This window comes from Camellia sinensis, chromosome 9 (assembly GCF_055761805.1).
Source record: "Camellia sinensis isolate YWXY chromosome 9, ASM5576180v1, whole genome shotgun sequence".
Classification (NCBI taxonomy): Eukaryota; Viridiplantae; Streptophyta; class Magnoliopsida; order Ericales; family Theaceae; genus Camellia; species Camellia sinensis.
In genome coordinates, this window is record NC_138969.1 from 166,196,387 (window position 1) to 166,268,475 (window position 72,089).

General features: G+C 36.5%; 1 protein-coding gene and 1 pseudogene across 2 annotated transcripts in view; both read right to left on the minus strand.

The window, feature by feature from the left end:
- Positions 1 to 22,050: 22,050 nt before the first annotated feature.
- LOC114259903 (G-type lectin S-receptor-like serine/threonine-protein kinase At1g61370) lies at positions 22,051 to 33,241 on the minus strand (annotated as a pseudogene).
- Positions 33,242 to 69,870: 36,629 nt separating this feature from the next.
- The window catches only part of LOC114268748 (G-type lectin S-receptor-like serine/threonine-protein kinase At1g61550), a 4,225-nt gene continuing 2,006 nt past the window's right edge, over positions 69,871 to 72,089 (minus strand). For both annotated transcript variants that reach the window (XM_028209959.2, XM_028209970.2), the window contains exons 4-7: positions 71,850 to 72,060; positions 71,488 to 71,725; positions 70,895 to 71,045; positions 69,871 to 70,789 (exon numbers count right to left, since the gene is read on the minus strand). In XM_028209959.2, coding sequence (XP_028065760.2) covers positions 70,487 to 70,789; positions 70,895 to 71,045; positions 71,488 to 71,725; positions 71,850 to 72,060 — 903 coding nt within the window. In that variant the 3' untranslated portion in view covers positions 69,871 to 70,486. The remainder of the gene's footprint in view (positions 70,790 to 70,894; positions 71,046 to 71,487; positions 71,726 to 71,849; positions 72,061 to 72,089) is intronic.

The following is a 72,089-nucleotide window of genomic DNA, read 5'->3' on the forward strand; positions in this document are numbered from 1 at the left end:
GGGATATCACGAGTTCGAGTCAAGCTCTCTAATTTCCCCAGCAGAGTCGCCAGAAACTGTAGACGCACCCGCGTGGGGCCTTCGCAACAGTTCGGACTCGATTTGTGTCACGGTTCCTAATCTTGAACCAAAGAGTCCAAATCCGGCAAATCGTTTTGAGAAACAGATTTTTTGAAAAGAAGTGCCAAACATGGACTGCTTTGCCAGATACAGAGTCGCCACCTAAATATTTTTTAATGGAGAAATTTAGGAAACCTTGACTCGGTGCCGAAGGCCACATGTCCGTCATCACCGGAGTTGTCTCGGCTCGGGAGCTTGGGTACGATCGGGGAAGGTCAGCTATGAGCACCCCCTTTCGCCCGGTCCGAAGACCGGCCTCTACTAACCATGATATCCGATTTTGAAAACGTTATGTGTTCTTATTCCATTTATTAGCCTAGAATTACTATGTTATGCGCGCAGCAAACAAGTATAGACTAGATTGCCTAATTTGGAAATAAGCATTGCATATCCGTTTGTTTTAGAAAACACTTTGGAATTTGCTACTCGCAAGTAGGCTAAAATACGGATTTCAACGAGTTTCTCCAACTCAAACAATCTAACCTTCACCCACAGGCATTCAAACAATTTATCACATAAGCATTTAGCCGCATGGCAAGCATACTGTCATGGCAACACTCACACGCATGCGGGATGCTAAAGCATAAATACTTACATCGTACTCCGTGCCAAAACAATAAACTAGTTAGCAAACATGCATGTCCTAGTTCATGTTAAAATGACTAATGCAACACAAGCAAAATGTCACTAGAGTAGGCTCGGCTAGTCTAAACATGGCATGTGAAATGCGATCGATTGATGCACGTATTCAATTTGGAATTGTGGTACAAATGCAGTTAGCATGATGTACCGAGCCTAATGCATGCAATACAAATGCATAAATGCACGCATGCATAGCATAAGGTATGCTAAATTAAACGTGCCCTAATACTAACCACCAAAGCAGGTAAATAAAAGGGAAGAAAGACGTGAGGTTGGAAGACATACGCACACTCACGCACACTTATTACAGATTTGCCCTCGCTCGGAGGGACCAAATAAATAATAGAAATTAATTAACTACGCAAGCTAATTAATATTACAAATTTCTTAATCAGCTAACAAACTAATTAAGCTAGGAAAACAGATAAACCGCCCTGGGGGAAGAGCTCGATGCAATGCATGCTCGGTCCTGCTCGGAAATGCACCGCCATGCATAGGCTGCCTCTGTTTTCCTTCTTTCACTCCTCAGGAGGTTGTCAAAACCTCAGGACTGCTTCCTTGGACATCGGGGAACACCACCGGCTGAATGGAATTGCCACCGGCAGTGGGATGTGGCCACCGGCCATTGGTGAAGCTATCGGCAGAGAAGGGATTGTCGGTCGGCACTAGAAATTGCCGGTCGGCAGAGTGTTCCTGCAGAATCTGCAATTGACAGCAACAGAGGGCAAGGCAAAGCATGGCAGCACAATTCAAGGCATATATGCACCAATCATGTCCCTTATCATGGTAATGACTCAAAAGGGCATGTGCCTCGATTCTCGGACCACCAATCACGCATTTCCATGCATGATGGCCCAAGGAGTCAAGTGTGCAACTTTCATGTCAAATGAAATGCAAACCAAACAAACAAACCAAGGCCCAATTCCTATCACCAAGTCAAGGAACAAGGCATGCATGCAAGATGCAATGCAACCTAGGCATGCAAGCTAAGGGTGCAACATGGCATGGCAAGACACTTATGCAAGCATACAAGCAAACATGAGGTAATGCAAATCAATGGAAAGGTGGACTTATACATAATTTAGGCAACTCTAAATAGGCCTAAAGCAATGGCCAAAGTGCCATAATAAGGGACCAAATACACATGCACACATACACATGATTAAAGACCAACGCTTAGGCACAAATTGGACAACTCTCAAACACATTTCAAAGAAAGTAATCATGGACATATAGCATGCAACATAAGCATTGAAAATCATGTTAAAACATGGAGCCAAATCAAGCAACAAATCAAGCCAAACATGCAATAAATGGCCTAAGTGCTTGAAGCAAGTCAAAGGGGCTTGAACCATGGCCATGCCAACCAAGCCTCACAAGGCAAAGGGGGCTTAAAATAAGTTCAAGGCAGACCTGGACCATGCAAAGGGGACCCCCTAGATGGCATCTAAGTGGCTCAAAATCAAAGGCATGTATAATCACCAAAACATGGAACATGTTACACAAACCTTCAAAGCATCAAAGAGGTAACTAAAGCAAGCATACAAGCATACTATAAGGTCTGAAATGACATGGTGGATGATTCCAAATCACCAAATCAATGCAAAAATGTCATGCTATACACTCATACACTTAAGGCCAACAAGCCGGAATGCAAAGGAGCTATACTAAGCATGCCAAATTCGACCCAAACAACCTAGGACAAACCTTAAACATGGCAAAATGAGCACAAAACCTTCACAAGGCTAAGCCTAAAACATGCTAGAACTAAGGCTAACAACCTAAGGCATATTAAGGCAATATCATGGCATTACATGGTAGGTATGCTAAGCATGCATTGTGTACCAAAACCAAGTAAAAACAGAGGCATATTACGACATAATAAGCACAAAAAACAACTAAGGCATGGTCAGCATGAAGCTTAGCTAGGTGCTCCCTCAGGAGGCCAAAAATGGTCCTTTTCAAGGACAACAAGGAGAGGGGGTGGCCCTCTCCTTTTGGAGACTTCAAGGCACCATCTCCACCACTGAAATCCCTCAAGATTTCAGTGGTGAAGAGGCCCAAACACCAAAGTCTCGAAACTTGCTCAAAATGGCTCAAAATGGGGCCTTTCAAGGCCTAAGAGGGGTCAAACACCCTCAAACCACAAAACACTCTTAATAAACAATCGAGAGGGCTAAAAAACAGAACTTTTTTGTATTATACACTAAGCACAAAAACAGTTCAAAGATAGGCAAAAACAAGATGCAAAAATGGGGAATAAAAGGGAAGTTTCTCACCCTTGTAGACCACCTTCACAAATGATGCTCCAATGGCCCTCCTTGGCTTGAATCCAACACCAAAACACCAAAATCAGCCCCTTAGAACCTCAAGAGCCAAAGGAAGGTGAAACACTAGGTGTTTGTGTACAATAGTATGAACTAAAACACCTAGAGCACAAAGAGAGAAAAAGAGAGATAGGAGATATGTATGAACCCTAACCCTAAAACCAGAGCTTCTCTCTGTCTTTTCTATCTCTAAAATGTCTCAAGTGTCTAACCCTAAAGCCAAGAGACAAGGCTCTCTCTTATAGAGCTTATTGTCTTGTAAAGCTTACAAGACAAGCTTCTAAAGAGAGAAATCCCTCCATACACGTGTATGGAGGGGAGCAAAAAGCAAGACAGCTGTCTTAAAATATCTGCGAAAGCAGATGCACAGTAGTCGGCCGGCCAAAAATGTCATTTTGACAAAATTTAGTGCCGGCCGGCAACAAACAGTGCCAACCGGCAACAAAAAGTGCCGATGGCAGCAAAAACCAGCCGGTGACCTCTAGCCACTGCCGGTGGTGTGTGGGGATGCCTCACAAAGCATTCCCTGCCCCTCCAAGGCAAAACACAAGTGTTTGGTGCAAAACCAGACACTAAACAGTCAAGTTCGGAGATCCTGAGGCAGGGCGCGTAGCCGAGACCTCCGGGAACTCCAAATGAACACAAACATGGATAATCACCAAGTGTTCAAACGGTGACGTCCAAGTCTTGAGGACGGTCAAAAATGGGGTGTCTACAGCTTGTCCCAATTCAGGCGACTCAGTCTATACTTGTTATGCTATGCGCATCACATAGTGCATCACATAGTAAATCTAGGCTAATAACCAGAATAAGAACGCATAATGTTTTCAAAACAAGATATCATGGTTAGTAGAGGCCGATCTTCGGATCAGGCGAGAGGGGGTGTTCATAGCTGACCTTTCCCAATCGTACCCAAGTTCCAGAGCCGAGGCAACTTTGGTGATGACAGACACGTGGCCTTAGGCAAACGAGTCAGGGTTTCCTAAATTTCCCCAAAATAAAATATTTAGGTGGCGACTCTGTATCTGGCAAAGCAGTCCATGTTTGGCACTTCTTTACAAAAATCTATTTTCCAAAACGATTAGCCGGATTTGGACTCTTTGGTTCAGATTAAGAACCTTGACAATTTGAGAGTCCGAACTGTAGTGAGCCTATAAATGAACAAAACGGGATTTCCCTCCCGGGACGTTCGGGGACGTCTACAGTATGTCTTCCAACTCCACGTCTTTCTCCCTTTTATTTAATCTCTTTTGATGGTTAGATTAGGGACATTTTCAATTAGCATACCTTATGCTTGTATGTTTGCATCCATTCATTTGTCTTGCATGCACCGAGGCTCGGCGCATCATTCAAACTGCATTATCAATTCAATACTTCTTTGAATACGTGTTTCAAAGCATGCTATCAAAGTGTTGCAAATATCATGATTAAGTAACGGAGCCTATTTTGTTACATCATTGCATGTATTGCATTAGTCATTTAACATAGTTAGGAATCATACATTTTTCTAACTTTGTTTTCTTCCTTGGCTCGGAGTACACGGTCAGTCTTATGCTTTAGCATACTTGCATGAGTGTGATTGCCATATTGCCATGTTTTGCATGTTTGCCATGAGGCTATGTGCTTAAATGCTAAATTGCATGAATGCCTGTGGATGAAGGCATGTTGTTTGAATTGGAACAATTCAACAAATGTGAGTTTTAAGCCCACTTTGTTGTAGCAAATCATACTTTAAGCCCACTATGTTTGGTGGCAAATCCGCATCTTTAAGCCCACTTGAGGGTGGCAAATTCAAACCATTTTCACAAACAAACATGAATTGAATTGTTCCAAGTCTTGCAAACTAGTCTATACTTGCTTGTGTATGTCACATAGTAATGTTAGCTAATAACCGGAACAAGAACGCATGAGGTTTATAAAATGACATATCATGATTAGTAGAGGCCAATCTTTAATCGGGCGAGCGGGGGTGCTCAATTCATGACCTTTCCCTCTCGTACCTAAGTTCCTGAGCTGAGGCAACTTTGGTGATGACGGACACGTGGCCTTTGGCACGAGTAAGGGTTTCCTAAATTTCTCCAAAAATAAAATATTTAGGTGGCAACTCTGTATCTGGCAAAGCAGTCCAATTTTGGCATTATTTGATTTAAAATTGATTTTCCAAAAAGATTTGCCAGATTGGACTCTTTGGTGATTATCAGTTTCACATTGCACTTGTGAGACTAGATTCAGAACCGCGGGAGTCCGAACTATGAGGCCTTATTTTCAAACCCTTTTCGAAAGGCGGGGGCGCGGAAAAAGACGAGTCCACACTGTGTCATCAACACAAAATTCCACTATCACGCAATTTCATTCGGTCATGATCATTATTATTTCCATGCAATTTATCATCCACACAAGGTAACAAAACGGGCACATAAACTAGTTAAAATGAGGATTGTTCATATCGTCCTGAAAGAAAACTCTTTTCCTCATTTATACATTTTCTCAAAATTTTACTTCAATTCATATCGTTTTCCAACAAAAGATTCATGTCATAAACTTCGGATAAAACCAATTTATTTTGTAATTATTTTCCCAAAAAAAACTTTAAAATCTCACCCCAAGGGTTTTAGTTGAAATAGAAATGCCATGAAAGTTTTCAAAAGCTGAGAATCACCTTCCAATTTATTTTCTCAACAAACAACCGGTGAATCCCAACCATCACCCAATTGCCTCCGTCAAACTTACAGTGACGTCAAAATGCGGCAACAATATTTCCACAACCACAACAAATAGAAATAAACACAGTGCAAAAAGACAATACAACATGCATGACCTTCCAAATTCCAAAAATTTCATACCAACACAAATACTAACCCAAAATGACCATCGATAAACGAAGGCTTACAAATGTTCCCAACCAATAAGCTAACACTTTACCCCGACTCACGGGCTTCAAGATTTTCACATCGGGAAGCGCACATCGATAACCACGCACACATAAGCAAGGCTCAAGCCCCCAAACACAACCCTTGGTACTACATTGCCTTATAGCCCAAACCGCACTAGATTTTCAATAATCCAACCTCACACTCCTAACCATTCTAAAGTGACTATTTGTCACCCACCTTGATACCGATCAACTTAACTATTCACCCAAGAACTATCGCCCCCAGCACTCAAACATCTACATTCCACTCCCGCTCCGTTTACCTAGAGACAGGTTTCCAAACACCGTTTCACATACTTTTAGAGTCTTCTCGGATTCCCCAAACAGACTACTCTACTATTGTTCCCATAGGAATTCTACTCACACGCCTAGGTGACAAACACGCTCTTATATTTCAACACAAGACCGAATAGGTCAATGGCGATCATACGATCCTGGTCACACAAGACAATTCTTACCAATGATACACTCGTTACCTAAGAACACAAACCATTTATCACTCTAGTAATATTTCAAGCATCTGCCCGTGAAATTCTTTTCCCTACTCAAAACTTTACCCAAAATCTAATAACATCACCAACTCATAACTGACCATGGCACAACACTGACTTTATTCACGGTCGATAGAACCAGAATGAACCCACAAATTAACAGCTCAAGACATGAAACTACACACACTAATGCCATCCTCATTATGCCGAGATACAAATCTCACACTCCCTTAGACATTCCCAGATCACTTCCCCAATCTTCACAAAACTCTAAGGTATCACACTTCCTTAGACTCAACACGTTCATAGCCTTATAATTTTGGCCTCATCACAATACTACGCTAGTCACAAAAGTTTCGCAGATTTCTCATTTTCCACAAACGATTTCCAAACTAATTAAGAATCAAAGGCCATCACATGACCATCGCAAAATTCAACATCTAATATACAACAACACTAGGATCATCAATCCCATTAACAACTTTTCATCACACATACACAAAAGAGAGTTCAAGACTCATTACATGCCCAACACATGAGGGTAAATAAACAACAACGCATATACATATATAACACACGACCACAGTGCTTTAGCATCCTACAGCACACCAATCAATAACAAAAGCTTCACAATCTATAACATTGGTCTCTAAAACAAAAGTCCCTCTCAAGGGTGATACTACCGCGCTAGTTGAAAAGTCAACCCTCATGAAGATCTCAAAGCCTAGCCTCTTCGGGTCTGGTACCGATATCGTCCCCGACTGGCCTAATGGGATAGAGTTCGACTAGATTCTGAAACACCCAAAGAATTTACATGCGAAGGACAAAAACGTCTAACACGGTCGTGCTGACCACAATTAAAACAACCAACAGTCTCCCAACTCTGAACCTGATTTGGAGCCCGAACCTCACTGGATCCCCCAACGAATGAGCTCGAAACCCCCGATGAAGACAAGGACTGAGTCTAGGAGTGAGCATGCGCTCGCCTCCACCTCTTACTAAGCCTAGAGTGCTTATGAACCATAAGAGTTACTGAAGTGACCTCCTTCCTAACCCGACCAACATTGCTCACCATGGCCTCCACATGGGCCATTGCCTCAACTAGAGTAAAATAATTCTTCCACATAGATCTAACCACCTTCTCCCAGATATCATCACGTAACTACCTCTCAAACTCATAACAACGGTGCTCCTCTGTTGCCATCAACTCTGGAGCAAACCTCGACAAACTAGTGAACCTCATCTCAAACTGAGCCAAAGGAGTAGCACCCTGGCGTAGCTCAACAAACTGTTCCTTCAACCTTTCCCGAGCAGAATGAGGGAAATATTTGGCCAAAAAGGCCTCAATAAACGAAACCCACGTGGAGCCTACAATACCCTTCGTATACTTCCACCAATAATTCGCATCTTCCTTCAATTGGTAACTCACCAAAGAAATCCTCAACCCCTCGTCCTCGACTCTAAGCATATCAAGAGTCTTGGTAATCTGTTCCAACCAACTCTCAGCCCCCAGCAGTTTTGCCTCCCCCAAAAACTCCGGTGGATTGGAGCAAAGAAACTCCTTAGTAAGCTTAAGGGTACGCCCGTTGTCCCCCTCATTGTGAGCTAGAACATCTTGCGCCGCTCTCACAACCTCGCGTGCAACTTCCTCGCCGACAGCCGATGCTGTAATGACAGGTGCTAAAGGAACCTCCATGTCCCTACTGACACCCCTACTACTCATTCGTCCTCTATTCCCTCGTGCAGACATCCTATAAAACCCCAAAACAAAATCAACTCAGTGCACACCTCAACGGCCTCCCAGAGGCACTCACTCATCACCACTAAGCAACATGACACACTTAATCCCTAAAACATACAATTCCCAATGCATATAAACAATTCAAACATCTAAACACAAAATTGAAACAAGTCTACAAGGATAGCCACTTGTTCCGAAACTCTCAAAAAATTCCTATTAGAAATCACATTGATCAGGCGTGTGTCCAATAGGACCTCAAAGCAAGTTCACTGGCCACAAGTACTATCCAATAAACTTAATCCCATGCTCACATAAATGCAACATGTAAGTCCTAACATCTATGCTAACTATATGCAATGTCCTCACCAAGCCTAGCAAACCCTTTGTGGTAAAAACCATTTCCCACGAGCCCAAAGTATTCAAACCCGGCTCGCTCTTATACCAAGTTGTCACACCCCCACTTCTTTTATTATTTGGATTCCATTACCAAAACCATTGTTATAACTTCAATTTCAGAGATAGCATGCAGAAGCTCGTTACGTTTACAAGGAATACATAAATAATAATTCTCTCATTCGAACATAAGATGAATGCGACAGGAGTATGTTCAAATAAATTGCCAGAAGGCTTACATCTTAAAAGGGCAGTGAAAGGGCTTGACCCTTTTACATCAATGGCATTCCACCCACAAATATAAGGCCCTGTGGCCAACAGATAAGGAAGATCCATGCTTGAAACACTTCTCCATGTTAACCTGAAAAAGATTAGCAACGTGGGATGAACGTATAGTCAGTAAGGATCTCAACATGATCCTCAACAATAACAACCTATAGATAGCTATGATCATGAATGCTTAGTCTTATACTGTATAAATAATGTGATGGTTTATACAGAAATATACGCATATAAGTACTTTTTATCAAAATCATTCATTTCATTCCATAATGTAAGCAATTCATCCTTCTTTCTTCTTATTACCTTTTTACCAAGACTTATATGATAGCGACAAATTTTTAAAAGTAAGAATTTTACCAAAAATCTTTTAAGCTTTCTCACACCTTTTAGACTTGCACCTGATTTAACTTTTCAAAGACATGTTCACAATTATCCGTTATCTTTCACATTACTTACAATCCCAACACATTACTCACGTCCACTTCCCACAATATTCAAGCCAATGCAAGTATACCCTTAGTACAAAAAGAAACACACAAGCATCTAACAACTATCTACTTCTATAATTTAGGCAATTCGGCCTTTCAAAAACCACAACCATCATAACACATAACATACTCAAATATACCCAAGTAATAATAACAAATAAATTCTGCTCTACCTGCCTCAAGCATGGTAAGCCAATGATACATCTTTCCACAATGAAATGCCAATTTACCAGACACCGGCTAAAAGGGAATGGTACCTCTGCCAATTCTCCAAGCGCTAGCTAGAAGATAATGGTACCTCTCATTCTCAGCGTAGCCAATTCTCTAGCGCTAGCTAGAAGGTAATGGTACCTCTCATTCTCAGTGCATTACACATTTTCCAACCATCACATTATACAACATTCATAGACAACTTGAGTGTACTACAGACACATAACCATTTCAACATTCACAATGTCATCCTCTGCCGATGACCAAGGAAAAAACCTCTAAGCAATATGTATTAATGCATGAAATACAATCATCCGATTCTTATGAGGAATTAAATCCAACAACAACAATGATGTTCCAAGGTTTTCAACTTATACCAAGGTTCTTTCTTAATTGTAAAAGAGTCAATTTCCAAACTTAATTTCCAAAATTTCCAATTCACAAAACTCCAATTATACATATACATGCATCTAAAATAAATGGGACTCCTTTCCTCAACCCACGGACAACAAAGTCATAGCCCGCTCAATTTTCAACTCAACATGGGTATTACCCAAAATTCCTAATCTCGTCGTTAAATCCCATTTTTAACAATTAACAAATTATCAATATGTTATATTTAACTATAGTCAACCCAACACAAGGTAAATGTTAAAATCATATGACCCGATTCAATCACAAATAAATTAGCAAGTCATTAATCAAATTCTTTAATTCATAAAACGATTATCTCACCATTTCAACCATTTTCACCTATTAAGCAATACTACAAAACAATTAGGGCTTTACTTCTCTCTACCCATAACATGTTAAACCATTTCCCCCAAATTGACTCAAAAACAAGCTATTTCCCAAATCTCAACCTAACACATCAACACTTAGATCCCCCTTTATGATTTTCCAAAAAGATCCATAACAACATGGTTTTTACGCAATAGAATATACCACATGTCTATCTATAAAAGAGGTATTGAAAAAGATCAACGAAATCCCTACCTCAAGAGAAAAGAGGAGAAAAGCCCAAAAATCAACTCCGCTAGAATTCGATCTCCACTAGTCAAGACGAAGCCCTCGATATGCTCATCATTTTGATATAAGGGACTAGCACCAAAATCTCAATGGATTCTTGAGGTCAAAGTTTTGAGGGTTTGGGTAGAGAGAGACGAGAGAAAAATAGAGAAAGATTGTATAGAGAGAGAGAGAGAGAGAGAGACACTCAACAAATGAAATGAAAAGGGACAAAAGAGCAAAATATAGCTGAAAAACACAAAAAACAAGGCTGAGCACGCTCCTGGCCGCATGTGTGGCGCCCTCTCCCGCACGTGCGGAGCAGCCTCCTGGACGTGCGGCTATCACCCCCATACGTGCGGTCTCTCCCATACCTCTTCTTACACACCTGTATATAATGTAGTGTCATACACAGCCTCCCCCTGATTCCCGTGCATGCGGCCCTGGCCCTCCAACCAGGAAAAAAATTCGGCTTCACTCCAGACACTCCGGACTCGGCCTCACACCCTCCAGAACAAGTGAGAAACTCAAATTGAAACAAACAAGAACGAAGATTTTTAAAGAAAACTTTTCAAAAGTAACGAACTCAACTGTTGACTGGACCACACTTTGGAATTCGACATTTCAATGAAGGTAAATCCAACATAACCCAAGAAAATAAGGCAAAGTACGCACCAGTCGTCACACATTCTAGTGTGAATTATATAAAGGGTTAAGCATCAACCCTTATGTTGTGACAATATGGATTTTCTCATAATATTGAAATTACTAAGCGTAACACTTCAAACAATTTTTTTAGTGTACTTTTCCTAAACATAACACTCTAATCTAATACTCTAAAAAATATAAAACTCTAATGTAACACAATAAAAAACTGGGTGTCTCTATTTACACACCACATTTGGTCTCAAGGCATATCATTAATTGGTTATTTTTATTACAATAATGACCTTACCTAAAATGACCAAAATGATCACAACTGAATACACATCTTAGTTGAATGCACATCCAAACCATACCCTAGTCACCACTACTGCAAACGACACCATTTCATTGTCGCTGCCTCGTCGTCCCTCTCTAGGAGAATCCTCATCACCACAAACCCTCGTCGCTGTCAACCCTTCCTCAACCCCACCACCTCGTAGATTACGAGAGGACAAATTATGGCATAGGCGCACACGTCCAATCCCCCACCCTTACACACCTCGTAGCCGGATCAAACCCTGGCAGCACCCAGTATTATACCTCATCTTGGCCTCCTTTCTGCACTCCATTGCATACTTACAATGGTTCCTAAACAACCTTTGCAATTTAATGACAAACCGCAGAGCGTCCTTTGTCAAAATCCTCGCAAACTCTTCGATGTATTGTCCCCTTATGTCGACGCCTTCCACTACATAGTAGCCTGCTCCGACCATCTTCCTCGTCGCCGGTGAAGCATAACTGTTAATGCCAAGGCATATCACCTTCTTTCCCTAAGTTGTGATAATACAACTAGTAGTGTTTTCTATTTTTTGAATGGTTGGTTTGGTTTGTGTGAAAGGTTATGTAGTGTAGTGTTGTGATGTTGAGTATGGGATGGCAAAAAAAAATATATATATATATATATAGACAGGTAGGTTGTTTGAGGTGTGTACGAAGTTGTAGACACCCCATTTTTGATCGACCTTAAGACTCAGACATCATCGATTGAGCGCCCGGTGATAGTGCATGTTGTGCTCATTTCGAGTTTTCAGAGTTTTGGCTGAGAGCCTTGCCTCCGGGCCTCTGAACTCTTTGTGCTTTGGCTCGGTTTGTGGACCGAATCTTGTTTTCTCTTCCCAGAGGGAGAGAGAGGTCTTGTAGACCATCTCTTTGTGGTCGTAGACCACTTTTTGTGGTCGTAAACCACTTTTCCCATTTGGAGACTAGTTTTCGATTTTTGGAGCCTTTGGTCGCACGCCCTGTCTCGGGACAGCTTAATGTTCTCCATTTGGCGTGATTTTTGAACCATGTCTTGTTGCCTCTGCCTAGAGGAACACTGTGGTCCGGGAGACCACTTTTGTGGTTGTATACCACTTTTAATGCCCATAGACTAGTTTTCGAGGCTTTCAGCCGCGTGCTTTGCCTCCCGATCTCTCGTCTTACATCCGTTTTGGTTTGTTTTTGGTACAAATCTTGTTTTCCTTGTTTGGAAGGTGGTACAAGGGTGGGAGACCAGTTTTTTCCCTTGGAGACCACTTTTCCTCCTACCAGCCAGTTTTCTAGTCGGATAATTGGCTTTCTTGGTTTTTAGGCCACCTTTTCTAGTCGACCACCATACCACCACCTTGCTTTCAGTGTGTAGACTTCTCCCACTTATGGCCAACTAGTTTTTCTTCTGGGAGAACACTTAAAGTGGTCGGCCGACCACTTTAAGTAGCTGGCCGACCACTTGACCACTTCAAGTGGTCGGCTACTTTTTGTCACCTTTTTGGAGATATTTTCCTCCAGCTCAGCTGGAGGGCACTGAAGCCATCCTCCACACACGTGCATGAAGGGATGGCCTTGAACCTTAGCTTCCTTGAGAAGCTTTAACTTTTGTTCTCTATAAGAGGGAGGCTCCTCCTCCCTCCTCTAGGTTCAAGATTTTGGAGCTTGAATGATAGATATACACTTGTATCTATACTTCCTTCTTTGCTTCATTTTTGTGCCTTAAAATGTAGTTTTGTCTTACTTTAACACACAAACACACACTCAAACACCATCCTTTGGTTGCTGAGGTGCTTAGGAGCTGGTTTTGGTGTTCTTGGGTTGGTTTGAGCTTGAAAAACCTGCTGGAGTTGCAGCCTTGTAGAGGGTCATCAAGGGTGAGTTTCTAACCCTTAAATCTCCCATTTTTGCTTAAACTTTTAGCCTTATTTGCATGCTGATTTAAGCTTAACTCTTAACTGGAAAATGTTCTGTTTTTGCATGCTTAAAAAGTTTGTTTAGGGTCACTTTTTCGTTGGGGGTGATATACTCCCTCTTAGGCCTTGTTAGGCCTTTTTTTGAGCCATCCCTTTAGGCTTTTGTTGTGACCTTTGAATGACCTTTCTACCACAAAAATCCAGAGGATTTTCAGTGGTGGAAAGGTGGTTTTATGGTCCTAAATAGGAGAGGGTCATCCCCTTGTGTCTTGTTTACTTGCTTCATATGCCTTATGTTTGAGCATGTTTACTAAGCTTGTGTTAGCTTGTTCTTAGCATGTATTTGGGGTTATTTTAACATGCCTTAGATCTATTTTGGGTTGGTTTCGTTGGCTTTTGCATGCCTTATACACTTGTAGTGTAAATCACACAAGCTAGTCTTGTATGCTTCATAAAGTAGCATGTCTTTCTAACTTATGTTGAGTCCATTTCAACATGTTTTTGGTGATTTTTTTCCATGTCATACCTTTGTTAAGGTTTGGTTTGGTTGGCCATTGCATGCTCCATGCACTTGTAGTGCAATTCCTTGAGTTAGCCTAACATGCATCATGTTTTAACATGTCATTCTAACATGCTTTTGGCTTAACTTCAAGAAGCTTTTGTCCATGTTTTAACATGATTTAGCTCTGATTTGTGTTGTTTTGGTCATGCATGACATGCTTTGTATAGCTATAGTGCATTCTAGCTTGTTAGCTTTGTGTGTCAAGTCCACTAGCATGCTTTACTTGGCCTAATTGAATGATTTGGCATCATTTCATATGTGATTTCAATTCATGTTTCATGCTCATGCACTTGCATTTATCACTCATTCAATGTATTGGAGGGTTTGCCCCTTTATGCCTTAGCATGAACCATTGCGTATGCCTTCATACCTAAGCTTGCGAGCTGTCATTTCAATGTGTTTTTTGGGTTATTATGCCATGATATAACTCTAATTTTTATTGCTTAAGTCATTCCAAGCTTGGTCTTAGTAGGTGTAGTATAAACCACCTCATTTGCCTTGCATTCACCATGCCTTATGCCCTTCATGCTAGCTTATTTTGGCTTCCTTCCATGCATATTTTAGACTCATTTTAACATGTTCTAGGACTGTTTTGGGTTGCCTTGATCACATGCTTCATGTTTTGCATAGTTGTAGTACAAGTGCTCTTGCTAGCTTCAAGCTTCGGGCACCATAGCATGCTTCATTTGTGTTGTGTACATGATTTGGCATCATTTAACATGACATTTCAGAGCTTATCACATTGCCATGTTCCCACGTCATTCACTCTTTAAGTGTCTTTGAGTGTTGTGAATTGTTGCCTAGTTTATGGCTTAGCTTGTATGCTTGCATGCCTTGGTCTTTGAGCCCCTATCTCAGCATGTTTAGGTCTTTGTTTTGACCTACTTGAGCTCTGTCCATGATTGGTTCATTCATCCGTGCCATGTATTGCATGCCTCCTTTGTAGTCCTCTTTGTTAGCTTTCATGCTTAAGGACTATAGCATGCCTTGCTTGTATTATTTGAATGATTTGGCATCATTTCTTACTTAATTTCAGTGCACTTAGTATTGTTACACTTCCACTTTTGTCACTCTTTGAGCACTCTTGAGAGTTGTCCTCTTAGGCCTAGTTGATGGGCCATTGCATTGAGCATGCTTGTATGTATTTTTGGTGCCTTTGTTTCATCATTATGGCCACTGATTTGGGCATGATTGAGGTCTACCCCCCTTCTGGTTTAAGTCCATTTAGCATGTTTGTTTACATGTTGTTCGCATGCTTATTGTTCATTGCATTAAGTATGCCATCTTACATTGCATTGTGCATGCCATGTGGTTATTTGCAGTATGCCAAGTTGTTTCTTTGCATTGAGTATGCATGTTCCTAACATTGCTAAGTTGCCCTTGTAGCATTGCATTGTGCATGCATGCATTAGCATTGTTCACATGTCATTAGCTTTGTTAAGTTGATCATGTCACATTGCATTAAGTATGCCATGTTGTTGTTTGCGCTGTGTATGCCATGTCATGTTGTTGCATTGTTGTTTGGATTAGGTGTTAGTCCAAACATGAGAAACGAGGGACGTTTCATACTTGAAGTGATGAAACGTGCCTCATTTCTCGGCCGCCGATGCTCTTGATTAAACATGATAGAGTTCTAGGCATTTATGGGTTTATTTGTGCATTCATTTTACATTGAATTGTGCAACTTCGCTTCTTGGCCAACATGCATTGAAATGCGCGATTGGTGGCCCGAGGGTCGAGAACCGCACTCCCTTGAGCTCATGAAATGATAGGGAGGGTGGTTGTGCATACATACCTTGCAAATACATTAACATGCCCTTTCTTGCTCTCTGTTGCAGCAAACTGGAGAAATGCAGCAACAACTAGTCGGCCAGCCAGAAAAACTAGCTGGCCGACCACTTTTTCTGGTTTTCAGCACAAAAAGTGGTCGGCCAGTGGCTGGAGAGAGCAACAACTGGTCAGCCACCCTCCCACAGGTTCCCAAGGTGGAGTTTCAGCTTTTTTCGAGCTTGGTTCAAAGTTCTGAGGACAATTGCAAACAGAGGCAAATTGGGGCATCGCGATGGATTTTCGAACGAGGTGACCGGGCATGCATGCATTCTTCTCCCTCTGAGAACCTCCCGTTTTACTGCTTTATTTAGCTTCTTTACTTAGCTAGATTAAGCATTCGTTTTGTACTTTAATAGTTAATGCGTTAGCTATTTCAATTTGTTTTGTAATAATTAGTTAACTAGGATTAGTTAATTAGTTTGTTTTGTAATAATTAGTTTAATTAGCTTAGATTAGCTAGTTAGCTTCTTATTCGGTCCCTCCGTCAAGGGGGCACATTGTTGTAATAAGCGTGCGTGTGTGTGGTGCATGTCTTCCAACCCCCATTCCTTTCTCCCATTTACTTAACCGCTTACGATGGTTAGTTTTAGGGCATATTTTGTTTAGCATACCTCATACTCGCATGCGTGCATCCATTCATCTGTATTACATGCACCGGGCTCGGCGCATCATACTAACCACATTGCATTTTCAATACATTTACTTGAATACGTGTTCAACAGCATGTTATCAAGTTGCATTTCACATGACATTCTAGGTAGCCGAGCCTATCTTAGTTGCATTTTTGCATGTGTTGCATTAGCCATCTTAACATGAACTAGGGTCATGCATGATTTCTAACTAGTTCTTTGTTTTGTCTTAGAGTACACTATGAGTGTTTACGCTTTAGCATACTGCATGTGTTAATGTTGCCATGGAAGCATGCTTGCCATGAGGCTAATTGCTTATTTGCTATAACTGCCTGAATGCCTATGGGTGAAGGTTGGATTGCTTGAATTGGAACAATTCATCAAAATTCGCGTTTTAGCCTACTTACGAATAGCAAACTTCGAATCTTTTTTCAAACAAATATGCAATGTTTTGTTCCAACTTAGGCAATCTAGTCTATACTTGTTTGCTGTGCGCATCACATAGTAATTCTAGATTAATAACCGGAATAAGAACGCATGTGTTTTCAAAAACAAAATATCATGTTAGTAAAGGCCGATCTTTTGATCGGGCGAGCGGGGGTGCTCATTGCATGACCTTGCCCTCTCGTACCCAAGTTCCTGAGCCGAGGTAACTTTGGTGATGACGGACACGTGGCCTTCAGCACGAGTCAGGGTTTCCTAAATTCCCCCAAAATAAAATATTTAGGTGGCGACTCTGTATCTGGAAAAACAGTCCATGTTTGACACTTCTTTATTAAAAATCAGTTTTCCAAAACGATTTGCCGGATTTGAACTCTTTGGTGATTTATCGATCTTACATCGCACATTGTGAGATTAGATTCAGAACCGTGACATTTGAGTCCGAACTTGCAGTAGCTAGAGAGTGAATGGATTTCGCGCCTTCGCAGCGCGGAGCTTGGGAGTCCTCAGGGCGCGTCTACAGAAATTTTATGGGATTAAGGGTGAAAATGGAACGTTATGGTGTGTGTTGAGAAAAATTATCTTTTTTAAAATTATTAAAGGTGTGAACTGAGTAGTAGTGTGCCTTGAGACCAAATATGGTGTGTAAATAGAGGTACCCTAAAAAACTCCTTAGTATACTTTTCCCAAACATAACACTCCAATGTAATATACTTAAAAACTCCTTACTGTATTTTTCTTAAATGTAACTACGTAACATCATAACATTCAAAAAAAAAAATCTCAGTATATTTTTCCCAAACGTAATACTCCAATCAATGTAACATACAAAAATTTCTCAATATACTTTTCCAAATGTAGCACTCTAATGTGACTTCAGAAAATCACACTAACAAAAATTTAAATTTTTACACTCAACAACCAACACTTCATCCATCAATCCCCCTAAAAAGAATCTTTCACATCTCACATTTCCATTCCCATCCCAAAAATCAATCAAAAATTTGAAAAATAAATCATGGAAGGGAATTAACTTAAACTCAAATGGTATCAAATCAAATAAGTACAACTTTCCAAAACAAAAAAGGACTAATTGGTTCATAAGAAAAATTTTAAAACCAAATAGATTAATATTCCCTCATATAGGGTTTATGGGAAAATTTTTCTAGATTTTTAAAGATTTTTGTTTTTTAAATTTGTATCATAACTTTTTATTTTTTGATTTGTCTAGTGTAGAGGAATCTTAAAAATTAATAATAATAAGGAAAAACATACTACAAAAAGAAGCCAACATTAATTTTTTTAATTTTTAATTTTTTTTTTTTCAATTTTTTTATTTATTTTTTTAATTTTTATATAGTTGTCTAGTTGAATAAATTCTAAAAATCTAAGAAAAATTTAACTAAAAAAAAAATCAATAAAAAGTCAATCCTAAGCCGCCCCAAAACATTTAACAACAACTTCCAAAAATCAATGGGAGCTTCTACGAAATGCTCCTTATTTACTAAAAACTTAAAAATTAAAAACAAAAATCAATGGGAGCTTGTACTAGTAATAACACCAAACAATTTCGTAATTCAAACATTATCAACCAATAGATAATACGAGGAAGAGATAAACAGCTATTAAGACAATATAGAGCTCATCTAAATCTAAACTATAAGTATAATAATTATTATTATTATTAAAAATGGAAGGATGGTTTGGGTGTTTGTCTATTTTTGTGCTTCTGAAAATACCCTTCTCAATTTTTTATTGCACCGAATGCACATTAATGGATGTGAACAGGATTGTAAATCTCTCCATTGTATATTTATAATAGAGAGGTTCTATTATATCATACAATAATTAATGTAATGATCTATTTTAATTTAAATTAATTCTAAATTTATAACCCCCTTGGGGGAGGACCCGCATATGCGCCCAGCAGCTTCCTCGGCGGATTAGCCCTGGGTTCAAAAAACTTGGGAATACCGTGGGAGACCTAAAAAAAAAAAGATATGTAAAATTCATGTCAACAAATGCACCCATTGGAAGTGCGTAGTGTCTTCCAAGTCAAAATGAAAAACATGGCGAACCAAATTCTATATATATATATATATATATAAATATATGTAAAATTAGGTGAAATGTAAATATATTTAATTTACAGGTCACCTACCTTTTCTTTCTTCATTTTCAAATTTTTTCTCAAATCTCCCAACTAAACACAACATAAAGCACATCATTGGTAGGTCTTCAAAAAAAAAAAAAATAATCAGTTTCTTCTAGGGAGGTTGACGAGGGTGCAAATGGTGACTGTTCGAACAATTTTATTTATTTATTTATTTATATTTAGTGTGGAAACAAGAATAATCACAAGAGATTATATATTTACGTATAGGAAAAATTACTAATACACCTCTTGAGATTAATTTAAATTATAGGTTGCCTCCTGTAATTTGCAAAAATTAAAAATACCTCTTGTCAACAAAAATTATTTAATAGAATAAACTAAAAAAATAAAATTTATAACTATTCTTCTATATAATAATAAAATTATTTGAATAACTAATTGAAATATATTTCCAACAATATTAAAAACTGTTAATAGACTTTAACATTTATTAATAAAATAGGCTTTAACATTTATTAATAAAATAGGAGATTTGTTATGAAATTATAAATCTGAAGAGATGAAATGTAATTTTCAAAATTACATGATTAATTCGTATTTTAAGCAAATTTCGAGAGGTTTATTTATAATTTACCCTAAACATACCGGTAAACACAATTATTCTTCATGTATTCCCTTATCATCGAACATGTGAGTAGTTTATATTTTGAATTTTTTAATTTATGTAAGAGAAAAAATATACGTCAAATAATATTTTTTTTAATTACCACAAAGTTAACATTTACAACATCTTTTGATTTCAATTTTCAGCTCCAACAGGTGGATCATCACCAGTAATAAAGAAAAAAACCAAACAGTAAAACAAGGAGAATTGACCAATAAATTTCATGTTATAAATTTGTAATTTATAAGGTCCTAAATATTTTTTTTCGAGAGTGAGTGGTCCCTTAAATTATTTGTTGACTGTGTTGCCATTGTTAGTACAGTTGGGGGGATAGGTGGCATGATTATGTATGGGGAAAGTGGTGGGATGTTTGTGTGTCACGTTGTTCGAAAAGCACACTATTAGCTTTTCAAAGTTTGGTTATTTTTAACACGCGTAGTGTGGAACGTGAATTCTTTACTAATTAAATTGAGTTCGTCATGTTGAAGTGTCACATGTCACATTTAGAAAAAGTATACTAAAGAGTTCTTAATTTTTTTAGAGTGTCACAGCATACCCGTCACGTTGTCAAATTTGAAAAAAGTATATTAAGTAGTATTTATATTTTTTTTTGTGTTACATCATACCTACCACGTTTTCACATTTGAAAAAAGTACACTAAGGATGAGTAAAAATTTTGAAGTGTCACATCATACTTGTCACGTTGTCATATTTAAAAAAAAGTACACTAAAAAAATGAAAAATACTACGGTGTGAGATTAATCTACCAAGATTTTTCTAGGTACTATATTTGTGTAGTAGAGATTGAATTGTAGTGTGGGTCTAAGTGTGAAATAAATCTGAATCGTAGATTGATGTTTATGGGTAAAATTCACGGTAGTATTTCTGACACCATAGTATTACTGTAAAAAAAATAATAATAATCACTTCATTTCTTCTATCACTTAGAGGGGTTTGTTTGGACAGACTAAATAAGGATGGGCTGCAAGACAATAGATTGTTAGTCCTAAATAAATTGTCCATGGACTATTTAGCTAGAAACGATTTGTATTTCACTATTAGTTTGACTTTCACTGAACTAACCAAATGATGGATTAGTAAATTCATTGGACACGAAATCCAATCTCACACCTCAATCCCATGAAACAAATAACCCCTTAATCTCTTCACTTCTGAAGAGATTCAAAAACTTTATTTTAACATAAACAAGTTTCTCGCAATTTCTTTTAATTTCGTTCTATTTCTCTCCTCTTTAGTAATTCAAACAAATGATTAAAGAACAAGAAAATTTGATTTCTTTTTCTTAGAATTCCTCACCAAATCATTCAATCCAACACTCTAATTATTCCTCTCTCTTCTTCAACCATGACCTAAAAATACGGCACGCATTTGGAATTTTTTGTTCACATTCTTTTGTCCAAAAAGCAAGAAAACCAGAGTCACCATAGCCACAACTCTGCAACAATCTGGTCCTCATTCCAAATTCTCATATCTTAGCCCTTAGAACAATGATATTGAGGCAATTGAGCATTGCAATTACAATTTCTAATTCATTTCTTTCATTCATATTGCTTTGTCACATACTTACACAATCACAAATTCACAATATTGCTTTGCAACAGACAATTTAACTCAATCCAAAAGCATTTCAGTATTAGAAACTCTTACTTCTACTAGCCAAATCTTCAAGTTAGGCTTCTTTAATTCCAATTCTACTGCCAAGAAATATGTTGGGATATGGTACAAGAAAATTCCTATATGAAAAGTTGTATGGGTATCAAATAGAGAAAACCCACTTTCACTTACAGACTCTAGCTCAAGTCTAACAATTGGCAATGATGGAAACCTTAGGCTTTTGGATGGAAATCAAAACACTATTTGGACAACCAACCGGTTTTGCTTTATCCTTGTTGAACCTCTCAAGAACTTTCTCAATGTAACTTTCTTGAGACAACCAAATCAACCCCTTTTTGTGATCACGAACAATTTTCATACCAAGTATTTGTTTTGCTGGCCCCAAATCTTTAATAGCAAAAGACTTGCTCAACTTCAACTTCAATTTGTTAATCATGGTAGAATCTTGACCAACAATTAATATGTCATCAACATAAAGCAAAAGAATAATAAATTTGTCATCTGAATTTTTTTTTATAAACACACAATGGTCCGAAGTGGTTTTAGAAAAACCATTATTCATCATGAAAGAGTCAATTTTTTTATACCATTGCCGCAGTACTTGCTTGAGGCCATACAAACTTTTCTTCAATTTGCAAACAAATTTCTCTTTTCCTTTTTCCACAAAACCCTCTATTGCTCCATGTGAATTTCTTCTTCAAGATCACCATGAAGAAATGCAGTCTTCATATCGAGTTGTTCAACTCCAAGGTTCATACTTGCAACCATGCCAAGTATAACCTGAATAGAAGACATCTTTACAACCGGCAAGAAAATTTCATCAAAGTCAACACCTTTCTTTTGCACAAAGCCTTTCACAGCAAGGCGTACCTTGTACCTTAGATTTTTGCCATCATTCTTCAATTTGAAGACCCACTTATTTTTCAGAATTTTCCTCCCCTTAGGCAACTTCACCAAATCATAAGTGTGATTTTCAAGTAAGGAATTCATTTCCTCTTCCATGGCCTTTTTCCAATCAACATTCTTTGCATGCTCCATTGCTTCTTGATAGCTCTCGGGCTCCCCGTGATCAAATATCAACACAAATTCATTGGAAGGATACTTTTTCAAAGGTTGCCAGTCCCTTGTAGATTTCCTCAACTCAAGTTGTGGTAGCAGTTCTTGAATTGGATGCTCTTCCTCAATTTATGGCTCAATTTTATTAGGATTAGTATCATCCTCCACACCTTTGATAGGTGGCTGCACACCTCCCCTATTTTCATCGTCCACCGAAGACAAAGGAGATAGATCAATGTCAATGAGATCACTAGTTTTTTGCTCTGGTTGATCACCTTTGCCAAAGTCTTTTGATCTTCAAGAAACACAACATCACGGCTTGGAATAACTTCCTTGTCGACCGGATCCCACAATTATAACCAAATTCATCACACCCATAGCTAAGAAAAATGCATTGTCTTGACTTGCTATCAAGCTTGGACCTCTCATCCTTTGGAATGTGAACAAAGGCTCGTCAACCAAACACTCTCAAGTGTTCATAAGACACATCTTTACCGGTCTAAACTTTTTCAGGACATCACCATTCAAAGGATAGACAGGGGACAAATTGATCACATGAACTGCTATCCTTATTGCCTCACCCTAAAAGAATCTTGGCAATTTAGCATGTGAAAGCGAACACCTTATTCTTTCCATAATGGTGTGGTTCATCCTCTCGACAATGTCATTTTGTTGAGAAGCCTTCTTAACTTTTTTTTGGTGTCGAATACCTTGGCTCCGACAATACTCATCAAATGGCCCAATGTATTCACCATCATTGTCTGTTCGAATGTAATTCAATTTCTGCCATGTTTCTCTTTCAACCATGGCCTGAAAATGCTTAACCACATCTAGAACTTGATCTTTAGTTTTTAGTGCAAAAGCCCAAACTTCTCTTGAATAATCATCAATGAAAGCAACAAAATAAATTGCACCACTATGTATTCTAACTTTTAAAGGACCACAAACATCTAGATGAATCAATTCCAAGATATTTTCTTTTTCTAGAAGCAATATTTTTATGAAAAGAAACTCAATGTTGTTTGTCCGCCAAACAATAAACACAAGTTTTAAGATGCTTACCCTTCAAATCTAGTAGAAGCTCTTTCTTGAACATAACTTGCAGTCTTTTTTCACTCATGTGCCCAAGCCACTTGTGCCACAATTTAGTAGAAGTATCATCCTCAAGTGCATTAATAACACCTTTACAAATTTTTCCTTGCATCGAACAAAGTGTGTGAGTCTTCTTGCACTTATCCACCATCAAAGAACCCTTTGTGAGTTTCCATTTTTTATCACCAAATTTGTTGTTGTAGCCTTTATCATTTAGGTTCCCAGTAGAGATCAAATTGAGGTGAATTTCTAGAACATGTCTCACATCTTTAAGCAACAACTTGTAACCCAAATTTGTTTCCAAGCAAACATCACCCATGCCAACAATCTTGGACAAACCTTCATTACCCATTCGAACACACCCATAATCTCCTTTAGTGTAGGTAGTGAAGAAATCAACTCAAGAAGTCACATGAAAAAAAACCCAAAATCAATCACCCAATTGCTCTTTTGGCCCACAAAATTGACACAATCATCTTTACAAACAACCATGAGATCACCATCAGTAGTAACCACCGTTGTGTCTTCTTGCTTCTTATTTTGTCACGCCTTTTCTTCTTGTTCTTGAGCTTTCAGCATCCCTGCTTCATGTGTCCTTTGTCAGGACAATAATGGCACTTAATGTCTTTCTTTGAAAAAGAACCATCTCTTGATTTGTCATAGCTTTGATCACGACCATGAGGAGTGTAACACCCCAAAATAATTGCTATTAACCATCCATACTATGAATTACATAATAACACATGATGAAATAGTTATCTGCCATTTATCCCGATTACTTCTACAAGAGAGTGGCATATGCAGGTATAAATTCACAAGTCTAACCCTGAATCTATCTCATATGTTACAAGAGTTAAGATACGAAAGTAAAACAGATAAATGAATGCCCTAAAGGCTTACAATTTTCCAAAACAGTGCTTGGTTACAACAAAAGTGGACTTAACTCCAATACAGTTAAAGCCTTTGGTTTGTACAAAAATAAATATAGTAAATACACAAAAGAAGCTCTCGCTCCAAGTCCTCCTTGGCGGAGGCATATCATCAGCACCTAAAATGTTTTTCTCACATAGGGTGAGCCAAAGCCCAGTAGAAACAATCTAACACAGTATATGAATCTAAACAAAACCATAAGGTATGCATATGCAATGCTCGTGCCAAAATATTTTTATATCTCTTTCCAAAACTATGTAATGCCATAATAATATCAAAAATCACTTCACTTGGAATAACAAGATAGGGCAATGAATCACGCTCTGGGAATTTCAAAACAATACAACCTTTTTCAAAAAAATTGTTTGGAGAAAACCGTAAACCGGGACCCATGTAAACATAGACTATATAAGCACTACTATTACTATTTCACGGAAATTTTGTCCACGAGATTGGCACCCATGTATACGTGCAGTTTTTAGGAATTTCACTCTGGATACACAGGCTAACTTATTTGATGTAACAACAACTTCTTCCTAGATTCACTCATTTTCTCAAAACGGTAACATTTCCAATGTATAAGCATGAGAAAATCTCAATGCAAATGAATGAGAAAATAGTTTCAGTTCTCATAATTCACATGCAATTTCTACAACGCTTATAGCTATCTTCCACCAATAGCCCAAAACAGATATTTTTAAATAGATAAACAATTATCAATAAAGATACATTTTCCAAACTTTGAAGAGGTGAGTGATAATACATATCTAGCTCCACCATACTCATCAACATAAATCTAATTTCACAATTTTAATATCAATATCATAATTTATATAAAATCAACAGTTGAGGCATTTAGGGAAAAATCCCTGTTCTTTCCAAAATCAATCCCAAATATCAAAATCAACCATCCATTCCCAACTCAACATTATTTTCAATATCAAAATCATTTTCAAGGATTTATTTGAAAAACTCCTCTTTTGATTTTTACCCAAAACCCTAGATTTGTTCCAAATTTTTCAAAATCTCAATATTATTTAGAAATAACAAATAACTAAGTTAAAACTCATAAAAAGTGTAGAGATATCCCTACCTCAAGTTTTAGATGAAGAGAGAGAGTGTGTGTTGAAAACTCGAAGACCCCAAAAACCAACTTTGCTTCGATTAGAACGAAGCCCTTGCCGAGCTCTACTGTGACATTTTGTCCAAGCGCCCGCTCGAGTGGAGGAAGTTACACTTGAGCGGAGAATTTCAACTCTCAGAATCTCTCGAGTTTGTAGGCAGGTCACTCAAGCGTAGGAAGTTGTGCTCAAGAGGAGAATGTTAGCTCCCAGTTGTTTCACTGTAGCTTTGCAAAACTTCTGAGACTTGTCATTTGATGCTCGAGTGAAGGATTTTTCGAGTGAGCCTTTCGAGTTTGTGTCTTACGCTCAAGCATAGGAAGTTGCGCTCGAGCGGTCTGCGTGACATTAGCACTTTAAAAGTACGATTCTAGATCATTCTCTCCACTTTTCTTTTCTCTCTTCCTCCTTCTTGTCTCAAACCCGAAAAACCCTAAGTTGCTGCTTCAAAATACTCCTCAATCTCTTAAGATCCGGCCTTAAATTCTTGCAAAGGGTGAAGAACACTTGAAGATCATCATCCTTACCGATTGAAATTTTTTTTGGTGAAGAGTTCAACTAGGAACTTGATTCTTGGACTCATAATTTGAGGTAGGTTACCTTTAACCTTGTATTTCTTTGTTTTGAACAATCATTGGTGGTATTGTTGTGGTTTAAGATGAAATGTTGATGTTGAATTGAAATAAACCCTTAATTTATACAAAGTAGATTTTCCCTCACTCTTAATTAGAATTTCCCCAATCTGCCTTGGTCAAACATGCATATTATGGTAATGGAAACATGTGTGAGTGAGGAAGTGGAGAAAGTCCTAAATGTAATAAAACCCTAATTTAAAATTTAGTAGAGAATGGTACTTAATTGAAGGTTCTCACTAAAGTCTTAGAAAATCTTGAATAATGAGGAAATAAGATGTATGAATGTTATTGTGGAAATGGATTTGTGATTCAGGTAGTAGTTCCCTTGCATGTTATCTAGTGTTGCCTGCTTGACAATGTTGTGTGTTTGATGATTGAATGGAAATTTTATGAATTGTTCATTGAGCATGAGTTCGGGTAAGAGTCGATTTTGGTGTTGTGTGAGTTGTGTTGGTTCCTACTCACAGGGGAAGTTAAAGGTGCCCAAATGCCCTGTCTAGGCTTATTACTGGACGAATGTGGAAAAATATTTTTGGGTGTCCACTGATCCTATCGTATAGCAGTCGGCAAAAGTGAAAAAAAAAAAAGGATGATTTTCGAGTGCCCATGTCCTGCCGTATAATAGTCGACAAATGTGGGGAAAGTTTTCAAACAAAAGAAGATTGGTTTTTTTTTTTAACTTGGACTCTTACAAGGGACTCATGGGTCATTTTCTTTTGTTATGATGATGAATGATGTGAGATGTAAATGTGATTATTCAATTGTTATGGTGTTCACATTATTGACAATAATTACGTATGTAAATAAACTCATTATTTTGTTCTGCCTCAATGATGTCACATGCTTATTCAAATAATTAAATACTTGGTTAAACATATTCCTACTGGGCATATAGCTCAACCCTATTTTATTTTTTAGGAATTGATGATACACTACCTCTTTGATGAGTTGGGAAGACTAGCAGTGGTTTAATTTGGGAAGATTGGTTCAAGGATATTTTGTTTTTAATATGGAAGACATTGTACATAAACTTTTGAATTTGTTTTCATATCCTGTATGCCCTTGAGGCCTATTATTTTTGTAAGGCCATCTAGTTTATTGAACTGGAAAGTGAACTCAAGATGTTTTGGGAATGTAAATGTTGAATTGTAATCTCTTAAATCTTAGTTCAATGAGAAAAATGACCTTTGGGGATGTATTATGGTATTTGTCTTGGTATGCTCTTGTATGGTTTTGGCAGGGCGTTACATCTATCTTTTTAACAAAGGGACAGAGGTGAAAAGATTGATGGATCTAGGTAAATTTGTAGAGAGAATGTGAGTTTTAGAAACAGATGGTCTTAACTTAGGGTTTTGAAATGTTTAGAGAGAGAGAGAGAAATGAAAAAGTGATGTAAAAAGTGACTTTTACGGATTAATATACGCGCAGACAGCTCGAGCGCAAGAAGTGTCGCTTAAGCGTCCAGACACAAAAGATGTGACCGCTCAAGCGCAAGAAGCTTTGCTCGAGCAAACAATACAAACTCGTAGAAGTTTTACAAACAGAAGACCAATGCTCAAGTGCAATAAGGACTGCTCAAGCCAACATCGCCCGAGCACAAAAATTTTCATTCGAGTATGGAATACCACTTCCCAGTAGTTTTGCAGACTTGAAAAAGTATTGAGAGTACACAAAGACCGCTCAAGCGCAAGAAGTGATGCTTGAGTGAAAAAACAAAATTCTAGGTAACAACTATTTGAAAAACAAGCTACCAACCTATTCCAAACACAACCAACACATCCCAATAGCCCAACTCAAAGAGAGATAAAGGGAAACAAGACATGAACAGCTGTATAAGACAATGAAAACCAAATCTAGAACATCAAGTGGGTCAGGTCTAAACCAGAATCGCTATAAGGAGTATTACTCCTCCCCCTTGTTTTGCTTCGACCTCTCACAACAAATGCCTCTGAATGAGAAGAAATGGCTGTTTTTCTTCTAGTTCCTTCATTCAACAAGCTACTAGTGACTTGACTCATTGTGACAACTCCATCGGATGCCGAATTACTAATTGTCACAACTAAAGTCTCCCAACTTTCGGGCAAAAAACTAAGTAGCATCAAAACCTTCAACTCATCATCAAAAAGAATTTTCATAGAAGCAAGTTGGTTAACAAAACTATTTATTTCATTCAAGTGTTCCGGCATAGGATTGCCATCTTTATATTTTAAAATTAACTAACTTTCGAAATAGAAAGGGTTTATTTGTGGCTAATTTTCTGTCATAAAGGCCTTCTAATGTTTTCCATAAGTCATGTGCCGAAGTTTTAGTAACAACATGATGAAACACACTGTCATCAATCCATTGATGAATAACAACAACGGCTTTTCGATTAAGCATTTTTCATTCATCTTCTTTCATACCATCGGGTTTGCCACCATCACCCTTAATAGGCCCACACAAACCTTTACAAAATAATAGGTCCTCCATTTTAGTTTTTCAAGTAACCCAATTATTTCCATTAAGGCTAGACATATGACCCACATTCCCCTCCATTTATTTACACAAATAAATCAATCCAGATAAACTGTAAGCTCTAATACCAATTGTTAGGGGAAAATACATGATTTCCCATAAGTAAATCATTCAATGGAAATAAAAACTAATGTGGAAAAATTAAATCAACAACGACATGAGAATTTTACGTGGTTCTCTCAATGTGAGGTATGTCTACGGGATTGAAATATGATTCCACTATCAACCAAAAGTTTTCAAATAATTACAAACGAGACACGAATGGTCTCACAAACCACCCTTAGGTGGATTCCTATAACCACAAAATAATCAAGAGGAAAGACCTCACCAAATAAATGAAGCTTTGCGGAAGTAACACCAAAGTGTGCTTCGAAGTAGGGCCGAAACAAAGGCACAAAGTACTAGATTTGACTAAACCAAAAATAAACAGCCGCACTCTGCTTGTCCACCACATATGGAACACGAGTATTTAGATATAGGGAATGTTTGGATATAAGGATAATGAAAGGTAAACTAGATATTTTTGTATAAAATATGAACATCATCTATTTTCATTTGTTAATGGAGAATGGGTTGAAATGATTTTGTAATTTATATCTTAAAGTCGATTGTTGTAATTATGTCAAAATTATGAAATTGATTGTAGAAGTCACTGTAATTTATCCAAAAGTTATTTCATGAAGCTGTGTTTTAAAAACACAATATTTCAACAAATCTAGATGTTAAATTTCCAGGACCAAAGAAACCAATCAAACAAACAATCTCTAATCAATTGGTCCTGTATAATGTAGTTGGCTGCATAATAGAATCAAGAAAAAGAACAAAAGATAGACCACCAAAAAATACTTGTTGGGGTTCTGAAACTAATACCCAACTCACAATCTCATAAGATCATCTGTGTTACATAACAATGATTTCAAACTTTAGTTATAATAGTATACTCCTTCCTATATTTGTAGATGTTGTTGTACAATAATACCAACATACTTATGAAGACATATACAGGATTTGTTAATAGGTCATCGTCCTTCAATTATTGATAGAGGACCTCGGAACATATTTTGTTGCGTTTTGACCAAAGATCAGCGTCCAACAAGCTTTGAACACTAAATATGGGCTATTTTAGTTGTGGAAGATCCATTGCACTACTCAATATGAGAAGCACAACTGACATGGTTAGTCTATTTGCAGCGTGGTCTTGAACACAAAAAAGGCCAATACGTATGCATCTCATTACTTCTGACTCGGAACATGAGCCAGCCAATACTTCATCCATTATGTCTGATGCCCTGTTTTTGTTGCACAATTGCCATTCCTAGAATAGCTCCACATGCTTCATGTATGAAATTAGTAGCACGTATAATGGTGGTAACTAATAGTGTTTGAAATCAAGTAAGGATAAAATTAGTGCACTCACATAACCAAAGAGGTTCAAATATTTTTCATGATATTGAAAACTATAATTCCTCAATCCACAAACAATCCCTAGTAGCAAAATACCAAAACAAAAGACATCTAACTTCTTGGAAAATAACCCTCTCATTGCATACTTAGAAAACATATAGCCAATTCATTTGATTGGAAATTGTTACATTTATACTTACCCGAGATTATAAGATGTTCAATAAATGTAAGGTAACTATTCTAAATATATATATTTATAGGAGAAAAAATTATTTACTGCATGACATATACTGCTTTAATTTTTTATTTTTATTTTTATTTTTTTTAAAAAAAAAGAGGAAGAAGAAGCAAATAACAAAATTTATATGAAACAAGATGATTGCACTCTAGTGGTTTGCTTGTTTTGTAGTAACCGGTTAGCTGTCTATGTAAATGAACTAATAGAAGAGGGACTTCTGCTTTCTATAATGTTGAGATCATTCTTTTCAATCTGTTTTGTCTGCAAAATGTTGACATAAGAACACAGTAATGGAGGTAAGGAGGAAGGATAACCAATCAGAGGGAGGGGTGGACATACAAAGAAGGTTGAGAAAAGAGAGAGCACTCCTGCTATTTAGCAATAGCCAATAGATGCGTTTGCTTCTTCTTCTTTTTTTTCTTTTTTTTTTTATATTTTTGTTTTTTCTTTTCATTATCACCAATCATGGCATGAGCAATTCATTGTAGAATAATTGGTAATAATTTTTTATGCCTTGCAAGACTTTGTTGTAGAATAATTGAGATGCAAATGTGAAAAGGCTTTCATTGCCAATAAAAAGTAAAGGTGGTGTTCGATGCTATATTATTAACATGGACAATCCCATGGTGCTGCTGTAGCTTATTGTTCATATATTGTTGAATAGGATTGAACATAATACAATCTTTTCACTAGATGAGACACCTTGAGGATGAAAAAAAATAATACTTATCTATTGAAATGAATATAATCTAACTACTTAGCCTCATTTGTAACTCTAGTCTCCATCCCAATCCACGATATATTTTAAGCCCATTTGCAAAGCATTGAGCCTGTTGTGATTTGTACTCATGGCTACTTCCATTATACTTTTATTTGTACTATTTCAAACATGAAATGTTCCATATCATACATAACTGCATCAGCAGAAAAATAGCTAGCAAAGGTAAGCAGAATCTATTGAAGGAAAGAAAGGGCAGTTACAATGTTCCCACTACCTTGTAAGTGTTTGCTAGTTCTTGTGTAACTCGGAAAGTTCACGCTAGCCCAAAGTCTGAAATTTTTAGATTCATGTCATCATCCAAGAGAATATTGATGGCCTTCAAATCTCTGTGAATAACCCTTAAACAAGAATCGCGATGGAAATGTAGAAGCCCTCTAGCAATACCTTGAATAATGTGGAAGCATTTAGCCCAATCAAGTTGCGCCTTTTCCGTTGCATCTAACCAGAAGCATGACCGTCAAAAAGAAGCATTCATCAACATCATTCCTTTCCATGCAATTTATCACCAAGGAGGACAACAAAGAAATGATGAACACAAGTTTTAACACTTCTTTCCTTTGTGCTAGACATATAGTTGTACTAATAGTATTGAATGACAAGGAGCTATGAACAATTTATAGGAAGAAAGATGAGACTGTAAATTTTGATGTTTGATATTAAAAAATTTGCTAATGCTTTCTCTACAACATGCCTTCTTTTCTTTTCTTTTTTCCCCTATTGAAGAGCCAATCTACACATAAACCTGATACGAAAATTTTGTTGTTTATTTTTATTAATTTTACAAGGAAAAAAGTGCCATGTAAAACCAACCAATGAGAAAGTGTCCAAGCTTTTGTTTGTCATGTACTCATAAACCAATAGCTTCTCTTCCCCTTCAATGCAACAACCCAAGAGCCTAACAAGATTCATGTGCTGAAGTTTGGAGATTGATATGATCTCTAAAAAACCTACATGATTCGTAATTCGAAATAGATTGAATTGCAGCAATTCCCAAACAATCAAAACTAACAATCTAAATTATCTAGCATGTACAAAAGTGATTTATATTGTTGTTTCACAATTAATAAATCGACACAAACGATTTTTACATAGAAAAAATCATAGTTGGAGCACCTCCAATTGTGATTAAAAAATCACGGGCGAAATGCCACTAATCAATCCACTATGAAGAATGAAATTACACAACATTACCAAACAATTTACCCAACACCCTATAAAATTGTCTTCCACAACTTGTGCCTCTTTTACCAATGCCTTCGGCTCGGAATTGATTAGTCTAATGTTGAATCCACAAAACCCATGTCGAATATATGACAATGAGTCGCTTCGAACTCCACCGAACAAACTCTCTTGAATAAAATGATCAAACAACCCCTTTGTTGTGATCTATTTAACTCAAGAGATACTCTCACAAAGACATCAAAGGAAATAAGTAAAAAGCTCTGGAAGCAATCACAAACTCTCAGGATGTAGATCTGGACGTCATAACCCTAGAATTGTATTTCGCGTAGCTTTATGGTGAACAGGGTCGAGGAGACCATCGCTTGAGCGGTGTGCCCTGTACGCAGAAAAGCCTCAAGTGCCTTTGGTCGAGTAATGGAAAGCTCACTCAAGTGTAAAAACAAAACTCTCAGTATTTTTACAAACTACCTAAAGTACTAAGAAACCAAATTCTTCACTTGAGTGGTCTAGCTAAACCACAGGCACAAAATTACAACTGAAAATATGTTTGTTCACGAAATTGACGACACAAATGGACTTAACAATCTCATTCTTGAACTCTTATGTGCCTTGTCCTGAATGCCTTGAAAGTCTTTTCACTGCCACTTTGCTGCCCATCTTCTAACTTCCCTAGTCCACAGTTTTTATTAGTTAGTACATCACATATATGTCAAATGGTCCATGTACAGGGCATCACAATTACCTTATAAACAGGTCCAAATCCTCCTTTCCCAAGTTTGTTTGTTGTGCTGAAGTTATCTGTAGCGACTAATACTTTATCATGGCCAATAATTGGTAGTTCTGATGACTGCATATTTTCTTGCAAGGTGTCTCTTGAAGTGTCCATTGTATCAGCCATATCAAAGCCCATTATCCTGTTTTCTCTCTATAGTGATGTGCAAAAATTAAACCATGGAACCATAAATTATTTAGATTTCTCATATTTGGAATATGTTAATAATAATCATCGTCACTTGTTAAGTAAAAGAAACCCTAAAATGCTAAAACATTAATACATCTAGTAAACACCCTGTAAAAGGAGTTAACTCGAGCCCATCTAATTGATTAAGCCCAATCGGAGCCCAGTCAGAAAGTGTAAAATTAGTGGGCCCATAGATATCATTATCGAATGGGCTGGATTACTCTAATCTCGAAAGGGTTTGAATCCACGAACCAAGAGACCTATTTGAGCTCGGACTTGGAAGGGTTCGGATCCACGAACCTAGAGATCTGAAGCGCTTGGCTTCGAATGGATTCGAACACAATCTAGAAGTCGCTCTGTCAATGAGTCCTAGAACACTTGCGGGCTCGGAGCTTTCCGGGATCTACGCACCAGAACCATGGGCATGACGGAGTCCAAACAAAGGACCTGATGCCAAGGACAGTTATTGGAGATAAATTCACTCTTTGGTTAAACTAACCTATACCCAGGTCAAGGTGCCATGATCTAAGAGGTCCCTGAGATTCAATAATTTTTGTAGCAAGACGTTCTCTTGAACTACCTCTAGGACTACCCTTGACCCTTTGGGATGATTGGGGATCATTGGTTAAGTGTGGCTAAGAAAAAGGGTGTTCGCTGAGAGGTTGATCTCCTCTTCGGAATTTTCTCATCCTTGAAGAGGTCACCTCCTCAGACAATGTGGTTAGAGAGAATATTCTCTATGTGCCTTGCACATGGGCTCCATTCCACATCATTATGTGTCTATAAATAGTACTCACCCATAGCTTTACAAGGAGTTGATTTTGGGAGAGACACTTTTTGGAAGAGAACTAATTTCCCTTCTCCATTATCTACTTTGAGAGTAAAAGTGGGTGATCCATGGAAGAGCATTGTTATTATTCTCTCTTTAACTACTTTATCTTCTTCTTTACCTAATATTTTATCTCCATCATCTCTTTGTTATTGTGTTTCTACTTCCAATCGTTGAAGAATCTAAGCCTCTCTCATCATTTCTGGAGAATTTGGATTTTCTAGTGCTCTTCAAGATCTTCAAATTTTCTGGCCAGCCTTTGAATTTTCCAGTGGACATTTAAAGTTTCCAATGACTTTTTCAACTACATTTGAATTTTTCGGCAACCTTCCCGGACCCTCAACATAACCTTCTTACCTACCTCTTTAAAGTGCTCTCCACTTATGCAAACCATACATGAAGGCACCCAAGAGGACAACCCCAAAAATTGTAGTAAAGCTGATGAAAAATTATAAAATAAATGATATTATTCATCCTCAAATATTACACTTGGCATTTATCATTAAGATTTTGTTAGGGATTTAAACATAATCATGTCTTGTATGAAGCACATCACACACTTATTGATTTTTTAGATAATAATACCCATTATTGATTTTTTTAGGATAATAATACCATTTTTCTGGGGATCTCATTTGTATTTTGTTTCATCTATCTTAGTGGCAAAATGCAAATAGGATCACTAGATAAGAGAGTTATTGCTTTAAAAATTCAATAAATGTGTCATCTGCCTTACCTATGATATAGGGATGGTCATTTTCCCCACTCCGCTCCACATCCATATCTCCTACCCTGCCTCGCACGGATTTTTCCCGCCCCAATTAAGAAGTGGGGTGGGGAAAGTTTTGTTTCTTCCATCCCGTTCCACCTGAACCCCGCCCCCCTACTATGATATAATTGTGTAAATACCTAACAAAAAAAAATTAACTATGATAATATAATATTTTGAGATAATTAATTATTAAGTTTTAAAATTTTAAAAATAAAATATAAATGAGTCATAATTTAAGAGAGTATATTGTAATTAGTAGGCAATAATTTTCCAATTCGTCCAAGCTAACCAAGTGGAGCGATACCAGTCATCACGCTACACAATGTGTGTCTCACATGGTACAATTTTGAAAATTAAACATCAACAGCAACTTTTAAGCCCTACATCACCATCGTGGTCGTCAAGCCCCACATTTTCCTACTTTATTGGTTGCTAGCCGAAAGGAACATATTTCCTCTATATAGTACAACAGGCTTTACCAAGTGCAAACCGAAAGGAACGCATGATCTCTATATAGCACATCTGCCTACTTTATCGGGTGCTAACCGAAAGGAACACATTACCTGTTGGAAAATTTATAAAGAGGTAGTTGTGAATTGAAATAGACTCCATTTTGAACGAAAGGGTGTAACCTTTCATGGTGTCTTTTTGTTTTAAAGGAAGGGTCAAACCTCCATTTGAATGAAAGGGTGCAAACCTTTCATGGTGTCTCTTTATTTTAAAGGAAGGGTTATGTCCCTTCTTCATACCTTTTCTATTCAAATTGAATAGGTGCCAACAAAGCCTATATAAAGGCAACCCCATTCCAATTTTGATTGATCCCGAAATTCAATCTGCGTTCTTTATATTGCTGTCCAACTTTTATTTAGTGCATTTTCCTTTATTCTAGTTTTAGGAAAAATAACAAAGAGAGTATAGAACACAGGTTCTAGTTCGCCGAACAAATTGTTTGGAGTGCTACTACAATTTGTGAAGATCATTGTATCCTGGGAGATAGACGCCACTCAACCGTAAGCACCATAGCGGGGCGAATCTGTCTTAAGGACAGAGTGTCACACACTCGACTTGGTCTTAATTTTAATTCGGTTCGATAAATAAATCCGGTATGTTATTTATTTATTTTGTTTGAATTTATTTTCAAGTTATTTTATTTTACACAGAAGATTTGACAACAATCTTAAGACAGATTCGAATTATTCTGCTTACAGAATTTTTCGTTTGTTTTCCTTTTTCATTCTTCGTAAATAATTTCGGAAGAAAATTATTTTCTGTGAATTTACAAAATAATATTCTGGTTGGAAAAACAAACAGTGATTATATGCTATTTGACAGATAGTAGTAATATACTGTCTCTTTTCTTTGACAACAACTAGTAGTATACTGGTGTCATTAACAATTCAGAATATATTTTGGTGAAATTTTGTCAGAAAATTAATTTTGGTTTTTTAGAAATTATTTTCTGAGTTTTCATTAATTAAAATTCTATTTTTCAGTATTTTAATTATTGAAGTGTTACTGAAATTAATTTTCTGTGTGGAATTAATTTGGTTAAATAAAATTTTATTTTATTTCCAAATTAATTGAAAAATAAAAGTTATAGTTTTTATTTCTTTTATTTTACAGAATTTAATTTTCTGTGTGGAATTAATTTGTTTAAATAAAATTTTATTTTATTTTCAAATTAATTGGAAAATAAAAGTTACATTCTTGTTTCTTTTATTTTTACAGAATTTAATTCTGTGAATTTGGTTTTATTTTCTGTGTAGTATTAAATTCTAATTATAATTGTGGTTTACAATTTAGAATTTATAGCTACTAAAACTGGTCAAACTAATGTTCAAACCAGTACTGGTATGGTGATTGCCATTGCGCCAATCTCTCCTTATGTTGGGACTATATCAGTGAATCATGGTAAACAGTCAGAGAAGTTCTTAAGAACTGAATTTTGCAAAGGCAAAAGCAAAAGAAGAACAAGCAAGAAGCCTGCTCAAGCCCACATGACTGAAGTGGACAATATTTCCAATGGTATAGATGATATCAATCTTTCTGCAGTTGTTTCCGAGGCAAATCTTGTCGAAAATACTAAAGAACGGTGGGTGGACACTGGTGCTACTCGCCATATTTGTGCCAACAAGAAGATGTTCACATCTTATTCTATAGTGGACAATGGTGAACAACTCTTTATGGGCAACTCCTCAACTTCCAAAGTTGAAGGACAAGGAAAGATTGTACTCAAGATGACATCTGGAAAGGAACTCACTCTTAACAATGTGCTGCATGTACCGGACATTCGCAAGAATCTTGTTTCCAGCTCTTTGTTGAGTAAGAATGGGTTTAGGCTAGTTTTTGAAAGTGACAAGTTTGTACTTACCAAAAACGGGATGTATGTAGGAAAAGGTTACATGTCTGATGGCCTTTTCAAGTTAAATGTAATAACCGTTGCACCCTCAGTTATTAATAATACTACATCTTCTTCTTACTTGCTTGAGTCTTCAGATTTATGGCATGGTAGACTAGGACATGTTAATTATGGATCTTTGCGTAGATTAATTAATATGGAATGTTTACCTAAATTTAACATTGTTTCAAATCATAAATGTGAAGTTTGCGTTGAGGCAAAATTATCTAAAACTCCTTTTCATTCAATTGAAAAAAGTACGGAACCACTTGAATTAATTCATAGTGAGATTTGTGATTTTAAATCAATTCAAACTAGAGGTGGGAAAAAGTATTTTATCACTTTTATAGATGACTATACTAGATATAGTTATGTTTATTTAATTCGAACCAAGGATGAAGCTTTGGAAACTTTCATTCAATATAAGAATGAAGTTGAAAATAACTTGGTAAGAAAATCAAGAAACTTAGAAGTGATAGAGGTGGTGAATATGAATCACCTTTTGGTGAGTTTTGTAGAGAACATGGAATAATTCATCAAACCACCGCTCCTTACTCACCTCAGCAAAATGGAATTGCTGAAAGGAAAAATAGGACTTTAAAAGAAATGATGAATGTCATGTTAATAAGTTCTGGATTACCTCAGAACTTGTGGGGGGAAGCAATACTTTCTGCTAATTATATACTTAATAAAGTACCCCGAAAGAAAGTGAATCAAACACTTTACGAATTGTGGCATGGAAGAGTACCATCCTACAAATACTTAAAAGTGTGGGGGTGTTTGGCTAAAGTGGCTATTCCTAGTCCTAAAAAGACTAAGATAGGTCCTAAGACCATTGATTGCATTTTCATTGGTTATGCTAAGAATAGTAGTGCATATCGATTTTTGATTCATAAATTAGAACATACCGAAATGCATGTAAATACTATTATTGAGTCTCGGAATGCATCATTCTTTGAACATGTATTTCCAAAGAAGACTGGACAAGAGACTAGTACTAATAAAAGATCTTTTGATACTATTACTAGTCAGGATCAAGAACATGATCAAGAACAAGAGTTAGATCAAAATGAGGAAGAGGAACTTAGACGTAGTAAACGTGCTAGAACCTCAAAATCTTTTGGTCCAAATTTTTTAACATATTTGTTAGAAAATGAGCCTTTAACTTTTAAAGAGGCTATGTCCAGTCCTGAAGCTCCTTTATGGAAAGAAGCTGTCAACAGTGAAGTTGAATCCATCTTGCAAAATCACACTTGGGAATTAGTGGACTTGCCACCAGGTTGTAAACCTCTTGGGTACAAGTGGATTTTCAAAAGAAAATTGAAAGCGGATGGATCAATAGACAAATACAAGGCAAGACTTGTAGTCAAAGGTTTTAGATAAAAAGAAGGTCTAGATTACTTTGACACATACTCACCAGTTACTAGAATAACATCCATAAGAATGCTAATTGCCATTACATCTCTATACAATCTAGAAATTCATCAAATGGATGTTAAGACCGCTTTCTTAAATGGTAAGTTAAATGAAGAAATTTACATGGAAAAACCAGAAGGGTTTTCTGTTCCAGGGAAAGAAAAGAAAGTGTGTAAATTGGTTAAATCATTATATGGTTTAAAACAAGCGCCAAAGCAATGGCATGAGAAATTTGACAAGGCAATGATGTCAAATGGATTCAAAATTAATAACTGTGACAAATGTGTTTACATTAAAAACACAGACAAAGGTTATGTTATTGTATGTAGATGATATGCTCATCATTGGTAGTAATAATGATATGATTAAAACTACTAAGAAAATGTTGAATAAACATTTTGACATGAAGGACATGGGCATTGCTGATGTAATTCTTGGTATGAAAATTACCAAAACATCAGAAGGATATGGTTTGTCACAATCTCATTGCATTGAGAAACTACTTGACAAATTCAGCAAAGATGATAATCATCTTGCTAAAACTCCTGTAGATGTTAATTTGTATCTTTCTAAGAATGTACAGGAAAGTATTTCTCAATTAGAGTATGCCCAAATTATTGGAAGCTTAATGTACTTGATGAACTGCACTTGCCCAGATATAGCTTATGCAGTAAGTAAATTAAGTAGGTATATGAGTAATCCGGGAGTAGAACACTGGAAAGCAATTATAAGGGTTCTTAGATATCTCCAACTTACTCGTAACATTGGGCTTAATTATACTAGATATCCAGCAGTACTTGAAGGATACTGTGATGCAAATTGGATACCGGATACAAGAGACTCAAAGTCCACTAGTGGGTATGTCTTTACTCTTGGTGGGGCGGCTGTATCTTGGAAATCTTCTAAACAGACTTGTATTGCTAGGTCTACTATGGAATCTGAATTCATAGCTTTAGACAAAGCAGAGGAAGAAGCAGAATGGCTTCGCCACTTCCTTGAAGATATTCCAATATGGCCAAAACCGGTGCCTGCTATATGCATACATTGCGATAGTCAATCTGCAATAGGTAGAGCACAGAGTCATATGTATAACGGTAAGTCACGACACATTCGTCGTCGACATAACACCGTAAGACAACTACTCTCTAATGGAATTATTTCTATAGAATATATTAAGTCTAAAGACAACATAACGGATCCACTAACCAAAGGGTTGGCAAGAGAGTTAGTTGAGAATTCATCGAGGGGAATGGAACTAAAGCCTATGAAATAAGAGTTACCACAACGGCAACCCAACCTAGTTGACTAGAGATCCCAAGATCTAGGTTCAAAGGGACAACCGAGTTGTGATTGACTCAGAAAGATCACTGTGGAGTCCAACTCCTACCCATTTCTATGATGAAATAAGTGATGTCTGCAGCGATTTAGGTTAAGTAATACTTTTAATGATTCTTATATCTAGGTAAACCTAGTGGAGTATGGCATGATACTTTTCATAAGAATCACCTATGTGAGTGTGAACTGGGCCGGTTCTATAAGATTTGTGAAGGGCTACAAGTCTTTAAAGCACTCATGAAAGACCAGGTTGTTCAGGGCCAAAATAAACACAATAGTGAGAACTAAACTGTGTTTGGGGATATACTGTGTGAGTTCTATTGTCTTGGTTTACACAAACGGCTGAACAGTTCAAGACATCATGTTCACTGGTTAGCTAGTAAATCCGATAGTGTCTCACAAGGGAAGGTTCAAAGCCAAAAGCTACCTATCATTTGCAGAATATTTCCAATTTCTGTACTCTCTGTAATTACATCATGTTGTTGCATTTTCTCTCTGTCAATTTCATTCATGTGGGGGATTGTTGGAAAATTTATAAAGAGGTAGTTGTGAATTGAAATAGACTCCATTTTGAATGAAAGGGTGTAACCTTTCATGGTGTCTTTTTGTTTTAAAGGAAGGGTCAAACCTCCATTTGAATGAAAGGGTGCAAACCTTTCATGGTGTCTCTTTATTTTAAAGGAAGGGTTATGTCCCTTCTTCATACCTTTTCTATTCAAATTGAATAGGTGCCAACAAAGCCTATATAAAGGCAGCCCCATTCCAATTTTGATTGATCCCGAAATTCAGTCTGTGTTCTTTATATTGCTATCCAACTTTTATTTAGTGCATTTTCCTTCATTCTAGTTTTAGGAAAAATAACAAAGAGAGTATAGAGCACAAGTTCTAGTTCGCCGAACAAATTGTTTGGAGTGCTACTACAATTTGTGAAGATCATTGTATCCTGGGAGATAGACGCCACTCAACCGTAAGCACCGTAGCGGGGTGAATCTGTCTTAAGGACAGAGTGTCACACACTCGACTTGGTCTTAATTTTAATTCGGTTCGATAAATAAATCCGGTATGTTATTTATTTATTTTGTTTGAATTTATTTTCAAGTTATTTTATTTTACACAGAAGATTTGACAACATTACCTTTATATAACACATTAGCTCGCTTTACCGGTTACTAGCCGGAAGGATTACGTTACCTCTATCTAGCATAATCACACTTCCACAACATATGCATTAAAATTGCTTCCATTCATTCTTATCTAATTACATAATTACACAATCTCACAATGTTTCCACATCATTCTAAATTACGCAAATAAATCACAACACATAACGCGTACTATTTATTATACAACAACCACTACCATCCTCCACCAATGACCAATGACAAAACCTCTAAAACAATGAATAACATAAAAATCTCTTAATATTTCCATATACTTTCCAACATTTGGTCAATCATATCAAAATCCTCTTTTGATTATAGTAACAAAATATAACACAAGTGTTCAATTTCCAACTATCTACATTAACCTCATCAAGTTAATCCAAAAAAAAAAAAAAAAAAAAAAAAAAAAAAAAAAAGAAGAAGAAGAAGAAGAAGAAGAAGAAGAAGTTGATAACTCATTCTCGTTTTAATCCAAAACATCCATTTGGTCCAAACGAGCTAAAATCAGATTCTTTCTTTTTCTTGTCAAAAACTACCAAAACAATTCAAATATCTCATATATGAATTTGAGATTTAAAATTATTATAATAACGTAACTCAATTAGTGTGACCAAATACCAAATCACATTAACTAATAATCTTTGTTCAACTTTATTTCACTCCAAACAACTTAATTTCACTTATTTTCTCCAAATCTCATACTTGGTCAACGTTACCATTTTTAATCCCATAATATTAAAAGTTAGGCAATAAACCCAATAACACACTTTTAATTACGAAAGACATAAAATATTAACCAAACTAATTTAGTAAGTTCATTATATTCACAAATTTCCAAAGAAATAATACCAAACATAACCTAACATGTGTCATCTTTGAAACATAACCATATTTCATGCCAAGTTACTCGAATAGATAATTTTTCCCAAATTCTCTACAAATAACAATTTTAAGAACTTTTCTAAAGTTAATTAATCAGTATGATAGTTACATCAAAAATCATGAAATGTGCCCAAGAGTACATTTTTTAAGGTTGGGAGTTCAGAAGTCCACATTCCATTTCACAAAAATGAACAAAACCTAATCTTCAAAATATCAACATTCATAAAATATCATGAATATAGCACTTTTATAGTTTTTAATCCCAAAACAACTCTATAATTCCAAGTTAACCATTTAAACATTTGAACATCAACATTAATTTACTTTTCTAAAAAATAAATTCTGAAAATCAAAGATTAGATAATATTTCAACATTATTTTTCTCAAATAAACTATCTAATGATAATATGATATAGATACAAACCATATAACTCCTATCATGTCATTTTTCTCAACATAACCACATCATAAATTTTAAAGCAATAATATTGAGATAATCGCTACCTCAAATGATGACGAGGAGCAAATCTGAAAATGTAAACCTCACTAAATCAAGAATTTGAGAATTCCATTGCGAAGAGTACAACGATATCTCTGACTTCTATTTACAAAAATTTTGCAAAATCTCACTCGAAGAACTCCCACTCTAAACTTAAAGCTTGAGTATCCATGGGAGAGAAAGAGAGAGAGGCGGAGCAGTGAGGTAGGGGAGGGGAAACCCTTTGCTCAACAAATGACAGAAAAAGCAAATGAAGAAGAGAGAAAGAAGTCTGATTGGGGTAAAGAAAATGAAAGGGGCGTGGGGGATAAATTAATACAAAATACATCATAATAATATTTCAAAATTTTGTGACATAAATTAAAAAATAATATAATTTTATCTAATTATAAAAGATCATTTTACATCACAAAATATAATCTTTTATTTTACCTTATAGTATACACCATAAATTCATTTTTCAAATATTTATTATAATTCTATATAATAAATAATAGAAATTCTCAAGGTGATTCCTATCATTTATATAATTAAAAAGAACTAAACAATTAAATATGAGTTACATGCAAACACAAATTAAATTGATTTCAAGTCATGGTTCTTGAATTAAAGTCGCATCCATAAGCCAAACATGACCTGATTATATATCAAAATAGACCCAACAAATTTTATCTCAAGTCATGGTCTAAACACCCAAAACTCAACACCAAATTCTACTATATATAAACTAAACTAAACTAAACACCGTTCAATCTGTGAAATTTTAGAAAATAAATACTCGTCTTTTCATTCTGAAATTTTTATCCAACATGCTAGATTCATATAGGAACAACATATAAAAAATTCACAATTTTTTTGAGCTTGGGAACTACTTTTAAAAAATACAAGTGAAAATAATTTGCTTTTGTTATATGAATTTAGTAAAATTTTGTAATTGTTTATAATTTTTTTAAAACAAAAATCGACACCACAAAATTTTTAATTTACCCTAAATGAAAAGGGAGAGACTTCTCTCCAGTCCATTGTGTGGACTAGACCATATTGTTGGGCTAGTGGGGCCTACCACGGGTCATGTTTCAATGATCTAAGCCGTTTAATGTGTAGAACTCGTCAAGTATTTCATGCTTGCCAAACATCACATTGATTGGATATCGGTAGCCCCTTGATCGAAACACATTTTTGTTAATAATTTATTTTTCAAATCATATTTACTATTAACAAAAATGTGTTCCAATCAAGGGGCTACCAACATCCAATTAACGTGACTTTTTGCATGCATGAATTATTCGACGAACTCTATACATCCAATGGTTCGGAATATTCAAACAGGACCCATGGTGGGCCCCATGGGCTCAACAGTATACTCTAATCTATGCAGTGAACTGGAGAGAAACATCTCCCAAATAAAAAAATGTATGGAATTTTCTTTGCTTTAATAGATTGTATATTATTGTAATCTTTCTAGCATAAACTACTAATAAGTCCTAATAATTGGACTTAATTCTCATCAAGTCTTATTGAAAATAAGTCACAGCATAATTGTCGTTAAAAATAATTTTTTGTGATGATACTTTACATATGCTGCTAAAAATTGACAATTTGTAACTTTTTTTGTCACGATTTTTATAAATTATTTCTAAAACTTACAATTAGTGACATTTTTCTGTGTTGAATTTTTTAAACTGGTACTGAAAGTTAAAAATTAGTTACTCTTTTGTGATGATTTTCTTAAACTATCGCTGAAAATTAACAATTAATAACATTTTTTTAATAAGGTATGATAATAAAATACTATTAATTATTATAGGATTTATTGAGTAATAAGTCCACTTAATAAGACCTGCATGTAATGTTTCTATTCCACCTTTGTGCTTTCTCATCAAAGTCAACCAAGTCAAGGTTTTTCTTTTTAGGAGAACTTACGTGTAAGTCCTAATAAGTGGATTTATTATCCAATAGGTTGTATGATAATTAATGAAATTTTTTCATTAAACATTATTAAAAGATGTCACCAATTGTGAATTTTCAATGACAGTTTGAAAATTTAGTCATAAAAAAGTCACTAATTATAAGTTTTACCAATAGTTTAAAAAACTATCACAAAAAAAGGTCACTAATTTACAACTTTCAGTGACAATTTAAAAAATTCGTCACAGAAAAACGTCACTAATTGTAAGTTTTAGCAATAGTTTACGAAAATCGTGACAAAAAAAAAATTCACTAACTGTCAATTATTAGCAACACATGTAAAAAATAGTCACAAAAAAATTATTTTTAACGACGATTATACTAGAACTTATTTTCAATAGAACTTGATGGGAGTTAAGTCCAAATATTATGGCCTATTGATAGTTTATTTTTATTTTTTTCTGGAGTTGGACTCCAGTCATCACGCTACGCAATGTAAACTTTGAAAATTATAGGCAAATTGAAATTCAATACGTGTTTTTTTAAGATAATAATTTAAATTAGTGATAAATTTTTATAATTAAAATTATAAAAAAAATTCATAAATTTGTAAATATTTTGTTAAAGCAACACTGATTTGTAATTTTTTTCAAATTAAATATCTAACAAATTTTTTAAAAGATCAGGTTTTTCTTAAATTTAAATTTAATTTTTAAAAATTGAGGAGCTTGTAGGACTCACCGTGAATCTTGCTTTGATAATTCGGGTGGTTCATTTTATAAGTCCTCCATATATATTATATATAGAAAAAATTAAGTCGATCCAATAATCGTAGTAGTTTCATTTTATTATCTTTGTCGCTAAAAAATAAATGGCCTATATTTAAAAACATCTTTGCTGTCTATTTTTCGATATAAGATTACGGAGACCTTGGGGTTTACGGTTATCAGATTGAGAGATAAGAGGTTCTTAACATTAATTACGGTTATCAGATCGGCTTTAACCTTATATGAGTCCCTCAAATTCTCTCAAATTTAAATTTAAATCTAAGAGGAACTCAACCATTTCGAAAATCAAAGGCAACTTCTAGGCAATGCTTCTTATTTACTAAAAAAATTTAAAAAAATAAAAATAAAATAAAACCCAATGGGAGCTTGTACTAGTAGTACAACCAAATAATTTTTTTAATTAAAAAAAGAATATTTATATTTTATAAATATTAAAAGAATTATGTCAAATTGAATTATCAGCTATTTAAAAAATTCTAACAGTACAATTCATAATTCAAACATTACCAATCAATACATAATATAAGAAAGAGATCAACAACTACTACGTAACACAATAAAGGGCTCATAATAAAGAATAAATAAACAATAAAAAAAAGATTTTCTAATAAAAACAAACAATTAAGGGTTAACTCCTTGACCTCTCAAATAAAATTTAAAAAAAAAAAAATACTCCTCGACCTCTCATTTGGGCGTGTACAGAAATAATCAATTGAGTTAACCAGTTGTTGATTTCAAAGAAAAGTTTGAAAACACATTTCTTTTAAGCAAAATTCTACTATATACGTTACCAATGTGCATACTACATGCACTTCCACTTTCAGTAATTTATCAAAAAAAAAATAATAATAAGGAACAAAATGATATATATACTTATAAAGGGACATTTATTCATAAGTTATTTTTCACCTACTTATGCTTTACATATTCTAAATTATTTTCTTATGTTTTGATAAGTCTTATAAATGATATAATTACCAAAATATCCTTAATAATAATAGGGGAAAGCGTGCATTAATATTCACATTGACAATGTGAATGTTTCATGATGTGAACATTCAGACTGTCAAATTTATTTAATGTGAATGTTCATGTCACTAAGTTACTAAGGGTTCAAAAAATAGTTTCAAGAGTAAAATTGTCCATAAAATACCTTACATATAAGAATTAGAATTTGGTGGATCAAATATCCAAAATAATAGGACTTATTGAAATATAAAAATATCTTATGAACTAATTGAGATACAAATACTTGAAAGATGATTTTCTAATAAATTTCTCATATAAATGGGAAACGGTATATAAAATCCCATTACTCTATATTTAGTGGTAAAAAAGATTAATAAAAATTCATTTATGTATAAAATCACTAAAAAATTAAATTTTAAGTCATTAATCTAAACCATATTAGCTCATAATTCAATCCGATTTGGATCATAGCCAAAGACCATTTTGATTCTAACCAAAATCATCACCACAATAGATCATAACACTACAACAAAAAACACAAACGGCGACTAAAAAAAAAAATTCGTCGCTGAAAGTGCATGAAATGGCGACTAAAATGGAATTAGTCGCCGAAAAGCAGGTTTTTAGCGACTAAAAGGGTTTAGTTGCCGAACAGCGTGTTTTTAGCGACTAAAAGGAAGTTTTGTCGCCTAATATACGGTTTTCAGCGACTAAAGTTTGTTTAGTAGCCAAAAGTCACGGTTTTTAGCGACTAAAATAATTTAGTAGCTAAAAGGTAGGGTTTTGGCGACTAAAAACAGGTTTAGTCGCTGATTATAGCAGTTTTGCCGACTAAAAGCAATTTAGTCGCTGAAAGTGGAGGTTTTGCCGACGAAAATCCATTTTAGTCGCCGAAAGTAGTGGTTTTGGCGACGAAATTTCTGTTTAGTCGCCAAAAGTGCTGATTTTTAATTGAGAACTTGTTTTTTTAACAACAAATAAATAATTAGTAGCCCAAAATAATACAATTAGCGACTAAAAAATGGTTTTAGTCGCCAAAAGTCGCCTAATTTTTTTTTATTAAATAATTTATTTTTTGACAAAAATTATATTGAATTAAAAAAATTATATTTATAAATATTATTTTGTATTAATTGTGGTTAATATAGTATATAAATAATATATATTGCATATATGATCATGTGATGATGTACTGGCATAGTGGAGGGAGTGTTGTGCAAAGGGTTTGGCGTGTGCAAAGGGACGTCGCAAGTTCGAAACCTGTTGGGAGCAACGGAGGCGAAATTTTTTTTTTTTTCTGAAAATACTTTCAGCGACTAAAGTGAATGGTCGCCAAAGGTATTAATAATAAAATAAAAATGAACTATTGGCGACTAAAAGTTTAGTCGGCAAAGGTATAATTTCCAATACAGAAATTGACTATTGGCGACGAAATATTTAGTCGCTGAAGACATATATATTGGCGACTAACAGTGTTTTAGTCGCCAAAGGCATTCGCGACCGTTTATTGGCGACAACACGGGCGACTAAACTTTTTTGTCGGGAAAAGTGAAATTTTGACATTTGGCGACTAAAATCGGACCTTTGGCGACTAAAATTTAGTCGCCAAAGGTGTATTTTCTTGTAGTGTAATTACCACTATTTTAAAACATAACCAAACAACGTAACCACAACCAATTTTGATTTAACAAGTTATTGTCCCACCACCACAATAGCCTAGAACCAAATATAACAATGCTTCAAACCAACACAAATTCAAACCATAACTTTAGAAGCATTGTCATTCAAACCATTTTTTATTTTTTATTTTTTTATTTAGTGATTTTTTTACAATATTTTTATCAAACATTTTTGTTTTGGGAAAATTAGTCTAAGGTCCCTCTCCCATTTTTAATAATGGAAGAGATCCACAATATTATTTTATGATGTCTAAGGTCCCTCAATCCCCAACACCCATATATCACAGAGAAATTTGATTCCCTTAAATCAAACTGCCTCTCCCTCTCTTCTTTTCTCTTTGCTTTTCTCTCTCCGACGAACTCTACCTCCATCATCGGAGTTCATCGTCGTCATTTGTACTGGACCGGACCGGATACAGTAATCAAGTATATGACAGATGGTATGCTTCTGAGAGAGATTTTGATTGATGAGAATTTATCTCAGTATTCAGTTATAATGCTTGATGAAGCTCATGAGAGGACAATCCACATTGATGTCCTTTTTGGATTGTTGAAGCAGCTTGTAAAGAGGAGACTTGACCTTCGATTGATTGTCACATCTGTCACATTAGATGCAGAGAAATTTTCAAGTTATTCCTTTAACTGCAATATCTTTACAATTCTTGGAAGAACTTATCCGATGGAGATACTCTACACCAAATAGCCAGAAAGTGACTACCTAGATATATCTCTAATCATTGTTATAGAGATCCACTTGACAGAACCTGAGCGTGATATCCTCCTCTTCTTGACTGGTCAAGAGGAGATTGCTCTCTCTCTCTCTCTCACAACTCATACACATATAAACATCCATGTATATAGTATGAAGTTAAACTGTTTGACAAAATGCTTCTTAGAACTCCAAAACACATAACTGTGAGATATGGTTTGACAAAACTCTTTTTAGAACTGTAAAACATATAGCTATGAGCTTTGAAGCTAACTTGTTTGATAAAATGTTTCTTAGAAAAATAATCATAGAGAAAAACAATTACAATTTTCTCTAGTTTGTTCAAAACACAGAGAAAATTATGATTGTTTTTTTGTTTCTAGGTAGCCCAAATTTCTCTGGTTTGGTTTGATTTTGAATGACCAATAATAAAGAAGTTTAGATAACCAAGAAATATTTCCTGGTAGGTAACCAGAGAAATTCTTTGATTTTGAATGACCAATAATGGCTATGAGAAATTTGGAGAATCAGAAGCTTCTTCTGCAACCATATATCCAAAGAAAAAATATTAGAGAGTGAGAGAGAGTTTAGGCTAAGATGAGACTTGAACTTACTTTGTCCAAAGAAATTAGAGTGGGAAATCCAGAGAAATTTGGCGAGAATTTCTCTAGACAGTGGGAAGTCCAGAGAAATTTGGAGAGAAGTCCAGAGAAATTTGGCGAGAATTTCTCTGGACAGTGAGAAGTCCAGATAAATTTGAAAAGAAGTCTAGAGAAATTTGGAATTAGGTAAGGATAGATATACCCTGGAAAATTTGTAGATAAGTACAACAAAAATTTATTGAATTCATTCAAAGAAAATGATAGGAATTTCCCAAACAATTGTAGAAATTCTGAATCAATATCAACAATATAGCATATTCAAACAAGATGAAGCACATTACAATTTCTCTGGAGAGAAGGGAAATTTATCTGGAGAGAATGGAAGGCCAGAGAAATTTACAGTGGGAATTCTAGGGAATGTTAGAGAAATTGGAAAGTCCAGAGAAATTCTTCCTAGAATTTCTCTGGACTAATTTTCTCTTTGAAGTTGAATTTTCTCTGGAAGGCTAGGGAATGACTTCTTCTCTTTCTTATCTATGCTAAGGTATGGCAAGATCTTACTGTCAACCACCTCATCTTGTTGGACTTGATCTACAAAGAGCACTAGGATTAGCAAACAGAATTTTGATAGCAACCCTTCATGAAAAGATATTTGTAAGAGAACATATAAAATGCACGATGATGCAGAGTTTCCTGGATTGTGTGAATTTTCTCTGAACTATCTGAATTTTCTCTGGACTATCTGAATTTTCTCTGGATAAAAAGAATTTCTCTGGATGTCTGGAGAGAATTTCTCTGGAATCGAATTTTCTCTGGATTGATGTTGAGGGACCTTAGACATTATGAAAATATTGAATGTCCTTTATGCTATAAATTCTTAATATTAGGGACCTTAAAAAAAATCCCCCTTTTGTTTTTAAGTGCATCTAAAAATTAAAAATTTAAATTAAAACATGAAAAAAAAAAAAAATTCATCTCTTACTCACTAGTCCACCTTATGTCCTTCTGTCTCCATCTTCTCACCTCTGACACCTCCAACAATCAGCCCCTTCCAACTTTGCCCCTCCCCAAGGCTAACTCCTTCCATTACAAGCAAACGACCTACACCTCCAACATCCACTTTCCAAGCGCAACCCTTGACCCTCGATTCTTCAACAACCTTAATTCATCGCCACATAGAGATGGCAACAAGGCGGGTTTACAATAATTTATCCCTGCTTCCGCATCGTATCATATCAGGATTAGAGCAAATCAAGGGGTAGTTGGGTGAGGGGGAGGGGGCAAAGGGTAAGTTAATTTTGTAATTTTAAGAATAGCAATAATACTAATAAAAATCATAGATAATATGATTTATCATGAATAATAATTTATAATTAATGAAAATTAAAAGATATAAAATGATAAATAAATGAGTGAAAATAAATGTTTAAGTGCATTATCTTAGTGTTTTAATTTAATTATAATAATTTTTTTAATATTATGTATACTATAAATATATTTAATATATATAATTAGAGTAGAAGCCAAGTAGAACAAAAAGGGAGAAGAAAAACCCATTCTTGATGCCCCACTTCTTCATCGGGGTGGAAAAAACACATGAGGGCGGAGTTGGGGGAAGATTGTCATCCTTATTCCCGCATTTCAAAATCTATTGGTGTTAATTTTCAATGGAAGTTCGCAATGGATGAGAGGAGAGAAGATGGGAGATAATGGTGTAGCGATGTTGGTGGGGTAAGATGGTGGCGAACATGTTACATTCTTTATTCCCAACATAAATTAAAAATATATTTTTTAAAAATTATTTAAAATATGGATTGTTTCTTATTATTTTTTAAATTATAAATATTTTTTTGTCAGAATTTTTTATTTAGAAAATTAATAAGAAAAAATAAAATTTTTAACTATTTTCTTATACAATAATAAAATTATCAAAATTATTAATTAAAATATATTTATAACATCATTAGAAACTGTTAATTGACTTAATAATTTATTAATAAAATAGACCATTTGCTTTGCAATTAGAAATTTGAATGGGGAAATGTAATTTCCAAAATAAGAAAAGGCAATTATATTTTAAGTAAATCTCAAACGATGTATTCATAATTGGTTTATTTGATTAAAGCCTTATCATAGTAAAATTTTAATGTATTAAGGACAAGGACAAAAAAGTTTTCGTTGAAAAGTCTAGCTTACAATACTATTACCAAAATGTCTTTAGTGACTAATTTAATATTTTATACTTTAAAACAATATAACTTTTTATCTAAATGTTGTTTTTTAATAAAATTAGTATTTTTAGAATCCTCTCATGAATATCTATCAAATAAAACCCAGATTGACTATAAAATTTTTTTAAAAAAAATTACCGTTAAAATGGACGTGAACAATAAAATTTCAGTTTGATTTACAATAAAATTTTACTATCAATCAATTAGGATACATATTTTAATTATGAGTTCACAAACAAATGACACAAGGACAAACTACAAGAGTAAAATTTTACTGTTAAAAACATAGAGTATATATTACAATGAGAAACCACAACAAGCATAGATGAAATTTTACTTTCATATTTACAAATTAGTAAATAAACACATTACGAATCACAAACAACAAAAACAAATCGAAAAAAAATAAACAATTAATCAAAAATTCAACATACATGATCAAAAACAATCAAGCAATGATTAAATAAAATTTCAACTCTAACACAAACACTGTGTTGGGTTGATGGGAATCATTCAATCACTTGTGGTGATTGAAACTCAAAGAGGAATTGCAATACTTATTCAAAGTACTGAATTTGAAGAACATACAGAGCAATACTCTTACAAATTTGTTTTCTTTTCTTTGGCTCTCACTACTCCACACTTTTCACTCTAAACATACGTACCTATTTACAGATTCAATACAAACAATAAAAACAAAAACACTTGCAACCTTTGTGGATTTCTTCTCCCGAATCACATGACAGAGCGGTGGAGGAGGCAAGCGTGCTTCTTGGCATGTGAATAGCAGCTATTTTGGACTTCCTTTCTTAACTTGATGGAGGTTCTCTAGATCAAACACTCTGAACAATGATCAAACTTGCGCTGGCAGTTCAAATCTCTGAGTTATATATCCAAGGTAAGATTGTCCAGATAAAAGAGGAAAAATATTAGGCATCGTTTGGCAGAGTTTTCTAATTATGATTTGAGAATAAGAGTTGCATTTTGAGTTTGTGAATTTTAGAATTATGATTTGAGTGTAGAAAATTTGTTTGGTGAATGAGTTTTGAAAGGAGTTTTAGATTGAATGGGAAATTTTTAATGTGACATATGATATTTGATACAAAAACTTACAACTCATAACCAAACACACAACTCAAAATTCTATTCAAAACCCATAAAAAAATTTAAAAATTCTGAATTTTTTTATTTAAAATATAAAAAATAACAGGTGTCATTTGTAAAAAAAATAAATAAATACAACAAAAAATTTGAACTGTTCCGGTCAACCGGCCAGTCAACTGAACGGACATTCGGGAGGACGACCCATTAGCCCAAATTTTCCGGCCTTGGAAAGAGTTTTCAAAAGTGAATGTGGAATTAATTTTTGAAAACTGTAACCAGACATCACGTAAAAATCAAGTGATAGAATTACATTTCCAAAACTCTTCCAAACAGAGCCTTAGTTTGTCCTTCATGAAGAACGTGCCTCCTGCTCAAGGGGTTTATGAAGTAAAATATTTTGGATTGTTCTTTACACACTAACATATTGAGCCTAGTGAGTTTTGGCTAAATTTCCCCTCATATTTAACCTTAATTTTTTTTGTTTGATTTTCAACAAATCTTCAACACATGGGCGTGCCTATGGACAACATATCTTCAAAACACTGGCTTGATATGTGTTGATTCTAACTTATGATATATATATATATATATATTGATAAAGTGTTTGATGTTTGTTGTCGATAGTGGTTCATTGGTTACTGGTTTTAGGGATGGGAGAGGCCATTTGGGTTTCAGCTTATAATATTCAGATATGAAACATGGGTATTTTTAGATATAGGGATTACTATGAAGGGTAAAGTTGACATTTTAAAATAAAAAGATGACATCATCCAATTTTATGTTAGACAAATCAAGGTTAAGGGAACAGGTTAAATTGATAAGTAATTTATATGTTTTAGAGGAAATTAATATAATTACAAAAAAAAGAAAAGAAAAGAAAAGTAAGATTGATTGTATTTTATTCATGCATATAACTTACCCCTAAATAAAAAATAAAAATGTTTGTGTCATGTATTTTTGTAACAGTAGAAGCAATTAATGAGTAAAAGGGCAAAATGTTAGGGTTTTTTTTTATTTTGGAGGGGGGGGGTGACAAAGACAGCGTTAGTATGCTAGACGAATGTCCTTGCGTAGACTTGAATCTGAAAACCTCACTCTGGCACTTAAGGGCCCTCTGCATAACTACTTGATTTATATAATCCAGGTCAGAATATAAGATTTGTCAAATAAAGATTATTTGGCTTTAGACTACTTATGTGCCCAACAATGCTAGAGGGCCACAAAATTAATGGCTCAAATGACTCAAAACTGTCAAAACGACGTCGTTTTGGCAGTTTTGAGCCATTTGAGCCACTGATTTTGTGGCCCTCAAACATTTTCCTTATGTGCCCTACATCATGTCCATTCACATTTTGTGAATTCATAAGAGAAAAAGAATAAGAAAAAATGGTTCGCATTCTTTTTTTTTTTTCTCTTTCTATTTGATAAAGTCGGAGAGAGAAACTATTAGAAGTTATCGAAATATAGAATGCTACAATATATACTCGCATAGTAAGAAAGTTAAAAATATTTGTATTATGTTATGAAGGATATAGTTTCTAATTTTGTCACCAAATTATTTATTTGATTTTTTGCTTCTTTGTTTTAATCCATATTTATTATAGAACCTAAATTGTCTATTTTAGATTCTATAGACTCAACTTTGGTTTCTAGATAATTTTGATTTATTTTTTGATTTTTATCTAATTTAGAAAACCAAGAACACATAATATCCGTAATATTATTTAAACTGGAGCACACAATATTTATATTTGCAGACTCTTTAGTAATATGCAAACTATGGTCATATTTATTATTAACATTATTTTTTGTATTTCCAAAGCATATTATATCTTCAGGGTTAATTGTCATTATAGATTGTTGTTGGTACCTAAGACCTTCCTGGTGTATTATCTGGTGCCTAAAACCTCTCTTTATAATCTTAAAAACTTAATTATGGCCAATAGTCAAAAAATCTTAATGAGTATATGAGCTTTGACATACACTAAGCATATAGGTTTTACAACAACTATAAATGAAACAAATAATTATGAAGATATAAAATACAAAGGATATACAATTAAAAACTTTGACAAAATTTTTATTTTTGTTTTATAACAATAAGCACATCATACACACTTATATATATCAAAATTTATACATAGATAGAAATACTTACATAACTTGATCTTGCTTTCCATCTTGCATAGTCAAGTACACTATAACACCAAACTTTATGAACGGCAAATAACCAAAACAAAAATCGACTATGTTACATAGTTATGTTATTATACTTGCTATATTTACTGTTTTCATTATACAAATTGTTGGCTTTTTGGCTTTCGAAGGTTATTTTTGTAATTGTGAGCGTGACAGCAAGAATCAATCAGTCCTTACAAAATTTTAATTGCCAACCAATTATCAGACGATTGTGTTGTAATTCTTTCAGCCTCAATGAAGAGGACTTTTACTGGTGGCTTGATTTAAGAGAATTTAAGCACAAGAACAGTTAAATAAAAAGCAATTGAAGCATTTCATTAGTATGAAAAACTTACAATGATCCAAATTCAGCCTCGTAGAGGTTTACAGCGACAATCTATTTTGAAACTACTCCTATGAATGAAGTGCAGTGCAGGAATTTAAAGTGCAGGAATGTAAAGAACATGAAATATAAAAACTGGAAAGAAATATGTAAAGTAAGACTAGTTTGTTGGATCTGAGTCTGAGAGTTTTTTCTGGGGTCTTCCCTGCTATTTATACTCCTCAAAGATGACCATCGAACTGCACTTCAAACTGTTCCTCCGTGATCACTGATCATGCTGCCTTATAAGTAGTTCCACTACGCCATCACTTACAGTTAAGCTTCCCTCCTATATTTGAATTTGAATGTGAGTAACTGTTGAAGCCACGTCACCTTGCATCTCTTTGCTGATCCAATGTTATTCGGACCACGCAATAGACAATATCAACTGTCACGTGTACGATCAAGATCGAAGACTTGAACAGTCTTCCTATATTACCCTTACTCTGCCACGCGTCGAACTGTAACTGGTCTTTTACAAAATATGTAGCCAACATTACCCCCCGCACTAATATACCCAATACTTGGTGATATTAGTGGATCAAAGCCTTTCTCCCGTGTTTCTTAGAACATGCATGGGGTCTGGATTCTGGAAACACAACCGTCACTTATTGATGATCATTTGCATTAATTCTCTTTCAATCTTTTGAACACCCCAATACCTTAGCACTCGTACAGGCTGATACCTCTTCTATGGCCGAATCAACTTTCTTCTCTATTGATCGGGCACACGAAGAGTCATTGAATAATGCTACTTTCCCTCGAAAGAACCTCCACGCATTCATTAGCCACCTTTATCCACCCTTTTATATTCAAGTTATGGAAGCCTTTGCAAATTACCAACCTTTGGGTTACGAACATATTGCCCTTAATCCTTCGATTCAGAAAATTGCAAATATAGATACAAGAAGTTCTTCCTCTAACTCACCCTTACAGTTCGAACAAACTGCTCTCAAACCTTTGATTCGAAAAGTTGTAAATATGGATTTGGGAAACTCTTCTTCACAAGCCTCTGTATGGGATAAAGCTGCAACTTCTTCCTCTTCTGGGGGTTCTGACTGGACAAGCTAGTCAACACCTGAGACCTATGATTTGAGGGAGCGAATCAACCATCATTTTGTTGAGTTCACTAACGCTTTAGAGTTTTCTTCCTATGCTCGAAGTTCAGTGGTCTACCCCTACGTGCCCATTGACCATCAACGTAGTCTGGAGGAGAATCTGCTTGTAGCATGGTATACATCCTCTATGCCTACAAAGATAGTGCACGCTGCCCGATGCCTAGAAGAAGCACAATGGTACAACCCATCATTCTTAGCCCAGAAGGCGAAGATTTGTTCTTCTGACTAGCTCGATTATATTAATGTCTTTGTTCCTTCTACTTCTGTGCCATCTCCCATAATAGAAGCATCCACACCTTCTTCTCCATCTCTTGAAATTGAAACATTCACACCTTCTCCTCTACCAACTCTTTGCTGGACAGAGAGACTGAAGCTTGCCCTTTCCATGGATAACGTCTTTCCACCTTACAAACCTCCACCTTTCCCTACTCCAGCTGAGCGGAAACAAGCTCAACTTCTGCTTGCAGCTTTCTCTCACTTGCCCTTCAATGTTCTTGAGGATGAAATCCCTCTCAAGAACCTTCGATGGGCTTGTGATATTCTGACTAGGGGCCATGTCCTTAATCCCCTTGCCCAAGCAGAACTTCATATGTTCCTGGACCAACTTCCATTGCTCCTCCACTGACATCGAAATTCTATGGCCACTACACAATCTTTAGACCAACTTTCGTCTCTTCGAGTTCATGCTCAGTATGAAGTAGAGAATTTCATTGAAGAATTCGGTGATTTCAAGAATAAAGATTCTGCGTATTGGGATGACTTGGACATAGACGAATTGGAACAAAGATTGAGAGAGGCGGCTTTCGAAATAAAGACTGAAGAGCTCTACTATGAAGTGAGAGCACATCAACTCATGCAGCCAATGTTAGAACACATAAAAGATAGAATAAAGAAAGAACAAAAATTCATTGATCATTGTTGGACTAAATTTCATGATCTTGTTATTTATTCCATTCCTTATTTTTATAAGCTTGAGTTTGTACCCAAATAGGGCCATTCGATGTAACTGCTTTTGCTTTAATACAAGACTTCTCTTTGTTTGATATGGTTTGATCTTGTCTCTATTTGTCTTTAAAAGCAATTACAGAGCTTCGAACTGAACAATCTTTTCCTTCGATCCTAGATTCGATCGTTTAAAATGAATACCAACAACACGACCATGAACATTTCCAATTTAGGGAATGCAGATTAATCAGTTCTAAATTGATCTTTTCGTTTTGAATAACAGTCCATATGTTAAAAAATATGGAAGCTCCTTTTGAGGGCTGCACTGTTTTAGTTCAAAAAGTCAACTTTTCTGAATATATATATAAACCAACTATGGGTTTCAATGTTTCGAATGCCAATTTCCCTTCCCAAGGAATTTCTAATTTTACTTTGAAGAACATCACCGTCATTGAGAAACCTAAAACAGGTCTTTAGTCCTTTTGAAGTAAACGAATACTTGAGCATTCTTGTATCCATTGAGTACGGAATGCATCTCGAAGCCGGCTCTTAGTTTCGAAGCCGTTATTATTGGACTTTTGGCACCGAAATCTAGTATGTTATGTTTTGAACACCAATTTCCATCCTCACGGGGTCACAAGTTTCACTTCGAAGGTCATTGTTTTTATTAAGAAGCCCAAAACAGGTCTTTAATCCCCTTCTAAGTGAATGAATATTTGAGTATTCTTACATTCTTAAGCATGGAATGTGCTTCGAAGCTGCCTTCTTAGTTTCGAAGCCGTTGTTATTTGACTTTTGGCGTCAAAATCTGGCTTCGAAACCAAACGTTCTACTTCGAAGCTGGTATCAACACCTGGGATATGTTCTTTCCCTCCAAGAGTATCAATATTGAAGGAAATTATTCGTATTCGTACTTTTAGTACTTAACGAATTTATGCGATGTATCTTTCAGATATAAAGGCTTTTGAAATCCTTTTATTCCACATTCTGAAATCACTTGCTCGCTCAACATACAAAACCCTTCATCTCTATTCGTCTCTCACTTCTTTCTACTCCCTTTTCCAGCTTCACCCTTTGAGAAAGCGTTTTATCAATGGCTTCCTCCTCATTGAAAGTGCCAGTTGTAGAGCGTGCGAGCCCATCTGTAGTCCTAAAAAGGCTCATTGATGCAGAATGTGAAAAGTACAAAGCTGGGGAGAAAAGTGCCATTAACGGACGCATCTTCATTCCTCGTCGTCATGTGCAACAAGACTACGTGCTTGGTCTCATATTCAAGGAGATCCCTATTGAGCTTCCAGCCCTATACCCTCGTCTGGAAGACCATTGTCTCCTTTACGAGGGTGGCCTTAACTAGAGTAACTGGAAGACAAATCACCCCCACCGATGCTGGCCCACGGTGAGACCGAAGTGGCAAGAATGGTATGATCGAGTTGTCCCTAGTAGGACCCTGGACCTTCAAGAACTCTGCCTCCTCGACGCCCTTCGGCTATCCAGGTTAACCATTTCAGAGGACCCCTTTTTAGTTCCTGCTGCTCTATGCTTTTGGAATTCTATTTTTAATTTCTTTCAATTCAGATGTGGGATGATGGCCCCTACTGTGCTTGACATTTTCCATCTTTTAGGATTATCTCCCATTGGAATCCTCATTGGACCAGATTATGCTGACCTAGCAATCCCTTTTTCCCTCCCCTCTCTTAACTCATCATATAGTGACTTTGTCAAGGCTGAGAATAGAAGAGAGGGTCTTGTGACTGATAGGGAATTCTTTTCTTTCTTATTATATTGGCTTTGCAAGTTCCTTTTCTGCACTTCTTCTCAAAGAATTATGCCTGAATTTGCCCCTCTTGCCAAAGCCCTCGTGTTACAGAAAAGGGTGACTTTAGCCCCATACGTTCTAGGTCACGTATACAGAGCTTGCTCCCTTTTTTGTGAGAAACCCTTAGATGTCAATCAAGGGGGACCGATTTGGATTCTTCAGCTTTGGCTTTTTGCTTATTTTCCCGAGTTACAATCCAAATGCCTTAAATTTTTTGAACTAGATCCTCCTACTCATGGTATGAGGCTAGCCAATGCTTCTCTTTATCCTTCTACCTTTGCTTTTTACTTCACTTTCTTCCACTAACTTTCAGCTTCTCGTCTTTCCTACTACTTTCATCCCTTCGAACCCACTACTATCGGCCCACTTTGGTTGAAGAATTTCCTAAGTGATAAGCTCTGTGCTTCACCTGTTCACAAGGATATATGGGCCTCCATTTTAATTCCCAGAGAATTATTCATTGGGACCATGAACCCCAGAGCTTATAAATGCATTGCTGAGCCCTATTGTCCTGCACAATTTGCTAGACAATTTGGCTTCACTCAAGGGGTCCCAATACCTCTTTGTAGTAACACCAATCTAAGTCTTACCACAAGGGATGTGAAAGTTCGAAGGTCCAGACTGGAAGAGGCAACTTTCAAATTTATACAGGACTTGATCGATTTTGAGTATATCCCCTTCCTTCCCCAAGGTAACATTTTGAAGAGATACCAAAATTGGTGAGTGACAGATATGGAAGTGCACCTGGCCATTCCCTCTCAAGACCTACTGACGGTGTTAGATGTACCCAAGCCCAAAGGAGCTGGAGCTACTACTTCTTCCACTGTTCTGACCACTCCACTCCTAGAGTTACTCGGGCCACCTTGAAGAAAGGTATATACTCTCATCTCTTCTCTTTTACCTTCTTTATAATACTTTCAGTCTTATCTTTAGTTCTTTCTTTTCTGAAGGTGGTGTAGGTACCTCACAGGGAGACTCTCCTCAGAAGATTCAAGCTCTAAACCTCCTCAAAAGCAAACAGTAACAAAAGAAAAAGAGACTTTTACTTGAGCCTGAGAAGGAAGTCTTTGAGGTGCAAGCAGAAGAAGAAGAAAAAGTAGAAGAAGAGTTAACCCAAGAACAAGAGTCTCCCCAGAAAAGAAGAAAAAGAGAGGTTGTCCCTTCTTCTGGCTTGGTTCAAGATCCCATGCATGAGACAATGGTCAGAGTGGAGGAATTTACTTCTGAAGAATCTGAATCCCAAACTGGACAGAAAGAGGTTGAGGAAGAACATTCAATGCCTGCACAAAGAAAAAAGAGAAGGAAGATGACTGTCTCTTCTTCTGATTTTGTCAAAGACTCTATACATGAGGCAGCTGCTAAGGCAGTGGAACGAGAGCATTCCAAGGCCATAATTGTCTTTGAGAGAGCTGAGAAGAGACGGCAGCAACAATTTCTGAGAGATGAAGCTGCTGCTGCTGATGCACTACAAAGGGAAACTGCAAGAAGGCAACAAACTGCCAGACATTACTCCCTCCGTAGTTCTCCCATCATTGCCGACACTTCTGGAGCGGGTAATTTCTTTCATACTTCTACTTTTTTTCCCTTGTCAGCCTTTGGTATTGAAGTTTAACATTGCTTTACATTTCTTCCTCTTGCAGCAGCAACTACTGAGTTCATCTTTCCAGTGAGGCCTCCCTCAGTTTCACTTGAGATTGATCAGATGCAGGATGTGGAGGCTATTCAGATCATACTTCCACTTCCAAGGTCTACACTTCCTGCATTTTTCCTGAGGCCAAGCATCCCTGCACTCCTTTCTCTTGGTTTGACTCCACATCTTTCCCACTTGACCCTCGACTTTCCTCAATTTACTTCTCTATCGAGCCTTGCTCCTCCTCCTCCTTCCAAGGAAATTCCAACTGCTACCCCATCTCTAATGGCAGTTGATTCCCTTATTGAGGGTGCTAGCAGCTCTCCAACTCGTGGTTTGTCACCTTTACCTAGCTCCAGCCTTTCTTCACTTGATTCATTGGTGGCTAGGACCATGGAGACTGCTAAAGATGCCTCACCCATTTCTCTTATCCCTATGCAGTCTTCTATGTCTTCCACCACTGCGCCCCTTATGTCTAACGATGAGGTTGATGTCTTAGAAGCAAGACTAGCTAGTCTCTTCGACATCCCCTCTACTTCTCCAGCATTCGATGAGGAAGCTGAGCCATTAGTTTTGGCTGACTCTTTGCTGGAAATTTGTGAGAGCTTTTCTTCCTCCAGCAGCAAGCCTTCTGTACCTTTAATAGACTTAGACACCTGCCTGGAACTGTTAATTTCCTTTTCGAGGATTCCTTTCGAGGCTCTACAAAGGCCTATAATCAGAAATGCATTTCTTCAGTGTTGCAAAATTGCTAAGTAGTCCGACATGAATGTCCCAAGTCACCTATCCCAGGCAACAGCTACTATCAACTTCTACATCAGCATTTGTCATGCTGCCAAGGCTGCGGATGAGAAATTGGTTAGAGACCAGAGTTTTGTTTCCCAAGTGCATACTGAAGTGTCAAAGCTTAAGGAACAACACTCCTCTACTTCTCACTTTCGAATTCAGCTACTGGAGAGGAAAGCTCAACTTGAAGAGGAGCTTTCTTCAGTGAACTAGGCCTTAGTCCAAACTGACATCAAACTGCAAATCACCAATCAAGGACTGGCCGACCAAAAAGGAGACATGGCTGCAGCTATTCAACTATTTTCATCATTTACCAATAGGAAATCTGTTGTATAAAAACAATTAAAACATTGTAATGATTTTTGGGCCAATTTGTGGCATGATGTACTTGACTCTTTATGAAAAAACAAATTCTTGTTTATCATCTGAGTAATCTTGTGTTCTTGTATTTAGTGTTTATTTTATTCCTTGTGTTTCCCAAATAGTTGGAAAATAAGGCTTCAAATATCTGCCATTAGTCTTTTTGGGATGCACATAACCATTCAAATTTCTCAAATGGTATGCTTCAAAAGGCAGAACTCTATGAATTTGATATGGTCCTTCCCAGTTAGGTGACCATTTGCCAAACTTATGGCTTTTAATTCCTACTGGAAGTATTGTCTTCCATACCAAATCACCTTCATCAAAGCCAATGTATTTGACTTTCTTATTATAATTTTTGGCTGCTTTCTTCTTTTGCAAGATAATGCTATTTAATACCAGAATTCTAGCTTCATCTATGCTTTCTAACTCCAAGCACATACTCTGATGGTACTACTCAGGATCCAATTGGTTTTGGCATCTTACCCTTAGGGGCTTAACATTGATCTCCACAGGTAATACTGCATTATGCCCATAAACTAAGGCATAAGGAGTAACTCCTGTGCTTGACCTTGGGGAAGTTTTGTAAGCCCACAATATATCTAACAATAAGTTATGCCAATCCCTAGGATTATTTTCCACAACCTTTTGTATTCCTTTTTTCAAGGACTTATTGGATGATTCAGCTTGACCATTGATTTGTGCATAATATGGGGTGGAATTAACAAGGCTAATTCCAAACTCGGCCATAAAAGACTTCACCATCTTCCCATCAAAAACAGTCCCATTATCAACCGTTATAGTTTGTGGGATGCCAAATCTATGGATCAAATCTTTAATGAACCCAATAACATCTGTCTGGTCTACAGCTTTGTATGGCTTAGCTTCGACCCACTTAGTGAAATAATCGGTAGCCACTAGAATGAAACAATGGTGCTTCGAAGAAGGTGGGTGTATTTTTCCCATCATATCCATGGCCCATCCTCTAAATGGCCAAGGCTTTACTACTGCATGCAGGTCAGTTATGGGCACATGGCTTATTGTGCCATGCTTTTGACATGCTTGGCAACCCTTTGCATATTCTATGCAGTCTTTAAGGATAGTTGGCCAATAGTAGGAATGTCTTCGAAGCAGCCATCTCATTTTCACACCAAGCTAATGTGCACCACAGATGTCTTCATGAACCTCAGCCATAGCTGTTAATGCTTCTTTTGGGCCTAAACATTCCAGCAATAAACCATCTCCCCCTCTCTTATAAAGGGCATTACCATATATCATATATTGCATAGACTGCAATTTAATTTTTCTATTGGCCTTCGAAGATGGACCAGCCAAGTAATGCATTATTGGATACCTCCAATCTTGTTCTTGTAAGTCATTATTATTGACTTCCAAGACCACATTCCTTTTATTCAAAGGTAGTATTAACTTCTGGTATGTTGTTTGGCTTATGTCCCTTTGGGCATTATCCCTTCTCTTGAAATTTGAAGCTTTTTGAGCCACATCATTAGCTCTATTATTCAAAAACATTGGGACATGAGTTACATTTGCTATTTGAAATTGAGAAAGAAGATGTAATGCAACAACATAGTATGGCAAAATGCTTATGCTTTGACACTTGAAAATCCCCTTCACTTGATTAACCACCAATTGAGAGTCTCCAAATATGTCGACTGCATGAACTTGTAATCCAATAAGAATTTCTAGTCCCACTATTAAGGCTTCATACTCAGCTTGGTTATTGGAATAGGTAGCTTCATCAAATCTAAAAACCATGTGTGGTTTCTACCCCTTGTGGTGACCTAATCACAATACCAATTCCAGTTAAACCATTGGCTTTTGATCCATCGAACCACATTTGCCATGGCTCAACACTAGCTGTTCCGAGTTCCATTATCTCTTGGCTTTCTGTTTGAGATGGATGGTCTGCCAAAAAATTGCCTAAAACTTGGCCTTTTACTGCCTTTTGGGGAACATATTCTAAATGAAACTCTAATAAGGCTAGGATCCACTTACCAATTTTTCCCCTCAACATGGGTCTAGATAACATGTACTTAACCAAATCTATGGTTGTAATTACAAAGACGGTTGTAGGTAAAAGATAATATCTTAATTTCATTGCAGCAAAATACAAAGTAAGACACAGTTTTTCAACAGTTGAATATTTACATTCATAAGAATTTAGAAACCTACTAAGGTAATAAACAGCTTACTCCTTGCCTTCTTCATTGGCTTGGGCCAAAAAGGCTCCCAATGAATCATCTGCTGCAGCTATGTACAACTTCAAGGGCTTATCACCCTTTGGTGGCATCAGCACTGGAGGGTTGGCCAAGTAGGCTTTGATACCTTCGAAAGCAATTTGATGCTCCGCTGTCTACACAAATTCCTCTTCATCTTTCAACCTTAATAAGGAAGAAAATACTTTAGTTTTCCCTGCAATGTTAGAAATGAATCTTCGAAGAAAATTAACCTGTCCAAGGAACTTTTGTAATTCTTTCTTACTTAATGGAGGTCTGGCTTCAATGATGGCTTTGGCTTTATTCTGGTCAGTCTGTATTCCTTTCTTGTGTACTACATAGCCCAAGAAGTTTCCAGATGATACGCCAAAAGCACACTTAAGAGGATTAAGCTTCAATTTGAACTTTCTCAATCTTTCAAAGGCTGCTTCTAGGTGAAACAGATGCTCCTCCATGGATTGGGATTTAACTACAATGTCATCAATATAACACTCTAAATACCCTCCAATAAGGTCATGAAAGATACTGTTCATAGCCCTCTGATATGTGGCCCCAGCATTCTTTAGGCCAAATGGCATTTTAACCCATTCGAAGGTCCCAATATTCCCAGGACATATGAATGCTATCTTGTGAACATCATCCTCCGTAATGCAGATTTGGTTGTAACCAGAGTGCCCATCCATCATTGATAACATTTGATGCCCTGCTGAACTGTCCACCAGCAAATCTACTATAGGCATGGGATATTCATCTTTTGGAGTCGCTGGATTTAGGTTTCTAAAATTAATGCATGCTCTCATTTTGCCATTCTTCTTAACTACAGGCACAATATTAGATAGCCATTCAACATACCTGGCTGTCCTGATAAAGCCTGCCTTGAGTAGTCTAAGAATTTTCTTCCTTAACTTTCTGGATCACTTCTAGACCCATTCTTCTTGGTTTTTGTTTGTATGGCTTAAAGTTAGGCTTCATAGGAAGCCTACGTTCCACTAATAACCTATCCAAACCTGGTAGTTCATTATAAGACCATGCGAAACAATCTTTATATCTCCTCAGAAGAACCAACAACTGGTTCCTGTCAAGAGTACTCAACCAAGCACTTATATAAATGGGTTGTTGTACAGAACATTCCCCTAAATTTATTTCTTCTAAGGGGTCTTGAATTTGAGTACTTATTGGAACTCCTTCTTTGATTACCTCTGGCTTCGAAGCAATCTCCTTGCTGCGTTCTATTCCCAGGTTCTTTGATTCAACCTCTTTACCCTCCTCCTCATAGACAAAATCTGTTCACATGGCTTCTTCTTCCTGTATTTCTTGGACTTTTGTTTCTATGTCCAATGCACAGTATTTATCAAGGGTCAAAACTCTGGCTTGTTGCTGCTCCTGCTTGTAGCCAATTATCATGACTTCTTTCTCTTACTCCCGCACTTTTTGGACTATTGACTTTACATCCAATATTGAAAACTTAATTAAAGCCAAAGACCTGGCTTCTGATGCTTCATCTTGCTGCTTATAACCAGGCATCATTGTCATCTTTAACGACCACCTCTTCATCGGCACTCTCCTGGACTAAGTGCTTCAGGTGTGTCACTTCCTCATCAGCCGTTACTTCGGCTGAGCCATCAGATTTCATCAGTATACTAAGCGGTGTCACTCCCTCAATATACAGTTTGGCTTCTGCGAAGTCTGCGCAGGCTATGAAAGGTTGAAGATCTGCATCAATTTCCTCTGTCTCCCCATTGCCTAGAGCCATTATCATTTTCTGATGTATAGAGGAAGGCACACATTTGTTAGTGTGGATCCAATCTCTACCAAGTAAAGCATTGTACTTCGCATTGCTGTCGATGACGAAAAACGCCGTCATGCAGTCCTTGATTCCCACACTCAGGTTGATGGGTAGAATTCCCTGGGCCATCTGTTTGTCCCCAACAAAACCAGCAATGGTTGTACTGGTTGGGATCAACCTGGGATTTTTTTTTCCTAATTTCTTCAAGGAAGATTTCGGTAGTAAGTTCACCGCTGCCCCATTATCCACTAAGACTCGGTTTAACTGTATCCCATCAAAGAAGGCCTTAATATACAAAGGCTTAACATGCTGTGTCATAGAATTCGAGAGATATTCAAAAGGATACAAGAGGTTAATACTTACCACTTCTTCACTCTTATACTCAGTTTCCATTGGGGTAACCATTCCGAAATTATCGTGTACCATACTCGCTTGTGAGTCTTCACTAGAGATTGGAATTGGGTCAATTTCGTGCCCCTCTTGATTCTCATCTCCAGCTTGGAATTCATGCGGTAGTATGTGTACCATGTTTACTAATACTAGAGGAAACGAGCCAAACTGGATGACTGGCTGTACCTATTTCCCCTCTTGGCTACCTTGGTCAGTTACCTCAGATGCATCCTGCATGCTACATTCTGGCACTTCATTGCTAACAAGTTCCTTCGAATGGTTTTTCTCGACTGGTTTTTCAACCAAAAATGTTTGCTCGACCATGAAGGCTTCGAACATTTCTTCTTCCACCATTTCTTTCTTTTGGCTCATGCCAATTTCTTCTTCTATCTCGCTACCACTCTCCATCAGAGCTTTCTCCAATCTTGCTAGACTAGCCTTCTCTCTGACTCTTAGTTCAGAATGAACCTTAGCCAACTGTTCTCTGCTGCAACCCACCTTGCTTTGTAGAGTTGGCTTTGGAGTATGGTCTGACTTTGGATTCTTCTTTCTTTCGGTCTGGATCAATGAAGAACTCTCTCCACTTTCTTTCAGGTCTTGCTGGTACTGGGTGTACCTACGCTGAATTTTCCTCTTTTGTGATCTGGAAATTACGGGGACCATATCTGGTTCCTTCGTTCTTGGCTGTTTCAGCAATACTCAATTGTTGGGGGCCACCAAAGGAGGTTTAACCATCCTACCTTGATTTCCAACATTCCTTGGGGTAGGCACTTCCCTAGGTTTGTTCTGCATCACAAACCAATCTGGAACTCCATGTACCCAAGAACTTACTGACCCAGATGTTGCACTGCCCTTTTCTTCCTTCGATGCCACGTTCGAAGCTGGCTGTGAAGGCAATTGCTTGGCCTTGACCCCAAGCTTTGAGCCTGATTCAGGCCTTCGATGACGGTGATCATTTTCTATCCTCCGTGAGGCTGGTCTAGGGGGCCAATCTCTGGCTTTGATCCTAAAACCTGAACTCTTCTCCAGTCTTCTTTCAGAATGACTACTCTCCATTCTGTAATAGTTAGGTGTCCTGGACTCATATAACGGCCTCTTGCCTTTAGCATGCATTCTATCAACTGCAGGCTCAACCACTAATGGCTGCTGCCTAACCTTAGCCGGATACAGCCTTTTATTATAAGCATTGGTTGGTTTGGGACGCCTCTGCACATCCCTATAATATTGCTTCCCATCGACTGGAAGGCATTTCAACCACTTATAACTCAGTCTGCACCTGGGACACATCCTCTGCATTACGGCTGCCTCTAGGGAGTCATCATCAAGTGCTTCTTCATCAGAGTCTTCCCTCTGGTGTGAGAAATCTTGTCCAATAACTGGTAGATTTCTAGTGTCTTTCTTGATTACTGTCTGGTTGGCCATATGCATCTGTACATTGACTCCTTCCAATTCTTTCAAAGACAAGTTCTGAAAATCTGGCATAATGACATTGGCTGCCACCTCTCCAATTTCTGGAAATGGATTACTGTCGATCCCCATGGCTTTTTCAGCTTTGGCTGGGAATTTCAAACTTCCTTTCCGAATTTGTTCTTAGATCCTGTCTCGAAAAACAACACAGTTTTTAGTCGAGTGAGACCAAGAATTATGCCATTTACAATATACTTTTCCTTTAAGTTCATCAAGAGATGGAATTTTAACCCCTTTTGGTAACTTAAGGAAGTTGGCCGCAAGCAAATGATCAAAAATGTCATCTACCTTAGTTAAATCGAAAGAATACTTCCTATGGAGATCTTTCTTTTTAAACTGCTGGTCAATTGTCGTATCCTTATGAATTAATGCTTCACAGATCATAGGCTCTTTCCCTACAATCTCTGCTGCATCAATCTCATAGTTAGGATCTTTGTAGTATGTCTTATATGATGCATTATTTCGATCTTGCTCCTCTTCTAGTAATGCTTCATATCTAGATACTTTGTAAGTCAGTTCCACTAAGTCCCTGAATTCTGTTGAGTCAAACTTCTTTCGAAGCCTGAACTCTAAGCCATTTTGGGCCAATCTTACGAATTCTGGCTCTGGCAAGATTATTCTGCATTTATTTCGAGCCCTTTTAAATCTGGCAATAAACTGAGTAGCCTTCTCTTCCGGCCTTTGACTCAATCTTGCCAAGTCTGCCATGGAAACTTCTGGCTCTGATTGAAAGAATTGGGCATGAAATGCCTCTTCCATTTGTTGCCAAGTCTGGATAGAGCCAGGTGGAAGGTTAATGTACCATACAAATGCTCCCCCAGTTAGAGAGTTTGGGAATAGTCTCAACTTCATATAGTCATGATTGGTAAATTCACCACATTGAGCAGCAAACCTAGCAATATGCTCTACTGTTAATTAGTTTCCGTTCCCATAAAAAAGGACAAAATCTGGTATCCTGAAACCCCTTGGGTATTCATGTACCCTGTCGACCCATTCTGGGTATGATTTTCTGTACACAGGAGTTTGGACCCCCTGAGCCATTGGTCCACACATCTCCCTAACTATATCAGCAATTTGGTCCCTAGGGACCATATTTTGTGCCTGCTGAACCACTACTAGGGGAACAAACACAGGATTTGATGGACAAACTTGTGCTTGTGGTCCTCTTGGTCCATAGGGTGGTACATTTGGGACTGGTTGTCCTTGTGGTACAGGTTGCTGTTAGGGGTGTGAGTAACCTCTTTGAGCCTGTCCTGCAAAGGAACCTACGAAAGGTGCTGGAACAGGTGTTGTATCCCTTCCATTTGTGGGGAAACCTTCCAACCCCCCGGGTATAAATTCGAATAAGGGATTATTGTACCCCCTAGTGCCAGGTATGGCTTTGAACGTGGGATTTGGAACCATTCTTATGTCATTTTCTTGTACTGGGCCAGATCCACCAACTTGCATGGCTTCACTGTTGAACATTGAGGGATTTCGGCCTGCTATAGGCCTCAAAATGGGTTTGTACCAAGACTGAGGTGGTGGTCTTTCATGGCTCTGATTACTAGTTTGACCATTAGAATGTCCATTAACTTGCATAGGCTGTTTATCTCTAGCCAATCTTTGCTGAGGGACATTTACTTCCTCCATGTGTCTTGCATTTGTTGGTTGGTGGTTATTCATTTGATCCAAAAATGATGTTGCCCACCTTTCTATTGTGTTTATTAATTGCTATTCCATGGCATCTACTAGGCCACCCCATGGATTCACTGGCTGAGTAGATGGGACAGTGGATGGTCCAATTCCTTGGTCTCGTCCAATATTACGAATAAATGGTATTTGCTCTGAAGTACTTGTCTGTTCGACCATAGGTTCCGATGAAATAGGAGTTTCCACAGGATGTGTTATCACATTATCCTCTGAATTAGGTATCTCTACCTCTCCTTCCACACCTTCTTCCAAGCGTTCATTTTCTCCTTGTCTCCTACATCTACCCATTTTAAATGGGTCCCACTGGGCGTGCCAAAAATATATGTTTGATTTTTTACTTTCAAAGGTTATTTTTGTAATTGTGAGCGTGCCAGCAAGGATCAATCAGTCCTTACAGAATTTTAATTGCCAACCAATTATCAGACGATTGTGTTGTAGTTCTTTCAGCCTTAATGAAGAGGACTTTTACTGGTGGCTTGATTTAAGAGAATTTAAGCACAAGAATAGTTAAATAAAGAGCAATTAAAGCATTTCATAAGTATGAAAAACTTACAATGATCCAAATTCAGCATCGTAGAGGTTTACAGGGACAATCTATTTGAAACTACTCCTATGAATGAAGTGCAGTGCAGAAATTTAAAGTACAGGAATGTAAAGAACAGGAAATATAAAAACTGGAAAGAAATATGTAAAGTAAGACTAGTTTGTTGGATCTGAGTCTGAGAGTTTTTTCTGGGGTCTTCCCTACTATTTATACTCCTCAAAGATGACCATCGAACTGCACTTCAAACTGCTTCTCCGTGATCACTGATCATGCTGCCTTATAAGTAGTTCCACTACGCCATCACTTGCAGCTAAGCTTCTCTCTTATATTTGAATTTGAATGTAAGTAACTGTTGAAGCCACGTCACCTTGCATCTTTTTGCTGATCCAATGTTATTCGGACCACGCAATAGACAATATCAACTGTCACGTGTACGATCAGGATCGAAGACTTGAACAGTCTTCCTATATTACCCTTACTCTGCCACACGTCGAACTGTAACTAGTCTTTTACAAAATATGTAGCCAACACAAATATATCAAAATATGTTGTGCGACATATATATAATTTGTAAATTGGTTATCGCCCCTCAATAATTGATAGAGATGCCTTACTGTCGGAAGATATTTTATTGCATTGTGACCGAAGATCGACATCTGACAAGCTTTGCATAGTGAATGTAGGTTGTTTTGGATGTGGAAGATCTATTTCATTACTTAGCATGAGAACCACATCAGACATTGTTGGCCTATCCGCAGGGTGGTCTTGAACACAAAGAAGGCTAATTTGTATGCATCTCATTACTTCAGACCAAGAACATGAATCAATCACTACCTCATCTACTAAGTCTGATGCCCGGCTTTCATTGCACAATTTCCATGCCTAGAATAGTTCCACATATGTCCATATATGAATTAGTAGAACCACATATAATGGTGGTGACTAACAATATATGAAAGCATGTAAAGGTGAAATTAGTGCACTTACATAACCAAGGAGGTTCAAATATTTTTCATGATAAGGGAAACAAGTATTCCTCCTGCCACTGACCATCTCTAATAGCAAAACACCAAAGCTATAGACATCCGATTTCTCTGAAAATAGCCCTCCCATTGCATACTCGGGAGACATGTATCCGCTGCATTTGATTAGAAATTATTACATTTATGCTTACCCAAAATTTTAGGACTTCCAGTCAATAAATATAATATAACTATTCTAAAAAAAATTAAAAATTAAAAAAAGAAAGGAGACAAACTTATTTATTGAATCACTTATATGTCCTCAATATATATTCAGTCATTTCACTAAATGATAAACAAAAATAAAATTTATGTACCAAAATGAAAACTACTTAGCCTCATTTGTAACTCTAGTCTCCATCCTAATCAAAGATAAATTTTAAGCTTATTTTTAAAGTGGTGAGCCTGTTGTGATCCTTACTAGTGGCTATTTCCATTATACTTTTATTTGTTGTATTTCAAACATAAAATGTTCCATATCAATACATAATTGCATCAGTAGAGAAAATAGTCGGCAAAAGTGAGCAAAATCTATTGAAGGAAAGAAAGGATCCTTACAATGTTCCCACCACTCTGTGAGTATTTGCCAATTCTTGTGTCACTTGGAAAGTTCGCGCTATCCCAAAGTCTGAAATTTTCGAATTCATGTCATCATCTAAGAGAATATTGCTAGCCTTTAAATCTCTGTGAATAATCCTTAAACAAGAATCCCGATGGAGATAAAGAAGCCCTCTAGCAATACCCTGAATAATATGGAAGCGTTTAGCCCAATCAAGCTTCACCCTTTTCGTTGCATCTAAAGCATGAACAAGAAGAAAACAAGTTTGAAAATTTCTTTCCGGAGTACTAGACATAGTTGTAGTAACAATATTCAATGCTATGAACAATTTACAGGAGGAAAGATGAGACTATAAACCAACCAAAGAGAAAAGTGTCCAAGCTTTTGTTTGTCATGTACTCATAAACCAATAGCTTCTCTTCCCCATCAATGCAGCAACCCAAGAGCCTAACAAGATTCCTGTGCTGCAGTTTGGATATCAATATGATCTCATTCTTGAACTCTTCCAGGCCTTGTCCTGAATGCCTCGAAAGTCTTTTCACTGCCACTAGCTGCCCATCTTCTAACTTTCCCTGTAGTCCACCATTTTTATTAGTTAGTA